Here is a 69,305-nt window from a genome sequence, read left to right as displayed (position 1 = left end):
TTAACTGCCATCTGCCGTGGTGGTAAGTTTGCTCGCAATCCGGTGGGCAGTTTTTGATGACGCCACGAAATCACGTGACCTAGGTTGCTTCTTCGGGTATTTCTCGCTCACAACGCCGCAACCGAGTACGACAGCGGATTGGCTGCAGAACAGGTGCCTTAATGCAATCGCGTTAAAAATTAGTTGTGGCTTTGCAAGCAAAAACCCGTTCACTAACCTAACTACCCCTAATTTGTGACTGGGAAGCATGCTGGCCGATATAAGCTCAAGAGCAGCAGATTGTTGAATGTGGCGTGATATATTTAGGTGTTTTCGAATGCCTTAGGCGAATTGTGTTGTCTTTTTACAAGCTCATCCGGTTAATGGAATGATTCAGAGAGACTGACGGATTCCTAGAGGTGAAATGACGCCGTACCTGGTCCAGGTGATGAGAAAACAGCAGACGAAGGTGGCGAGGGACGGCGACGTCGGCCCAGTGGCACGCCGCAACACCGGCAGCGTCGGAGACCGCCGACCATGCCTTCCGGGCGGTGGGAAGCGGCGGTCGGCGTTGGGGAAGCAGCCAGCTGGCGGGGCTTGTCCAAGCCCGCTGCTGACCGCACTCGTCATGGCGCTGTCCAGAGTCTCGCGAGCGACGGCATCGCAGCATCGTGGCGTCTCCAGCGGACCGCCCCTTCCCCCTTAAGCCGCTACCTCCTGGCTCGGCAGATGTCCCCGCCGCTCATAGTCCCAGTCCGACGCGCCGGCCGCGCGCAACCAAAGCGCAGCGCGGCTTCGTTGCAGGCCGAGCACACCGCACCGGTCGGACAGGTCCCAGCTGCGGCGAGAGCGAGCGGTCCCGCGGTCGAGGACAGAGTCGGCGAGAAAGTTGGCGTCTGAATCCCGCGCCGCGCGTCGGGCCAGCAGCGCGGTCCTCGAGGTAGCGGCGAGAGGGTAAAGGTAGGTCCGCCTGGCGAAGAGGAAAAGGGCGTGCGCGCGCAAAGGATTCTCCCCCCCCCCACCCCCCGGCCTCTTCGCTCTCTCTCTCTCTCTCCCTCTGGATTTTCGTCGTGTTTTTTGTTCCCTCTCTATTTATGGGATTAGGGAGAACAGCGCCGCTGGGCGGAGTGCGGAGCAAGCTGCTTGCGGCCGGGAGTTTGTCTCCCGAGCGAGGCCGAATGCTGCAGTAATTGTAATAGCGGCCGGATTACGGCAACTGCCCGGATGACGCGACCCAGTGGGAAGATTAGAGGGGACAGCTTTCCGAAGCCAGCTTGTTTCCGCATCTCTCGAGCGCACGCGCCCGCCACGGCGTCAGTGGAAAGAAAGCGAACAGTTAGAAATTTTAAACTTGCGCACCTTCCATTAATGGTGGAACGATGTAGCGTGCCAGGCAATAACTAACCTTGGCAACGTCGCGATAAATCGGTGAAGCTACTGCCGCCATAATCTGCGGGAACCGGTACATAACCACGAACATGCTGGAGGTTTATGATTGTGTCTGCTTAGCTAGCACGATTGTCGCGTTAGTTCCACTGGTTCTTTCTTGCTTGTTTCTTGCTAGTTTATTTGTTTCTTGTTAATCCGCATTAGGCAGAATGTCCTTAGGCCACAAGTGTGCTTTTGAGCCGCACAGTGCCACACTTACGGAGTCCTTAAATATCAACGTGTCTTGAAAGGTGGAGGAGAGTGTTCTTTTCCCCTTACAGAGGCGTAAAAGTTCAGGGGCGCCGTAAGTTCGACGCTACACATCTAAAACGTATACCTTGCGGCCTGGATGCTTTTAACAAAGGCTGTACAAGCATTTATAAACTTTAGCGCAGTAATCGCCAGAAAAACCTTGCGTCTTCTGACGTCCTCTACTTTTGTTTTCGACTCTGCGCTTGGAGTGTCGGTACAAGACTATCTAGTTCAGCTTGTCACCTCTTCCGCAAAACAGACGCACTGCGGTAGCACATTTATCTCACGCGTACGTTTCATATTTCCGAGCTTAATGCATCGTAACAAGCACCTTCTGACGGTCCGAACCCTTTGCTACCAAGTTCAGGGGAACTTTGTCTAATGGTTTACTCGGGTCGCATTCCGTAAGCTGTCCATATTCCGTTGCTCATTCCGCGCCCATTCGCTCCTCTCTATCAGTGGTCACTCGCGGCTTTCAAGCGTTTGTGGCAAGCGACCCGGCCATTGGGTGGTTGGCTACTGGGCCTCGCCATTGGCTTCATATCGCAGCCAATGGCGGCCAGTGGTAAGGTCCGGTCACCTGCTGTTGACAGAGCGCTGCGATGCACCTCACCATGGGCCGCATATTACGTATAATTTCGGCCAATGGTAAGGTCCGGTCACCAACCACCCAATGGCCGGGTCGCTTGCCACAGGCACTTGGCAGCCGCGGGTATATACTTGAGGGACCACTGACACTGGATGGACGCGAAATGGACAACGGAAGAAAATGGACAGCTTATGGAATACTGCCTCCGGTACAGGCGCGACACACATGACCCTTGCTTGACATTTGAAGTAGCGATGCGCGCCCAGGGAATGGGCTGCCCATTTAGAATTTTACGCAGTGTTCATCTATGTGAACCTTCACCTACTAGCACAGATCTGCATGGCGAGGGGCACGAGGGCAAGGAGACGCTGCTTGTTCGCAAGGTGCAACAAAACTGCGAGCCTTCCCTATTGCTTCTGTTCCTGCGCACCCCTCGTCATTAGGCACACGGGGGTCATCGAAAGCTACGGTCGGTTGGCCATGAAAGTGGAGCAAGCTGGCTTTCAAGCGTGGCATTCCCGTTACGCGGAAAGCGTTCTCTTGTTCCTATATTCAGGGGAACAAAAGTTTGCGGAAAGCATGTGCACTCCAGGCCTGGACGGTCACTTCACAAGAGCACTTTTCGCACCGTTATTTATTAGGTCTTTCAAAAAAAACTCATTTGGGGGAAAAAAACCTGCATGAACTGTTGCTTGCTTTTGCGAGCAAAGAATTAAAACATTCATAGACTTGCCTCCAGTTTTAATGATGCGGTGGTAAAGTTCATTGCATAGCACTCTGGAATGCCATGCGAAAAGGTGTCGCAACCTTGTTGGTCTTGATACATGAGAAGGAACGCATTCGTGTTAAGAATCTCCTTTTACTGCAAGAAAAGTCGGAAGAAATTATTCTTGTCGAAAGCAGAAAATTGTTAGCTCCTGAATTTTTGTTCACTGTTTCGCTAGTGTTCCGAAAATGAGGAATGTCGAATGCTGGCAGGTTAATCTGTGATATTACTTGATTACTGGACTACATGAAGTGCAGTATATAATTACTTTATGTAGTACGTAGCAGATGGCTACGCTTCTCTTAACGGAGCTTCCAGAGAGGCCCAGGTGTTCTTTCAGGCTATAACATACACCAACACAGTACATGGACGCTCTTCTGCCATCCAGATGAGCTTAGGACTGCATTGGTGAGGTAAGCTTGCACTGAATTCTGTCTAATACATAAGGTGCAGTGGAAGCCTCCCTTACCACTACAGGTCTGAAACGATCAGGATACCAGCGGGCGCCCATGTATTATGGCGGCCTACATGATAGCATTTCCTCTAGAGTTTCTAAATATTACCTAGATGGAAAGCTGGCGCCAACGTCTATGCGAGTTTCTGAAAGAGTTATGAAAGAGCGCTTCATGCACCGTGGGATTGACGGGAAGACAGCGAGGCGCACTTGGCTTGGCCCTGAAACATGACTACGACTGCATAAATACGAATTCTCGCAAATTATACGTTGCAAGGAAGCGTTGTTTTGCAATAAGTATATCCTTTAATAAAATATGGTAACTGTACATCACAGTAAATTAGCAGAAAAACAGACAAGCACCGAATTTGCCCATGTCGAGAGAGGGCGTTCTCTTCATGCCGCCAAACATAGCTAAGCATAGAAAATAATTTTTTTTGTTTAAGAGACACTGTATTTAGAGAAAATATTCTTGCAAAACAGTTGTTAATTCTTAATATACTACAGTTTAGCTGCTTCTTTTTTCGCGTTGTAAAAATAGAAACGTTTCATTGATGTTGTCTGCTATTGCGGGACGCACCCTATGTCAGTGCATAGGATATGTTCGTGCCACACGAAACTTACTCGATCCCCCGCATTTCTATGGGAGTCTAGTTTGCACGCACTAAGTTCCGGCTCTTTGAATGTCTTGACGCTGCGTTTACAACGTTTGCCAAGAAAAACATGAATTAGGAAGCGAAACCTCTCCTACCACAAATAAGTGACGGCCGTGCTTATGCTAAGAAGCGCAACATGCGAGTATTTGTGTGAATTAATTCACGAAGTGGAAGTCGTTCCTGCATGCAATGCGCGACCCCCCTAGTCTTCGAAGTGAATCAAACGCATCTTCGGCCAGTGCGGTTAAAATAAGTTGCGCTTGTTAAAGTATTTAATTTCGCGCTTTTAAAGTGTCTCCGAGGGTCCTACGAGAAATGTGCAGAGTGGTCACTGCTGCGGACTGTTTCGTTCTCAGTTCACACACATACAAAAAAAATTGTTCCCTTCTTCAAAACCGAGCTAGCTGCATAAATGGCTCCCAGTGAGGGGGCAAACAAAATTTATGCCAAGCAAACACCAGACACTGTGCTCAGCTCACTTCGAGTCAAGTGGCTTCGGATGCTTCGGATCTCAAATGAACTGTCTGCGTATCTGCACTACTCAACCACAAAGTGCACAAAACATCAGTAAAAACTGCAATGATGAAAATGAAACTGAACAACCAGAAAAATCCAATACGTGGCACAGTCAACAAGCCCCTAGATGCCAATCCGGTTTGCTGTCTTTCCAGAATGCCTCGGGGGTCCATGGTGGATGAAGTGAAAAGCCGCCAGCTTTCCCTCTAGGGTACTCTAAGGAGCTCTATGCTTTCCTCTATAGGGGCTCGGTTAAGGGAAGCGTAACAAGCAAGTGCCCTACAGGTGCCCCTGTGCACAGAAAAAAACGCAGGTGCAGCGCAAGGGTAGATAAAGGTTTGACTAGGCCCACCTCGGCGGTACCGGAGAGCCGCCATTGGAAAGTCAAAGTGTAACTATATAAAGGACGACTTTTTTAATTTGCAGATTTAATTAAAAACTGAGAGATAGGGGTGGGGGGTGCAAAACATGAGGATGATTATACAGCAAAGCGGACAATATGTACGTGATAGAGATCAATAATTAGACTATTACCTAACCTTAACTTGTGAACTTTTTATTTTTGATTTCACACGCACTATTACAATGCCAAATTGAAGGTTTTCAATATCGAAGGCGAGCCTCATTTTCAAATTTTGTTTGTGGGCATTGTGGTTTCAAATAGCGAACGTCCAAATTACGCATTTCAAAGCCCCTCGTATTGACTTAATTTTCGGTCTGCAGTTCCGATCTGTAATTTTTCAATTCTTCGACGCCTTATTCCTTATGAATTAAGATTATAGCGTTTTCAAGCTTCTGGCATGCTCGAGATTGTAAGACATTGCGTATGTAAGGTGGCTAGTTTTTCTAGCAGAATATTCCCTCTGTCCTTCAACAGATCTGCTGTTACCTGATCCTCACCAGCTGCTTTCACCCTTTGCGTGGGTCCTAAGGCTTTCTTTACTTCCTCTTTCGTTACTGGAAGGATGTCTCATTGCTCTGCGCAACTGTCTTTCTTATTAATGTTCTGATTTCATTGGAAAATCTACAGGTTTGTTTATAACTCCTCCGCTACACTATAACTATATCATCCATATTGCTTATCACATTTTCCTTTTTCTCTCTCAACGCAAACATCTGGTTTTTACCTAAGCCTAGTTTTCTTTTCATCGCTTTTCGGCTACCTCTGTTCTTAACAGTCGTTCTTTACAGCATGCTCAATTCTGTCCATATTAAATTTTCTTGTGTCGGTAACCTTGCTTCTATTTATTCACTTTGATAGCTCTGCCAGTTCTGCTCTTTCCACGGGGTGAGACGCTTTCATCCTTTGGCGTTTCTTAATCGGATCTTTCGCCTCCTGAGATAGCTTGCCGGTATCCTGTCGAACCATTCTACAGCATGCTTCTACTGCGCACTTCGTAACGATAGCAGTGAGGTTATCATTGATTGTTTGCACATTAATATCGTCTTGCTCAGTTAAAGCCGAATATTTGTTCTGCAGCGGTATCCTGATTTTTTCTACTGCCAGTCTTATCTCTAAATCGTTAATGGGCTTCTACTTTACTAGTTTCTTTTGTTCCTGCTTCAAGCCTCAGCTAATCCGAGCCCTTTACCATTCTCTGATCTCTAGAACGCACCTTTCCGAGGGCCTCCGCGTCTTTCCCGATGCTAGGGTAAGCTCATAATATGAAGTCTATTTCATTTCTGGTCTCACCACTGAGACTCTTTCAGGTCCACTTCCTGTTTTGTGGTTTGCGGAATAACGTATTCGTTATCCGTAAATTATTTCTCTTTGCGAACTCTACTAATAACTCTCCCCTGGTATTCCTAGAGCATATGCCATGGTCGCCTAGCACCTTGTTTCCGGGCTGTTTCTTGCCTATCTTCCCATGCTGAAGAACAGCATGCAGAAAAAATAAATAATGTGCAGAAAACCAAAGTGACCCGCCGTGGTGGCTCAGTGGTTAGGGCGCTCTGTTACGGAGCCGGAGTTCCCAGGATCGAATCCGACTGCGGCGGCTGTGTTTCGATGGAGGCGAAACGCAAAAAAAAGCGCCCATGTGCTGTACGATGTCGGTGCATGTTAAGGACCCCAGGTGGTCAAAATCATTCCGGAACCCTCCGCTACGGCAACTCTCTTTCTTTTTAACTGCCACCTTTCTTCCTTCACTTCCGGCGCGGTTCGGATGGCCACCCAGATGTGAAATAATTACTGCGCCATTTCCTTTCCTTAAGAAGCTCTTTTCAATTTCAATTTCGAAACCAAAGTAAAGATCAACAGTCTTGGAAAAGAGCAGCAGTCTACAGTTGGTAGCGACGTGCTGGAAGTGGTAAGGGAACAGGTCTACTTAGGGCAGAGAGCGACTGCAGGTCCGGATCAAGCGAGTGAAAGAACTAGAAGAATAAGAATGAGATGGAGCACATTTGGCAGGCTCTCTCAGATCATAACTGGAAGTTTACCAAAATGCCACAAGAAAAATGTATATAACAGCTGTATCTTACCAGCACTCAACTTTAGGGCAGAACCGGGGAGGCTAACGAAAAGGATTCAACTTAAGGAAGCAACGAGCTATGGAAAGGAAAATGTTGAGGGCGGAAATGCTAAGAGACCGGAAGAGGGCTGATTGAGCCAGGGATTGAACTGGGTTAATGACATCGAAGTTGAAATAAGGAGGAAGAAATGGGCTTGCACAGCGCATGTAATGCGAAGGCAAGGTAACCGATGGTCGCTAAGGGTAAAGGAGTTGACACCAGTTGAAGGCAAGCGCAGATTAAAAAGTAAGTGGGGATAGGGTGGCCGAAGCTGGAACAGGGCAGGGCTAATTGGAGCGATATGCGAGAGTCCTTTGCCTTGGAGTGGACGTGGTCAGGTTGATTATGATGATTATCAAAGCCCACTGTACTGTTTAAAGGGCAACTGAACAGGTTTTACAACTTGGTGCGTTTAAGCAGGTTGAATGTGTTAAACTTGACGGTGAAGCATGCGAAATAATTTCGTGTCAATACTTGAAATGGTCACATAATCGCTGAATGAAGTAGTGATGACGATGAGCTTTCTCCGCTGCTTATATCTCTGGGTAGGTGCGGAGGGGGGTGGGGGGGGGGGGACGCTTGCTCGAAGGAAGAAAACCAGCTCCACAGAAGGCGAAGTCCGCGGTGCGTTGTTTGGCAGCCTCACAGCAGGGTGCGTGCGAAAGCAGCGTAAATGTCAAATATCGCCGTCGGTGACGTCATCAAAAAGCTTCTGTTCACAAGAAACCTGAACATCGTCGTGACTTTAATTGGCGAATACGATTGTAATCCTTTTGCTAGCAGAAAAAAAAAAACATTCCGGGGGGGGGGGGGGGGGGGAGGATAAAAGGAGTAGGTGCATTATGCGTATCACCGTCATGCTCGCATGCGATTGAACCATTGAGGAATTATCATTTTCTTGTGAACGCGATAGTGTTAAGGGCCTCGTTACCCAGGAATTCCGGCGTCGGCGTTGTGAGCGAGAAATCACGAGCATTAATTTCTCTGGCAAGTGGTGCTCAGGGAGCAACCTAACAGTCAGGTTGGCCACCTAGGTCACGTGACCCTGCGGCGTCATCACAACCTGCCCGCCGGAGAGTGAGCACACTGCCGACCGTGGCAGGTGGCAGTTAAATTAATAATTGGTAGCTCGGGAAGAGCAACCTAGGCTACACAAAGCCCACCGCTGGGAGCACCTGCCATTGCAGTGCAGTGGCGCGTCGCTCAACCGCTGTGCCACTGCGCCAGGAGGGATATGAGGACTCTCATGAATTTTTGAATGTAAAGTAGATAATGACCATTTGCATATATATGGGAATTAACCCATTACACTATCGAGTCATATCCTTAAGGCGGAGCTTAGGTGTCCCCTCTATTTCTTTGCTCCTGAAATTCTTCGCATCGCCTCTGAACGCAGTGACAGGGATGCGACAGGCGAGTCTGTAGCTCGTCGCCATTGGAGTTTGGAGTCCAAGACGTCATCAGGATAGCGCATGTGACTGATTTCAAGAATGAACGATTTGTTCGTGCCGATCTTCAACCGCCCATAGCGCAACCTTAGCAGAGAAGAGGAAAACCCATACTTTTCCACCAACGCCGACAGTAGAACATTAATTAAATGATTGATTTCCTAGCAATATATAATCCTCAGTGAGTCTTTGCAAACAATTTCATAGTGTACCAGAAAATTACCTAATGATGTTTGCTTACTGCAGGCAGATCTTAACTGTATTACTGACTGGTGCTGTAATTGAAAAATGGTTTTAAACACATCCAAATGCAAATCAATGCTATTTTCACTTCGCAGCGTCTCGTCAACGGGTTCTCACACTATGACCAATGATTAATTGGGTCCGATCACATCGTTTAATCGTACATTTGACGACTTATCCTGGACCCAGCATATCACCGGCATAACTGGAAACGATAACCTCATGTTCGGTTACCTAAAGAGAAACTTCCCTAATGCTTCCAATTCAGTCCAACTTCTTTATAAAACACTGGTTCACTCAAAGGTCCACAACGCTGCCTCGATATGATATGAGACCCTGAAACCAAGTCTCGCATTTTCACTTTGGGAGCCGTTCTAAACCATGCAGCTCTTTTTAATTCTTAACAACTATGACCGTACTTCTAGTGCCAGACTAATGAAAACGAAACCGTCGTTAACCACGCTTGCACTTCCCAGAAACGTATCACGCCTCTGTCTTTTTCTAAAGATCTGTAAACACAATCCTGTTTTTAAAACACATTGCTCATTCCTCCAAACTATGTTTGATCACGTGCTGATCATCCACGCAAATACGGCGTTGCACTTTGTAGCACTACAGCTTGCCTAAATTCTCTTATTCTAACTACAGCATCCATACGGAATCACTAGATAGCAGATCTAGCACTCACCGGCAGTTTTGAGCATTTTAAGAAAAAGTTAAGTGTCTATCTTTCTTGGTTATGACTTGTATGCCTTTTGGATTTCAGTGCTACTTGAATGCTCTATCTTGGTTTTTTGTTCACTTAGTATATATTTTGTCTTCGAGTTTATCCACGCAGATGCTGAACTGCTGTAATCTGCAGCACAGTGAACTATATGTCCCGTTGCCATCCGTGGCTGTATTCCCACGTCATGTCTTGTATTTACTGCACTTGTACTAGTCCCTTCAATAATTTCCGCAGGACTGTGAGGGTATTTGCAGTAAGAAATTAAATAAGAAATGAAGGTAGCCTTGAACTGCTGTAACCACCTGTCGGGCTATCACTTGCAGTCGAATGTAATGGCAAGCGGAGGATGACTTGGAACTGAAAAGGACGGACTATGCATCCAAGTACGTGCTTCGAGATTCCAATCTCTCTGGTCGCCTTTTCAGCGCAAGAGGTTAGGTGCGCCGGTAACGAATGCACATTAGCAACATTTGTATGCAAGAGCGTAAGGTAGACTAAAATAAAAAAATAGAAGTTTAAAAATTTCTATGAATATCGAAAGCCGGAACTTTCTCAAACATCTTTCTGTGGCCGGCTGCTTTTCTAGCCTATAATAAGCCAGAAGAGACTGCTTTTCAAAACGAAGTGGTATTGCCAACTTTTACAACTTATCTGTCACTCGCATTTATGCCAAACAAAGGATATCTAAAGCAGAAGTGGGGCTAAGCTCAGGTGATACTCTAGCAGCAGTAAATAAAAGTGAAAATGTACGCGCTCAATGTGACTTGCAACGCGTCCGAAGTGAACCACCCGATGATTTTTCTTGATGGTAAATAAGTGCGGGTTCACGCAGGAAGCCCAGCTTGCACAAATAGTCAGTGTACTTTTGTTGTTGGCATCGACATATAACTGCATCAGTTTCCAGCACCACTCAGGTCGCAATGTTTCGGGAAAGCTCCTGCCACACCTTGTGCGTTGCGGCGTATATTGAGCGCGATTGTACATATAATTTTTTATTAAACCCTAGCTCCTTTTACGGTGTAACATTCTTTCCTTCTTTGAGGCGTTCAATGTCGTCGCTTCTTTTCTCATATTTTGAAAATTTACTATTGCATTTGGTCGCAGATTCAGAAGACAAACCTAATGCTGTTTGGGTCACATACCCCCCCCCCCCCCCCCCTCCCACGCTGGCGATCAACAGCGATCCTTCTCACGTGAGATGTTTGACACACCACGACATAGGTGCGTGTACAACCACGGGCTAATGACGAACGCACCTGCGGTGCACAAATGCGTACCGACACCGTTTATGTACGCCATAGAGTCTGTTTTTTTTTGCATCCAGGACTGGTGGAGGGCATCAAGAAATACTTCGCTGGCGAATCCAAAACGCCGACGAGTCTTTTATTCACGTTGGGCGCGAGCGCGCTTGAGTACACCTCACATTTACTGATGGCAACATGGACAAATTTAACCTACTGGAATATTCGCCCTCACGTATCCGGCGATATCCCCAGGAACTGGGGATATAACCAGGATTCTACATAGCGAAATGGCCCCAGGAGGCGAGCCGCTGTCGAAAATTACTTGGCTGGAAGAGATGGAGAACAGAGGCCACGTGCAAGCAAATAAAAGCGAATTTGGCACTGGTATTGACTACATGAGCAGTCGTTCCTGAATAGATCTCTTACAGGGTGTTTTTTGTTTTCTGAGAAAAAATTGAACTAAATACCCACCTGTTTTCTCCTTGACCTTGAATATTCAAAAATATTTTTTGCTACATCTGACCCATTATCGGGAAAAAATGAAGTCAGAAGGCTTTTTTTTCTAAAGCTTTTCTACTTTCAGGTTAACAACGACTGACCAATGGTAGTGTACATTTACATTTTGTTTTGTATTCTAGAAGCAAAAAGCAAAAAGAAAAAATAAAGGAACTACGGTTGTAGAAAAATTACAGTGCTATAAGTTTTAGCTTATAAGCTAAGTTTTATTTAGTTAAAAGATGCGACACTGGAGAAAAAACGTGCTAGAATTTCAACGTATTTTAAACCGCGTAGACGTGCGAAACCATGTGTTTAGCTTGCCTGGCTTATGGTTTTGTTTCCTGGGTCGTCGCCACGTCTGACGACGGTATTAGAGTCAGGTTAAATTTTGATCGAGGTTAAACTGATCTGATCTTTTCGCGCCGCAGATGGAAGTTGATGAAGAGGACGACGTGCAATGCACAGCGTGACAGTGTGTTGCGGTTTAACACAAGGCCGTGATAGGCTGCGGTCATAGTATAGTGCTCTCGTGCAGTGGGCCAACCAAAGCTGTTCTGTTCGCGCCACCGCGTGATCGAAACCCAGTCACTGCAATGATTTATTTCTTTGCTGCACCCTAAAGGACAGGGACGCCTCAAGATTCTTGGTTGGATATGACCCCGTGAAGTAGTGCTTTTGCACTGAAAATCCTAACTACTTATGTGCACTGGTTGCTGAGAGAGCAGTTTAAATATGCCTCAAAATGCATACAAAGATTCGGGCCTCGCCTGTGCTTTCAAGGCGTTTCAAAGCATAGCAAGACGTTTGTCTTCGAGGAAAGCTAGTTCGTGACCCAGAATAGTATTTCTATCCTATTTAGCGCGTTTTGTTCCTTTGGCACAAAAAATTCACTCTATTTTTTTTCTAATTTTTTGGCACTCAGTCGTTTAATTTCCCTCCAAGGTTTTCTTTTTTTCTACAAATTCCGCCAGAAATAAACTTACTTGGAGACTATTATAATGAAAAAAAGACTAAAATTTCAGAGGTAGGACAAGAAGCATACTTATAGAGTACGGCTTTATGAAGAACACTTGACCGTGAAATGCCCTGCGTTGTTACAGCCATCCAATACTTCAGTTGCCACATTCGTCCGTGTACTCAGTATCCGTCTATTACTCCTTCTGCACCCATTTCCTTAGGGGATACGAATATAGTATATATATCCAAAGTCTACCCCTGCAAGAAGACAAACGTGGCGCCATGCGGCATGACGAAAGAAGGCACCGTGTCACGCGCTGGAAGGAAACGCTCTCCACGATTCGCAGCGACTCTTGCTCCATCTAGCCGCGGCGCGTTGGGTGATCAGGAGGCGTCGTCGTCACGTGACTGCAGCGGCGCATGCGCTCTGCGTTCCCCGCCGCCGCGCTGCTCTGACCCGGGTCCGGCGGACGAGACGAGGAGCGGCTTCCGACGGCGCTTTAGGCCGTCCGGGGAATAGAATCTGCGTGCTCTGAGGTTCCAGAAAGACGCCAGGCGCAAGCTGAAGCCTCCGGCGTAGGATGCTGTGCGCAGCCTGGCTCATTCCGACATGCATCGCATTACAGCTGACGTTCGAATTCGGGTAAGAACGGCCTACTCGTCCGCCAGGGCTGTGTGGAGGAGACCACCACCCTCCGCTATCCGTACCGCCTCCGGCGCGTTCGATACGCTGCTTTGTTTCTTGACAGCGTAGCACTAGCGGTGAACGGCAGGCGCATTGTTTTTGCGCGACTGCGCGTGCCTTTCATTAAGTGAGTTAATTACCATATTGGATTTATTATCCGGTGGCGTTATGTGCTGCCCTTGTTTTGCTCTGGAGCAAGAAAAGACGCACTCTAAGGTTCACACTTTATTCGTATTTCGTCGGAGGTGTGCGCACACTGAATTGTTTCAACAAATCGCATGGCTTCATCTCTGTGTATTGTAACATTAAGCCGCGTTGTACTATGCTGCAACAGAAAGCAACGTTACGGCGCCAGGTGGTAGAAGCTATTAGCTGGCGAATGATGGCGCACATTCTTTAAGAATTATCGTGCACAAGAATTTACAATGAGCTCACAAGGTTGTATATCGATGGTTATTGAAAGATTTTAAGAATATCTTCCGCAATGCACATTTACTCAAGGGCTACGTGGATCAATGGCTGTCGACCACCTGAAGAGAGAAGTTATGCTTCCTCTTGCGCATTTTAGGTATGCAGGTGTGCAGCCTTTACAGGCAACAAACTTGTAAAATCGGCGTGAGCGAGTGTTTTGTGTACGGACCAGATACAGCAGCAAACGGGAAAACAAAAGGATAACGCAACAAGGGAATAGATGGTTTTTTGGTGATGTAGATGGGATGGGGGTACGTAGGTGGATTTTCACTGATGGCTTTGACTACAAAAAAAACTACAGGTCATTTCCAAAGTCAGCTTAATGTATGGCGAGCTGTGCACATCAGACGTTTTGTGAATAAGAATTTATGAAATAACTTGAGATATGCGGCTCAGAGGAACTGCTTTGCATGGCTAAGTAGTGCATTCACGTCCTTCTTACATAATTTAAACAGTTTTTTCTTGTATTTCTCAGGTAAACCTTCCTTGAGAGCCAGGAGCTAAACTCAGCGTTGGGTGTATTTTGGCAGTAAAAAATTGTAGGTTGCATTCCATTCGATTCTCTCTTGTAAAAGGTTGCAATTATCGTTAAGGATCGAAACCGCATGTGCGACAAGTGATAAAGAATTAATCAAAGCCTATTTTCTTGATTAGTCTTATTTTTCTCATTTGAATCCCGTGCACATGTTACTGAAACCAAGGCTGTGTACTGAACGGAGCAACCAACTATGCGCGGGTTTCCGGCTTATAGAAACTACTTTCTGTCCCACACTGTGTAGTCTTACACCAGTTGGGAGGCTCAGCTATCGCTGTGGCTTCTCTGGCCAGCAGTATGTCTCTGCTACAGATGCTGAGTATTTTGGTGCCTTTGTCTAGGCGTCAGGTGCTGGTGCTCCTACATTTCTGTTTACACTTGTATACAGTTTTTGCCCATACAAACAGGTCTTGGCAACATAACACCATTCTTGTTGCGAGTCAGGCTGTTCAAAATTACCCAGAAGAGTTTACGTGTAAATTTTTCGCTTTTCGGCCATTTACGAAGTGAACTCGGAAATAACGCAAAAGAAGTAACGTATGGGGTTGTGACTAGCTTACTGCAATAAAAAAAGTAAAATATAAGTTTCGCCATGCCTCCTGTCAAGGTTTTCCTAAGAGTGGCTTTCTTCCGCGGTTCAGGCTGCAACAACGGTTGCCAACGACAGCGCAGTGCGGTGGAAGGCCCACTAGCATTGATGGAGGCTGAAAAGCTGCCCAATGCGGCTTAGGTTGACAGTGATGCCATATTATGCACCTTGGAATTTTCACGTTTTCACGAGTTTACTGATAACGTTCTCTACGCACATTGCAAGCATTCATCACCTTCGTTGTTTAATTGCGCATCATAGTTTAATTCCGCATAGAATTTTTTTGGACATCATATGATAGAGGTAAAGGGTATATGGCAGTCAAATTAATAATGTAGTGAATACTAGGCTGAAGAAGTTTACCGGTGGTAGTTTTTGACCTTCCACTGCAGAGTATAGCGTTTGTGAAATAAACAGGCGCGAGTAAAAAAACAACAACAAATAACTATGCTGCGTTATCTGATGTGCTAGGGGATCCCCCAAGGTGCAGTAGATTTGTAACAAGGGAGTAATTACTTATCAGCGTCCGTCGAAGCACCGCCATACGGCTACAGAAAAAAAAATAAAGCTACGCAGCTTCATCAGATATTTCGCAGTTGCAATCGTCCTGGACCAAGATGAACTTTTCTCCAGCTATGAAGTTTCTGTCGGAAGCTGTATAGCTTTCCTTTTAACTTTTGGGGCTTGTGCTGCTGTTCTTGGGTGGATGATAATCAATAATTAGCCCTTTATAACCATGCTGTTAGCAAGAAAGTTCCAGGAGGTGTTGGTTCTCGCGCTTTTTCTTAAAGTTTATTTAATGTTTTACTAATGTAAATACTGTCATGTGCTGAGGCAAAATCACCTGGCTAAGCATCTAGTCAGGCATGAAAAAGGTGGAAAGTTGTGTTTTCGTTTAAAAAAAAGCCATTTGGAGGCAACGAAAAGAAATTATAAATGAAGCTGCACCGTTTTCGTGATTAATGGTTCTCTCAGATCTCTAAATACTCGTTTCTCAAGGAAGAGTCCTGAGATTTATTAGTTTAGCTATTTCTACTAGCGCTTAGATTGAAACAGTAGGTAAAATAATGCTAAGCTTGTCCTTAAAGACTGCTACACGTGATTCAAAAACTTAATACTTTTATCTTTGTATCAAGAAACCAGCAGTGATGGTGGTTAAGATAGTTACTGTCGCTTGACGTTCAATATTTCCGCAATTTTGATCGTGCATAATCATTAAGGGCTCGCTAGTCAGTGGTCACTTCAATGGAAAGATTTATGCAATATTTCAGCCTTTCATACTAAGTGGATCATTATAAATTGCATAACTTCTTTTGGGCGCTCTATTGTCGATGATTTTACCAAATTCATTGCAATGTATGCAGCCGACGAAAAGAAAGAGAAATAAATGCTTTTTTTTTAAACTAGATCATCTGACCTTTGAATAAGTACCCTTACCACGCGAGAAGTTAGGGCAGAAAGGTGTGCACAAAGCACAGAACACTGTTTTCGACCTTAAGCGCTCTCTTCGATAAAACTGTTTCATTCCAGGGCGGCCTCTAAATTATGGAAGTATTTTCCTTACCACCCTAAGCAGTAAGTCGACCCGAGGAGAACAACGAGGTCTTTTAAGCTCATGCACTTTCTGTGCCTCTCAATTTCCCAAATGCACTCTTGCGGCATGTGCATTTGCGAATGTCGATCACCCCCGTACCCACCTTCACCATATTCTCACTCTCGCTTTGTAAGCTGCTGCATCTGCTTTTTTCTCTTCCTGGCTTTACTGCGGCTATCTTTTATACGCTTCTTCAAGATCTGTCTGTGAATGCTTCGATTTTGCGCTTTCATCGCATACGCAAAAGCAAAACACACCTGCTGCGTTTGGCTCGGAGAATGGAAGAGTCAAGCCCGTGACGCAGAAACGAGTGTAAACCTCTCATTGTTGTCGAAGCTTAGCACGGTTAGATTCAATATCGCCCATAACGCTTTTGGCCCACGGTGTAATGACATAATAAAGGAAACAAGCGAAAGATAAACGTTTTTTTAGTTACATTTGGTCAGCTGTTTACACCTGTACAACAGTTGTCGACTTTGTTCACTTCGTTCTTTCCTCGGCGGGAAAAAAGCGGGTTTCTTCGTCCTACGCGAAAGACTAGTACCTCGAGCGAAGATATGAGTGAGCTTCGTTTGAAACGAGTATTGTTTTTATATATTTTTTTTAGAAATCGCGATATTCATTAACGACAAAATTAGTATGCGGTCATAATTCGGACTGTCCCGAAAACAGGTGCATGCAATTAGTTAACAGTTGTTTTGCATAACGACTCTATTTGTCACGCTTCTTATATTGCTTGCATGTGTTGCATTATTGCATTTTTAAAGCATCACATTTGCATAACACACACGTAAGTTACTTTGCTGGTCATTATGTTGAAGAATGTGGAAGCAAAATGATAATTATAGTTATTGGCTGGCTCTCAAGGCAGGTTGTTTAATAAGAAAGTACTGTAGATTACGTGACATCCCCGCGAGTTGATGTATCGTCCCGTTATTGTATAAGTTAGTAGTCAGAAGGCAACATTTAACAACAAAAAAAGCACTACTTGAATAACAGTTCTTAAACCTACTGTATTATAGTGCTTGCGGTATGCATTAAGAAGTTTTTCATTAATGCACCCTGATTAAGACAAGGAACCTATGCAATATAGTGCATCATCTTATTTTAAGCCAGCGTAATAGTGAAAGCAAAGTAGTCTTAACATGCTACGCATTCCAAAACAATTAGCCCTCAAACTATTTTGTACGAGTAGTATACGGTCTGAGAGTCAGTTTTCTTCCTTCTTGTCGTCAGGCGTACTGTTTAACTCATCGCCTTTTCCTTTCTCTTCTTTCAGTTCCTGCCAATACAACCATCAGCCACCAGAGCAGCTGGAAAACATCACAGACATACTGAAGACCATCCTAGAGGGATATGACATTCGGCTTCGTCCAAATTTTGGAGGTCTTATCCCGTTTCACTTATTAATTTGTAATAACCGCTTTCTTTGCAACCAAAATGTCCCTTGTTATTATAAGGTGCCGCTATTATTGAGGAGAGTTTTGTTGTCTTCGACGAATATCCGACTGAAGTCCTCCTGGTATGGTTTTTGAAACGAAGGTTGAGAACTACAGCACCAACCACTAATTTATTTTCAACCCAGCGTTTCGGGACCAGCTCTGTCCCTTCTTCAGGGTGACTAACATGCGAACCTGCAGCAGCAAGGAGCGACCTTCGCTTTCCCTTTGTTAACACATGGCGAAGTCCTTTAACGTGCTCAGAGGGGAGCATTCCTGGAGTCCCATCTACAGTCGCCTTTGTGAGTCGGATGTGCCATGACTCAACGTGGCACCTCTTGAACGGAGTAGGCTCCACGTCCTGGACGCTCACCTCTTCGTAGGCGATTCTGTGGTCGGCGTGTTCGCAGTGCACGGCGAGGGAGTTGCCTTCCGAATTCATTGACCGGGCGTCATTCTTATGCCGGCTGATTCGCTGATCGAGGTTCTTTGTTCCGCGATGTACGAGGCTGGGCACGAGCGTTACCGGCGTTCCTGTGCCCTTTGCCGTAGCCGCGGCTAAAGAAGCCCTCGAAGCGGACGCCAGGACAAGCCTGAACTAGGTAGAACTCTGCCGGCTCTTGGAGAAAGTTTCTCAAGTGCGGTGTCGCCGCCACGCGGCCGCCTCCGGGATCACCAGAGAGATGATCCGGCTTGCGCCGACGTCTCCGGCCTAAATTCTGTATGGTTATTTATGGCACGCAGAGCTTTTAGCGTGTTATTGCTTTTTAAGTGGCAATTTTTACTCAGCCACGCCAATTCGTTAACGTAACATCCAAGCGCGTCTGTAAAGCTTATGATGTGGACAGAAAACATAAAAACAATTCCATTTGCAGCCTACCGCAGTGCTTGAACTGTGCGGTCAAAGGCAAGACGAATTTGCATATGTGCCCTCAAATTATAAGCTCAAGAAGGAGTGGATAATCAAGTTAATTTAAATTTCAGTGTGGGCAAGCCGCTTACTCATCATGAATCTTTAAAGTACCGCGTTGAAGCGGGGAAGACAAGGAAACAACCAAAAGCACTGGCGCTGTAGTTGTCCTGTTGTTTGTGTTCTTTTAATCGTCCCCGTTTTTGCGCGGGGCGTTAAAATTTGTGCATAATCAAGGCTTCGAGTGCAAAACTTGTGGCCAGAATGGACAGTTTTCTGTGATATAATTATTTCTCCTACCACTGTTTGGCAATAATCTTGACTGACGTAAATTGCGAACCGCCTTAGACGGCAACATTTTTCAGCATCGACCACTTGACCGTACAGGGACCTTTTAAGGAATGAAAACATGTTTCATGCATGGTTCAATGTGTGCAGCGCTCTAGTCGGCAGTCGCCGACTGCGCGCTAAATTGGGAGTCTATTGAACTGTACCGTGAAGTGGAGTTACATCCGCAGCATTCGTGGCACCGAGAAAGTAGTAGCACGTCTGCTCTTTAAAGCCGGTGCTACCTCGTTTATCAAGTGATCACTACTGAAAAATGTTTCCGTCAGAGCTTCATCACGAGTTAAGTGAGTAAAAATCGTCGGCTGCCTGTAAGCTCCAAATTTGTTCAGCGAGACCGAAATGAGCACTGCATACCGTCATTGCTACTTTGTATTCTTACTTTTTTCTTGCGCATAGGCCGCGAGTTTTAGAGTTTTGCTTGTCTAGGCAGCAAAATGAGACGGCGCATGGGCTGAAATCGGGTGAGAGCGGCGCTACTGACTGTGAACTCGGCGTCCGCGAGTGTCATGAATAGTGTAAAAGACGGAAATTTTATCGGTATGTGTGTTTTTTCATAGGGCACGTGTCCGTGCCGCCCTCCCTCCCGTGATTAGAGCCAACGCGGTACGTGTCGCACCTGCCGCTCCACGCTGCCAGCAGCCGAATGTTTTGCATACCAGAGCAGCCACACCTGCGTTGGGTGGTGTCTATGGCGCCTGAGGTGCTTGCACACGGAAGGCTTGCACGCTTACTGACAATATCGTGCATATCTTCGAGCCACAGCACAAGACAGGGCCTGTATTGAGAGCTCCTTCGCCTAAGCAGCACGCTCGCACGAACACTTTAATGTAGCCTCAGGCAGCGCAGCGCACCGAAAGCACAACGCTAGCGCGGCCTCCGGATCATCCCTTGGGCAGCCGTGTCGGATTTTCACTGGCGCCCCCTGTAGGTCGTGAAACTTGCGAACAGCACAGCTTTCTCCGTCAGTGGGGAATTCTACAAAGAAACCAGCGGCACTGCCGTGGGAGCCGCGATCTCGGCGACTGCTGCCAACTTGATGAGGCCATTTAAGAAAAAGCACTGCAGTCATTTCAAGAGAAACCTAGCTTTCATTAGCTACGTTCACGGCTGCTTCTTCATCCTAAATATATCAGAGGTGGAAAGCTTCCTTGCACATCTGAGCTCGGTCGAACCTTCTGTTCAGTTCCCAATGGAACGAGAAATGAACAACGCGTTGTCATTCATGCGAAGACGTCTTCATGAGAGGACAAAGGGGGACCTAAAGTTCAGTGTGTACATGAAGGCGACTTGTACCGGCCGCTACTTACATTTTAATTACAACCACCCTGTTGACCACAATGCGTCTCCTCTCTTGCGGGGAGAGCAAAGTCGATCTGCTCCTACGAATTGGAGAGAAAAGAGGACGAAGCCACCGTGTTCGCCGGCCTGCAGAAGAACGCCTACACACGTGGCTTTATTCAACGCTTTTCCTGCCGTCAGGCTCGGGGGACAGGGAGGTCAGTCAACAGGGAAAAAACGAAACGCGCTCGCGTTGTGTTTTCATACGTGAGGGGCGCCAGCGAGGCGCTGGTACGCATTCTACGAAAACACGACTCAAAAACCAGTTTCAGCGTTCACCCGCTTTCTACCACGATCCAAAGGCCACGTCCCCAGAAAAAAAACAACCGGATGTCATTTATAAAATCCCATGATCCAAGTGCCTGGCCTCATACAACGGCGAAACAAAAAACCTCGATAAGCGAACGAGGCGACATGAGAATGACGTCAGGTCAATGAATTCGGAAGGCAACCCCCTCGCCGAGCAATGCGAACACGCCGATAATACAATCGCTTTCGAAGAGGTCAGCGTCTTGGCCATAGAGTCTAATCCGTTCAAAAGGCGCCACGCTGAATCATTGGCACATCCTGGTCACAAAGGCGACAGTGAATAGGACTCCCCCATCTGCGTACGTTAATGGGCCTTGCCACGTGTTAACAAGGAGAAAGCGAAGGTCGCACCTGTTGGCACGCATGTCAGTTACCCCTGAAGGAGGGACAGAGTTGGTCCCGAAACGTTGGGTTAAAAATAAATTATTGGTTGACGTCAGTATTTATTAACGCACTGTCCGCAGTTTTTATCCTATATTTTGCCAAAATATCAATTCTGAATTGTTTATGGCTGATTGAGTTGCCGCATGTTTACATCTTGTGATATCAACGAAAGTAATACTGTGCTTGACTAGTTTGAACAAAAGTTTTGACTTGACAAATTAAGCAGGGCTTGCCTCAAAGCTGTGGTCGACTCTGAAGCATTGGTCACTTCTGTTACAGGAAAACCACTCTTTATTGGGATGGACATAAACATCGCCAGCTTTGACAGCATATCAGAGGTCAATATGGTAAGCATTTTGTATAAAACGGAAATTATCAAAATCAACAAATGCGTTAACGAGATGAGCACAAACGCACTTTCAGGTCAGTTGTCAACTTGGGAATTTTCTGCTCCATTGTTTCTTTCATGCTGCCTAGTTATACTCACCGTAACAGTTCATGGCAGACGCTTTACACGTTCTGTTCGTACCATCAGCGTAATGGCGCTTGGAGCGTGGGGACCTCATCACGAAATGGCGACAAAAAACGACCTTTTATTGATCGCCACTGGAAAAAAAGAAAAAAAAACGCCTTGTGAGAGTCTATACACTCTTGAATCGCGGGAATGTAGATACCTTTTTATTATTGGGCAACTAGTATGTCGCTTATGTTGCATATACAGCTCGTTATAGCGAAAGTGAACCAGAACTGAAAAAAAAGTTAAAGGCACCGCAGCGCACAAGTGACGGGGACAGAGTGAACAGACAAGGACGAGTGCTTCCCGTTTCTTGTGCGCTGCTGTGCTTGTATTTATGTAGCAACACGCCCGATACGCCAAATTAACTAAAAGACTTTTTGAAGTATAGTGATAGTTTCTTCGGCGTTTTAATAGCAGTGTTGTCAGGTACCTGACAAGTGGTGAATTATGTTAACTGATAATTTGGTGAGCTAATTTCTAATAGCTAGCTTTTTAACGAATACAGACACCTGGCCGCAATGCGAGATTCTTAGCTGATGGGAGATGCGTATTTGGTCATATCACTTTTTTAGAATCTGAAGACACGGTTACCCTCGGCGCTATGCTAATGGATGTTTTGGCCGTCACGGACACATTTCAAAGATCACACTTCTTTGACGCGTGATTTCAAATTTTCGACTGTGAAATTGTTGAAGCCAAATAATTCGCAACCGCAAACGCGTTCAAAACTTTGATGGAGGCTGTCTAGGCACAAGAAAGTTAAGCTTTGCTATTTTTACAAATAGGCAGGCGTTGTGCAAGAGTGCGTATGTGCCGTGACTTTTAGCATCAAAATTAAGCAAAAATGTTGTGGTGAAAGGTACTGGCGATTATTTCCAGGACTACACAATAACCCTGTACCTGAATCAGTACTGGCGCGATGAAAGGTTGACCTTCAGTAAAGAGAAGTACGAGCTGACGTTGTCTGGCGACTTCGCCGAGAAGATTTGGGTTCCGGATACGTTTTTCGCCAACGACAAGAACTCCTTCCTTCACGACGTCACTGAGAAAAACAAGATGGTGCGGCTACAATCAGACGGACACATCACCTACGGCATGAGGTGGGCAGCATCCTGTGTGTATTCTGATTGTTTCTAGGCGTGATTGTCCGAAGCAGACGCAACAACGACCATTTCCAAATGTATAAAACGAATGTTCATGCATGCATGCGTGAAATGCGTACATGGATACGTGCATACATTTGCACGTGCATACATGCGTACATGCGTAAGTGCATGCATGCATGCCTGCACACATACATACATAGGTATACATACACAGTGACGGACAGGAAAATATGCACCACGCTTCCGTGTTCAAACGCTTTTGTTGCGCCGCCTAACGGAAATGGAAATGTTTGCTGTCTCTATGTGCAAGGACAAAAATAAAAAGTAAATTTTACTTCGATATGCATATAACATCGATTACCTTTCGCTGGGTAAACTAACAGAAAACCTTTACCGGCGAAGCTTGGTCTATATTTTTCTGTAGGTGACTGCATACATACATACATACATACATACATACATACATACATACATACATACATACATACATACATACATACATACATACATACATACATACATACATACATACATACATACATACATACACGCACGCACGCACACACACACACACACACGCACACACACACACACACACACACACACACGCGCGCGCACACACACACACACACACACACACACACACACACACACACACACACACACACGCGCACACACACACACACACACACGCGCACACACACACACACACACACACACACACACACACACACACACACACGCATGCATGCATGCATGCATGCATACATACATACATACATACATACATACATACATACATACATACATACATACATACATACATACATACATACATACATACATACATACATACATACATACATACATACATACATACATACATACATACATACATACATACATACATACATACATACATACATACATACATACATACATACATACATACATACATACATACATACGAGCCGACTGTTAAAGCGCTAATTGCACATTTGGCATGCATTAGTACTTAGAAATGTCAAAGGCGAAGAACTGTCCCTCACGATTCACGAATTCGAATACCTTTTCCTCAACATTTGAAGGAAGGGAAAACTCGAGGCTAGGCTGCCCTAAAATGAAGCAGAGGGTTTTTAGATTGTCGGTTGATATGCATACTGAAGAAGTTGGCGCGGAACAACGAGGACAAGCGAGACAAACAAAGACTGTCCTTTACCTGTTATAGGGCTGGATGCAAAGTCTAATATGTGTTGCTAGGATTGGCGCAGGTGACTTAAAAGAGGTGTTCGGGAATCTTCCTGACTATATTGCAAGGCGCCACTTCTTGAAGACGCAAAAAAAGGGGAGGAAGGAACTAGATCGACGTTAACGCGCTGCGCTGGTTTACAGGGTTGACAGCATTAAGAACTCGATGTTGTACTTTGTTGTCAGGGTTTCCCAGCTGCAGCTATGATATCGCCCCCGTTCACAAGAATTACTCGGAGATTTGCGAATCACTGAGAGCATCAAAAGTTTATTTCCATGACAAGGCTGGAGGCGTCTAATGGATATCTGCGTAATATTCCAATACACTCATCTCGCGCAGGTTCACCACTACTCTGGCCTGCATGATGGACTTGCACTACTATCCCCTGGATTCCCAAAACTGCACCGTCGAGATCGAAAGCTGTGAGTAAAATTTCGTCGCGTCTCGCGGACTGCAGTGATATATTCCGGTTAACCAATACTCGTTGCCAATTACTGGCAGTTGTGCACCTATGACTCACATGCTTACAGAGGGACTTCTTACCCACCGCGGTGGCTCAGTGGTGAGGGTGCTCGGCTACTGATCCGGAGCTCCTGAGTTCGAACCCGACTGCGGTGGCAGCGTTTCGATGGAGGCGAAACGCGAAGGCACCCGTGTGTTGTGCGATGTCAGCGCACGTTAAGGATCCCCAGGTGGTCGAAATTATTTCGGAGCCCTCCGCTGAAGCACCTTTTTCTTCTATCAGTCCCTCCTTTATCCCTTCTTTTACGGCGCGGTTCAGGTGGCCGCCGATATGTGAGACAGATGCTGCGCCATTTCCTTCACCCCCCCCCCCCCCAAGAAAACCAACCAATTTTTTACAGAGGCATTAAAAGTAACTTCAGCTGGAGCGAAGCTGCGTATAATGCAGGCTAAAAAGTCGCAACAAGAGAAGCTTCACGAGACTTAGCAACGCTAGAAGTTTTGATAAGATCTTAGATAGCTTGATGACAGAGTTGAAAAGACTCTTATCGTCCATGGCTCACTAGATAGGAAACGACAAGGTGTGGGATTCTTAATGAATCAATAAGCGAATAAATGGCAGCAGCAAATTATCCGGCTTAATGAGAGGGCGGCAGTCACTGCATTTAAAACTAATGAAAGGTAAAAATCAAAGCATCCTTTTTGGTTTAAGCATCCAGGTTCAAGCATCGTCATCCGAACACGATGACGTGACACTGATGCTTCTATGAACCGTCGAAGGTTCTATGAAGGTGCCGAATCCGCGTTCAGTATGGTAAAAATCCAGCGCCTGCAAACTATGCTGTCTGGAGACTTGAGCGTAGAGGTAGAAGGACGTATGTGAGCTGGGGGTAGAAACTTATGGAGTGCATTCAAGGAATAACAAGTGAGAGCTCTTAGTAGAATATGCAGAAATAATCTGAGAATATTAGATGCTCCACCCACAAAACGTGGGAACAAGCAGTTTCCGTTGAACAACCCAAATGAGGATACTAAATATGAAAAAAGGATTCATAATGCGCACATCTCCGGCATTGTGCGCTGTTCGGTGTCCCGGAAAAACCAAATGTATATACTAGTAAATGTTCGCCAGCACTCAACTATTGTGCTTAACCTGGTGGCTAACCGAAAGACCGCAAAAGAAGTAAAGGACAGCACAGAGAAAACCTATGAGGGCAAAGTTATGAGCCACAAGGTTAGCGTCGTAGATTTAAGAGTAAATACTTGAATCACTGATGTCCGAGCCGAAGTGCAAATTATGTTTGAGCGGTGCATGCAATACGGAAAACTGATCGCTCAATAGAGTAAGCTGTAAGTTACTGTTCCTTATTGGCCTCACTTTGCTTAATTTCGTGTATTTAGCCATCGTCTTACTGTAGCGGCTAGGTGGGATGTGTTACTCAAGATGGGGGCACATTGCACGAGCCTAATCTTCTGAGCGAGCCTTGCTTGAGTTACAGCTTGTGACAGAAATGAAAATTCGACGCAATATTAAAAGTTAGAAAAACCGCTCGATCAAAGCAACAAACTATTTATTTATTTCTTCAAAATACCCCTAAAGGCCCTCCTTAGAGGGTATTACCTGGGGGGGAGAGGGTACAAGGCATTGGCTACAGGTTATAATAAATCACAAAATAAAACAAAGAGAAATCGCTAATATAAATGAAAAATAGGCATCCACAAAACAGGCCGAAACAATGCACATTGCAGAAAATTTCTAGAAGTAAATACACACACCGCAAGAAAAAGACAACACCGCAAAAGTGCGTTGAAGTACAAATGAAAAAAAAAGTGCTGTGGTTTAGCACGCGATAGCTAAGCTGGCCGAGTGGAACTCGCTCAGTCGAATTGCAAAGTCAGTCTTTCGCCGCTGCGTTTCGCTGGGCGTTCCTTCATCTTCGTCCCTGGACGTCGATTCAGTCTCTCCCCCTCCCCACTTCTCCCCCACTCTTTCTCGCCAGCGCGCCGCGCCGCCGGCAGCTGCCACGGTGTACACGGCGACGCCACGCTGAAGGCTCTAAATGCTAGCGTAATGTAGGCGTGCGGCGCGCACACCAGCTGCGTGGTCTGTCGTCACTCGGCGCATGCGCACAACGGACGAGGCGGGTGGCGTCTGCTCCGCCGTCGGCGCAGCGGCGAGGTACGCGGCGCGCACACCAGCTGCGGGCTATGACGTCACTCCGTTAATGCGCACAGCTGGTCGAAGCGGTGTTGCTACGGCTCAGCGCGCAGTCACGCTAATCTCGCGGAGTGGCTGGCGTAGTGTAGCTATCGCTACAATAAACAAAAAGACAAGACCGGAAACAAGTACGCTGAAGTACAGCATAAAAAATAAAACCCTTTTTAGTTGCTGAAACATGAGTGAATAAGGTGTTGGAAATTATTTAGGTCAGATTCTGTGGCGATGTCGGATGATAAAGAATTCCATTTAGTTATTGTGCGCGGTAAAAAAGAGTATGCACAATGGGATGACTGCAAGTTCATGCCTTTAACTTTGAAAGGATGATCACGACGTGGAAAGATAACTTGCGGTGGCTGAAAGAATTCACCATGAAGGGAAGGATGGCGATAAAGCTTTTGGAGAACTATCAGTAAGGAATCATTGGGCAGTTTTTATTTATTAGAGCATGGCAGGCCCTCTTTTCTTTATATAGCTATTCTCGAAAGTGGTTGCAGTCTATAAACTTTTTTTCGTTTTGTATGAGAAACCCGCTCTTTACATTGTTTCCTTTCTGCAGATGGATACACTGTGTCTGACGTGGTGATGTTCTGGAAAGATCCACAGCCCGTCGTGGGGGTCGAGCAGTCTGAACTCCCGCAGTTCTCCATCAAGAGATACGAGACGACTGACCGAAAGGAGAAGCTTGCAACCGGTGAGGCAGGTTCAAGTGTTCAAGCTTCGCCCGACGTTGAATACTGCATGGTGTAGATAGATAAGTGGCGCTTAGCGTACGCTTAAGAGAACATTTCTTTCAATGCCGTGTTTTGAAAGCTTAATGTAAAGCTCAGAAAACAGCTGACTGCGTACACGTACATGCACGCACACTTAGAAATACTCGTGTGCACACGTTCACGGTGACTTTTGGCCCGATATTTAAGTCAATGGCGTGCGAAAGCGTGTGTCACGGCAACCATTTCAGGGATTTTTATCAAGGATCTGATACTCAAGTTGCTATGCATGCCGCATTAAGAGACTTCTGACTACCATGGACAAGGAGCCAGAAATCAGCATAAAGAGGCGGTTACTGACAATGGTTGTCTTTCTTTTTTGTGTGAAAAGTGAGCATCTCGCAGTGTTAAATAAAAAGAAAACATTGAAGATGGTTGGCCCGATGAAGAAGAGGTTTAATTTTTTAGAGTACCGCATACTGGGCTAGTCCAGTAAGCTAGTAAGACTTCGGTAAGGTTTATTTATTAAATGCAACAATCAACTACGATTTCTAAGCATGTTGCTAGCGCGGTTGACAACGCTTAGCAGCGACGAGAGATGCAATATCCGGCGTTATGTCTTCTGCGGAGATGATTCGCTTGGTGGCGCTGACGTGGTCGCCTGTCGTCCGAGGACTTGTTCACTTTCATTAAAGAGAATAGGCGCAGGTATGTGCTCTCGAACATGGCAGACGTGTTGTAGTTTGGGGCCGCAGAGTAGGACAAATTGTTTTATCCAGAAAAGTGTAAAACTCCGGCACACATACGTCTTCAAACTTCTATCGTGATGTGGTGCTTGTTTGACGTTCAATAAGATCCAATTACAACTGGGGCTGAACATCGTCGACTCGCACAGCAAACAAAAGAGAAAATTTCGAACTGTTCCGAGAGGCTGCCGAAATCATGAAACCAAATTTCATTTTTTTTCTTGAGATTGCAAAGCAAATCTGCGACAACAATGCAAAATTTAAGGGCAACGTGCCCTAGTTACTTAAGAGCTCGCTTTTAAGGCGAGAGCCTTGGTTGCCTCATCAGTGTGCACAGAATTTGTGCGTCCTCAAAAAGTGTCCACCTCACCTGTCAATCGAATGACGTCATCAGCGCCGTGAATAAAAGAAACCGAGGTCTAGGCCGGGAATCGAACCAGGGTCTTTGGCGTTCGAGACGGAGGCGTTTCCACTCCGCCATAGGGGCTTTTTTTTGTCTTTGTTGCCTGTTTCGACAGTTTACAACAGATCACAAACGTATTCTGCGCTACATTCTTAATCATCAAGACCGGGCATGCGTTTCACTCACGTGAGAAAATCAAAACTGTTTCAAATAACACAACTCTCCCATCAACTCGATAACTTTTATCTCCAAAACATAGCTCCTTGTACACTTCACGCAGCTTAAATATGTTTTCTTTGAAGTAATCTCGGACGGACCGCGCATCCTCATCGCTGTGTCGTACAGTCATCCTGCTTCGCCAAATGCTGTGCAGGCGAAGAAGGAAAATTACATCGTATATATAAAGATCCGGCTCATCGTACAGGAATCGTCTTTACGGCGACAGCAAGGCTTTCGCCTTGACGCACGTAAGGTGACTTCTGTGCTACCCAAATTTTTTATCAGACGCTTTTAGAGTTGTAGCTTGATCTGAAGTTGCACGAACATTTTCGCTGATTTTCGCTGTTTTTTTTTGTCTTTCGTGAAGTTTTGCTTTCAGTATGTGCGCGTGATCACACCTGTCTGTGAGGAATGCAAGAAAACAAAGCTTGTCATTTGATAGCTCAAAAATTGGCCTATTCTTCTCCACTAAGAAGCTCTAGATTTTCTCTGAGGTCAAAAAATCTCCTCAGCCCTTTTCCGCGGCTGAAGCAGTGCACGTCCGTGTGCTACGGGATCCCGCAATGATCGCATTCTACCTCTTGTCACTTAGCGGTGAACTGACGGTGGTCGAGTGCTCTTGAACGACTTCAGTTCACTGGGCCGAACACAGTGTATACCCTTGAAAGATTTTGTATCCAATTTCTTGCTTAAAAGTGTTCCTTGGCGCAATGTGCGCGTACCGCTGCACACTGTTGGGCGACTCCGAGCCCTTCAAGCTTTGTTCGCAAACGTCGTACAGCACTTTTCCTGCTTTTGTAGGACCACTTCCATGGCTCAGTTATTATTTGTACTCAATGAATGCGCTGAAAGAAACTAGCAAAAGTGGGGACCAGTTGAATTTTGTCTTCCTTCTGTGTGTGTTACATTCGCCTGGAGTTCCAGACTTCGGTTTGCTAGAATTGGTAGACGATAATTTCCACCACCTAAACGGGCCGCCTTTCATATTCGGAACCTTTCTCACTTTGGTATTCCTGGAAATTTGTAGTCGCAATTTTGCTCTTACGGGAACTACTGAACACGAGAAAATAAACGTGAGGGTAAGAATGGGGTTTCGGGAATGGGGGGAGAGCACAGCTTTCATAGAGTCGCTGGCATTGAGAAAGTCCGTGGCTTGAGAAGGAAGAAATAATTGGTAGATGGGCACCATTTGACGTCCTTTTAGTAAGGGGGTGAGATCCTGGGAAGGGCTGCCGGCATCGATTCCTTAATGTTTTGGTCGACCAAAACTGTGAGCCACGACTTGAACGTATCAAAATTCTAAGCAGAAGTAAGGATAGATTAGCACGCGAATTGGCCGAAGATTTTTTTTTTATCAAACAAAGGGGCGACACGTGCGTCAGCACCACATCAGTTTCCCTACGAGACAGCGAATACAGATTATTAAATAGACGATAGCATGCAGTCTGCGCTCTCCAATCTACCAGAAATATTTCACCCACATGCGCTCTTGTCCTTCGTTGTGTATAAATGCAGGTTGTGGAAGCCTCACTAAAGTTAGTTGGAGTCAGCGCCCGTCCTGTGTACTACTTTCTGTGTCCTTGTTTTTTGTAGCGCTATTAAGAACTTCGAGAAACTATGCTTCACCAACTAGCCCCACAACGTGTTTTGCTATAGGGAAGCGCATCTTCTATGCCTTCTATTACCACCTCGGTATTTTCGCCTCGTACGGGGCGCAAGTTAATTGACTCCCATTCAAAGATAGAGGCAAGCTGGAAAATTGCTGCTCTTCAATTTCCACACCGAAGTATTGCTTGATTCTGACGGTGAGTAACCGGCTGTTGTAAGATCGCCAACGTCTGGAAAGAGATGGGATGTGAATGAAAACATACACACACAAAAAAAAATAGACAGCGCTTAATGGACCATTTGCGGAAATCTGTAAGTCAACTTCTCCGCGAGGCTTGTTTTCCAACCAAAATCAATCAAAAGGCCTCGTCCCCAGTATTTGCGGAAACGAAAAGCGTCACGTGCCTCTTTCTGCATAAATTCTGAACTGTCGCCACTTCCGGATCACTCCGAGACAGCTACTGAGAGGATACTATATTCAATACCATTGTTACATATCCTCAAAAGAAAAAAAAACGCGTAGAAATGGGGATCAAAGCGTGCGGCGCCCGGCTTCTTGTGCGTTGTTCACGGCAGCTGACGTCTGTCCGAAATTCCCGCAGATTTAGGGACCTTTGCCTCTTTTTGTTTTCGCAAAGAATTAGTACCGTCTTGGGACGATGCCTTTTGGATTATTTTGGTTGGAAAATAAGTCTGATGCTGAAGCTGACTCGTCAAGGTGGCACATGCTTTCGGAACAAAGGCTGAAATTTTGGGGCCTGAGGGCCGCATGTCACAGCTCCACGGGAAGCGTAGTTGAGACCGGAGATTTGCATAATGAGGGCTCTGCACGTGGAGGCGTTTAACGACAATTATATAAGGACCTAAATAATGAGGAATTCTTGCTCAAAGAGTTTTTTTTTTAATTTTCCTTCTGCGTGGAACACAAGCAGCCTGTCATGAACCTGACTTTCAGAAAAAAAAATACATGCTTGCCATCGACAATTGTGTTTCGAAATCATAGCTCTGCCTTCTCCATTGGTTAAATACAATTTTAGTGTTCATTTTTATATCGAACCAAAATGTGCTCTTTTAAAGCCCTGAAAGCAGCGAAGAGATATCGTTATGAAAACTGTGCAGGGACTATTTAGTAATGTAGGTCACAAATAAGCAACATAAAAGATTACAGCCCTCTTTCTAGACAAGAGCAGGAAAATTAACGTGGATAAATGAGTGGCTGAGTTCCGCGTACTCGTAACAGAGCGGAGGTAACAGTTTGAGAGATATTTCCTTTTCAGTGTAGTATTCTTGAGTTTTTTTAATTCGTGTCGAACGAAATTACACAATTAGTCGAGATGAATAATACTTAAAAAGGGGGACGCCGACAAAAATTAAAAACAAAAAACAACAAACCGACGTTTCGGCTTTTGTATGGAAGCCTTGTTCACAATGAGAATTAGGTAGTGGCATCGGGATTAAATACGCTTGGAAAGAGGGCGCCGGGAGCATGCATATACAGGGGTTAGATTTCCATTGTTGCGATCGAGGGTGCGATTTGTCATTTGAATGAATAATGATTCGAGGTGAAGGCGATGGTACAGATTCTTTTCAGTTGCCAGCACGTGTGGCCTACCCCAGTCAATATCGTAGCCAATTGATACGGAGTGTTCGGCAATTGCGTTAGAGTTCACTTTTCCGGCTTTAACATCATTACAGTGCTCTTTTAGGCGCCTTTTAAATCACCAGTCTCGCCGACGTAGACGCTGTCACAACCGAAGCACGGGACGCTGTAAACAACGCCAGGGTACTTTTCTTTTGGGAGAACGTCTTTGACGATAACTATAGCGCATGCCGCAGTTTTCTTGGGGGGTGTGGGCAGCGTGAACTTGGAATGTGCGCAGAATGCGCTCCGAGGGTTCGCTTATTCCGGATGTGTAGGGAACAGCAGCACGTTTCAGAGGGGACAACACGGGAGCTTCACGCGTCGGCCAAGATGACTGCTTTTCTACAGATGCCACTAAAGCAGCTGGATAATCGTTGCGCGCGAGTTCTTTCCGTACAGTATCAAAGTCCACTGCCCGATCTTCATGGAAAGTGCATATGCGTTCTGCGCATTTGAACAAGGTTATGGCGACAGATTTATTTGGAGTTGCCGGGGGAAAAGGTTTGAAGTTGAGGTATCTTCCGGTGTGGGTGATGATGGATTTCCACTGTTTCATTTTGCCAATACATCCAGGAAGGGCAACGCACCATTCACTTCTACTACAACGGTGAAATCAATCGCTTCTTCGATGGAATTTAAATTGGACGAAAAGGCCACCATACCAACTTTCCAAATGAAGGAAATGCAGTCATCTACATATCTAAGGAATATTCTTGGTGGTCGTGGGAATGTTTCAAGGGCACGGCGCTCGACAAATTCCACAGTCAGATTCGCGATGGTCACTGAGATAGAGGCGCCCATTTGGGTGCCCTGAAGTTGTCGGTAAAAAGAGCCTTGGATTGTCCCCGACCAGACGAGTTTTCGTCCAACTCTCGACTTTAGTCGAGATGAACAATGCGGACGATTTCCTAAAAGGGGTTACAGATTCATCTTTCAACTGTACGAAAAGAATGCGACCAAAATCACATAAGCAAAAACACCACCAATGCCGGATTTTTCTTTCCGCTGCTTTTCTTCACTAACGAACGAGACCAATGTTTGCTGTTTTTAGTGGATGCATGATTGTGGTACCCTCCAAATGAGTGCTTACTTGCGCAGTGGAGATCTCAATGAAATAACTGTGCAGATGTATGAACTCAGCTGAATTAATTTTTATTGGTAGAGCCTTATTACTTATCTATTTGTTTGTAGTGATGTTAGACGTGCTATTGTCAATGCCCTCTTCTCGTTATAAGGCCTCGTGCGCTTTATTTTGGTGAGGTATATCACGATGATGAGAATAGGTCAGTTGATGCCCTCTTCTCGTTATAAGGCCTCGTGCGCTTTATTTTGGTGAGGTATATCACGATGATGAGAATAGGTCAGTTGATGAGAAAGCCGCGTAGAAAGCAGTGCCACGTCCGCTAGATGTTAAGAAGACATTAAGTTTGTGAAAATTCTTAAAGGGCAAAAATTTCTGTCTCTCAACTGCGAACGAAGGGGGATGTTTTTAGGCTGCTCTTTTGTGTTTGCAGTCTAAATAAACGACCACGTAATTTCACAGTCAGAGTGAAGTTAGCGTTGTACACCTGCTGGGACAAAAACAGTGGGGAACCACGGACTTTCAGATACTGACGGCTTTCACTGAGAAATGACCTCCTATTACTTGTTTACTGCAAGTTTAAGATTCGATATCATAAAAAATGTATCCTTTATATTAGTACCAAAAAAGGAAAACGCCGGCCAAAGGTTTGGCTAAAAAAAAATAGACGCCTGCTGACACAGACGAGAAAAAAAAGACGCTTAATCGCAGCGCTGGCAATCTGCCGCGTACCTATGCAAGATGCCTTGGACGATTATTGAAATGGTCTTAAGCAGCGCTCTGCTAGCGAAGTTTTCAGTGAACAAGGCTTCCGTACGGAAGCCGAAACGTCTATTTTTGACCCACTCTTTTGGTCGACGTTTTTCTTCTTTTGTTACTAATATGAACTTGCTACCCGACCAGACGAGATTTCGTCAAACTTTATATTTCAAAAATATCCTTTATTCAGGCTCCTTAGAGATTCCGTATCGGTTGCAAATCTCTTGTTGCCAGCCACAAAAGCGCAGATGGCATATGACACCCTATTTCATGCATGCCATGTGTCGAAAATCATTTGACGCAGTGCAAACATGAACTCTTCCAAGACGGGCACCTGATTTGTCTGCCACAGAATTGAGCCCTGGCAATAACGTCATGTTCCCAGTCAAAATGACTTGTGAGAAGCACGGCCCAAAAGTGCTATACGTCTGAATTGGGCATTAGTATGAAGTATTTCATGCATGCCATGTGTCGAAAATCACTTAATACAGTGCAGACCTGAACTCTCCCAAGACGGGCACTTGATTTGTCTATCACAGAATTAAGCTCTGGCTATAAGCTCATGTTCCCAGTTAAAATGCATTGTGAGAAGCACGCGCCCATCAGCTACTACTTCACGTTTTTTTGTTGTTTTTTTACAGGAACATATCAACGACTATCGCTAAGCTTCGAGCTCAAGAGGAACATCGGATACTTTATCTTCCAGACATATCTTCCATCAATTTTGATTGTAATGCTGTCTTGGGTATCTTTTTGGATTAACCACGAAGCAACATCTGCGCGTGTTGCTCTTGGTGAGTATGGTCGATGGTGGTACCGTATGTAGCAGTCTTTCTCCTGCTGCCTTGGAGACAGGTGCGATCGGAACGCTCCCTAACTCCCATTTTCTACACTTCGACATTGTTCCTTGTTAAAGCTGACATTGTTCTAAGTCGCACTGTAAAAACCATGATCCTGTAGTGTTAAGGAATTTGCCTCTGCTAGAGCTCAGCAAAGCCGCATCACAGAGACCTGATGCACGTTGAGGGTACAGCGAGGTGATTTTTGGTATTAATTTTTTCTGCTCCCTTGTGAACGTAGCAGCTATGCGGGTCCGACGAATTCTCGCAGCTTGACCAGACATGACTGAATGGCAGGTAACTGTTCCCAGAAAAATAACCCTTCTTACTTTGACCACTGCTTATGTTTAAACAAGAAATCACACCTTCCTTATATCTTCGTTTTGGTTGCCAACGAGGGCAACACTATTCTCCGGTTGTTTTATTCGCTGCTCCGTGCAATTCACAACACCGCTATGAATAGGAAACTGTCCCTTAAGACTGTACACTATAAACGGAACGGAGTAAAAATGAAGTTAACTATCCAGTAGCTCAGTCCCTTTTATAAAAGAGTGTTCGCTAGAGGACAGCTTGCTCACTTTTTAGTTTCGCATAGGCGTATTCGTGATTAGAGCGCATGTAATAAAGGAGTAATTAATCAAATGATTCACCCAAACACATACATAAGGCTACAAAGAAAAACTGTAAAGCAATCACAGACGTACACTTCGTGCGGCTACGCTTGGTGGATGCTACTGAGTAATTACTTAATTATTACCAATATACTTCACTATAGGGGATTTCCATAAACATTTGGCTAGGACTAAATCTTTCAGGCCTATAGGGAGACGTTTAATTTGCTCACATCCCGCTATAACGACCTCATGGAAGACTGTTGGAGCAGTTAATGTGCATGCACGGAATAAAATCCTCGACAGAGCAAACTGTGAACAACTACACGACTTGTGAATGAACTTGTATCTGGTGCTTTACTCGCACGTTCACGCCTTTGTACTTAATCATGATTGCAAAGAAAACCCTGATGCACCTTTATCAAAATATATCAAAATAGGCATACTTATTAAGATTTATTTGCTATGATATTTTGATTTTACATGAAGAGCTCGTAAAAGATACTGATGAGCAATCGCAGATGCATCATCCTTTTCTGACAATAGGATACTGTTTTCAATATAAAAAAGGGGCTTTCACGACCAATTTAGCGGGTATTTTTTAATTTGATGCGCGTCATCACTACTGCCTAAGATACTTGACCTTTTTTCGCATTCGCGTTCGTGTTACAGAGTACAAAAGTGCTATACGTCTGAATTGGGCACTAGTATGAAGGGAGCGCTCGTGCCGTTTTCGGGCTTGTGATGTCGTCCGTCGCCCTTTTTGATAGTGAAAAACGGCTGACCGTTATACTGTTAAATGCGAAGTAGTCATAAAAATTAAATTTGAGCGTGTGACTGAAACCCGTCTGGCAGGGAGCGTACATTTGAAAAATAAGAGACGCCGATCAGTGAAAAAAGGGTCGTTATTGACGTTTGGGCTTCCACACGGAAGCCTTGTTCACAATGAATTCATAACCAAACAAGGGTTGTTTAAATATGGTTGAATAATCGGCGCAAGGAGCGTGCGTATATCGGGTTTAGATTACAGTCGTTCCGGTTTAACGTGTGTGACGTAGTCTTTATGATTAGGGATTCCAAATGAAGTCGTGATGCTGCTATTTTTTCGGTTGCGATGATCCTTGCCTTGTCACAGTTAATTTTGTGGTCATTCACGACGGCGTGCTCCGCTAAGGCGTTGTTTCGAATGTTTCCATTCTTTACGTCCCGAGCGTGCTGCTGTAATCGCTTCCGGTAGTTTCCAGTTTCCCCGATATACACACCGTTGCAGTCTGCACAGGGGATTTCATAGACAACTCCGGGGAATCTTTCCTTTGGCAGTGATGGCGCATCTTTCTGGCCGGGACATGTGCCACCTGCACGTCATATTCCCGTAGGACACGTGCCAGGCATTCACTTGTACCCGACACATATGGCACAGAAGCCCGTTTCTTGAGCGGAGGGCGGGCGTCCGGTTGTCCTTGTTTTGACAGCTGACGTTCTACCTCGTCGACGAAGCGCCTAGGGTATCCACAGTTTCTGAGGTCATCCCGTACCTTTTTTGCGTCCAGGGTCGCATCCTACGGCCTTGTGCACAACCTTTTCGCACGCTGCTGTAACGTGCTAACAACGGCCTTCTTATGGCTGGCAGGGTGCACCGAGTTGAAATATAGGTAGCGGCCAGTGTGCGTCTCCTTTCGGTATATGCTGAAAGATAGACCCTGGCCTTCCCGTGAAACGAGGACGTCAAGGAATGGTAGTTTGCCGTCAAATTCTTCTATGGTGAACTGAATGGCTCTTTCCAGGCTGTTAAGATGGTCCAGAAACTTCCTCACCACGCGCTTTTGGATGATGCAGAAGCAGTCGTCGATGTAGCGGAAAAATACCTTCGGGGAAGGGACAAAGGAGGCCAACGCCCGCTGTTCCAGCTTTTCCATGGTGAGATTGGCAGCCGTAACCGAAACTGAGGCGCCCATGGGGGTCCCGTGCACCTGTTTGTAAAAGTTGCCCATGAAAACGAAGTACGTGTTCTTTAGGCAGAAGTTTAGAAGCCTGCGCAGGTCCGGTACGCCTATCGGTGATCGTTCCGACAAAGTTACATCAGCCTCGAGGGCAGTGGTGAAAACGCTGACAGCAAGGTCTATCGGGGCGCTCGTGAACAGGGACTTAACGCCAAACGACACCATCACCTCATCTTCATCGATTGAGGTGCTGCGGTTCTTCTCGACAAAGGCGAACGAATTGCGGACGTGACTGGGACTCTGGCCAACGAGCGGAGAAAGGACCTGGTGCAAGAACTTCGAGAGGTTATGCAGGGGGGAGCGAGTGTAACCCACGATGGGACGCAAAGGAACGTCTGGCTTGTGGATTTTGGGCAATCCATAGAAAGCAGGTGCGGATCCATTGTGGCTAAGCAGTTTGTAGCAGAGAGCCTCATGGTTCGGAGGAACGGCCAGAAAAACGTCGGACAGCAGCTTTTGGAATTCTCTTTCCAGCTTTAGTGTCGGATCCTTCTTGAGGCGGACATAGGTTTCATCGTCTTCCAGAAGAGATAGCATCTTCTTTTCATAGTAGGCCTTGTCCATGAGAACAGTCGCATTGCTTTTATCTGCTGGTAGAATCACAATGTGTTCATTCTCACGGAGACTCTTGATAGCGTCCCGTTCTACACGTGACAACGCAGAGCGGGAAGGTCCGCGATGAACAGCGTTTAGTACGCCCACCACTCGGGTGAGGGCCTCTTCGCGGCGAGTGTTTTCGACCTGACTGACCGCATATTCCACCGCGCATACTAGTTTCTTCTTGTCCGGTGCTGGTCCTATGTTGACATTCAACCCAAGATTCAGCACATTCCTTTCAGCTTGGCTCGGTCTGTACGACGATAAGTTATGCACTGTGGTTCTTGAGGCCACCTTAGTTTTGACTGATTGCTCGGAAAGAAGCTTGGTCAGCTTATTGTCGTGGGCGAGCTCACCTCTCTTGCGTTGAAGGTCAGACTTGTGATTCGCATGCAACTGGATGCTGGCGAATACGCTGGGGTAGTGGTGCTCCAGGCGGCGCCGGCCATAGAAGGCATCGTTCTCCAAAGCACGAATTTTCTCTTTGCAGTCCAGGATCTTAGCTTGTAGAAGCTGTCGTTCCGCCTTTACGACCACACTGCGCCCTAAAGGCGTAGACACAGGTCTGCTGAGTCGTAAGGAGCGGGGAACTAGGTTGCGGATTTACATGTGAGGTTGAACTTAAGATGGTTCCTGAATGAAGTGACACGGCAGTTAAGGTTGACATATTTTCGGATCTCGGTGATGGATTCCTGGCCATACGCCTGGCGAAGGGCGATGAAGTTGAGCGTGTGACGGAAACCCGTCTGGCCGGGAGCGTACATTTGAAAAATATGAGACGCCGACCAGTGAAAAAAGGGTCGTTATTGACGTTTCGGCTTCCACGCGGAAGCCTTGTTAGCAATGAATTCATAACCAAACAAGGGTCGTTTAAATATGGTTGAATAATCGGCGCAAGGAGCATGCGTATATCGGGTTTAGATTACCGTCGTTCCGGTTTAACGTGTGTTACGTAGTCTTTATGATTAGGGATTCCAAATGAAGTCGTGATGCTGCTATTTTTTTCGGTTGCGATGATCCTTGCCTTGTCACAGTAAATTTTGTGACCATTCACGACAGCGTGCTCCGCTAAGGCGTTGTTGCGAATGTTTCCATTCTTTACGTCCCGAGCGTGCTGCTGTAATCGCTTCCGGCAGTTTCCAGTTTCCCCGATATACACACCGTTGCAGTCTGCGCAGGGGATTTCGTAGACAACTCCGGGCAATCTTTCCTTTGGCAGTGTGTCCTGCACCTTTACAAGCCTTTTCACCTTTGGAATCCCTAATCATACAAACTACGTCACACACGTTAAACCGGAACGACGGTAATCTAAACCCGATATACGCACGCTCCTTGCGCCGATTATTCGACCATATTTAAACGACCCTTGTTTGGTTATGAATTCATTGTGAACAAGGCTTCCGTGTGGAAGCCGAAACGTCAATAACGACCCTTTCTTCACTGGTCGGCGTATCTTATTTTTCAAAAAGTCATAAAAATTCTTCCGAAAATAACTTAATGCTCTTCGCGTTGTGCTTCAATCTCTCTTGCGCATGCGCTGTCCTTGCTGCACTCAGAATGGTCTCTGCGTAATCGCTTATCGATCTCGCTTTTGTCTGGCAGTGCCTGAAGCTGCACGCACCCGCTTGTCGGCTCTGACAGGTTGGCCAAAACTACTCACCTGCCGCACGTTTGGAGTGCCCACTTGTGAGTCGCTTAGCGGAAAGGAAAAAAAAAATGTGATTAAGCACACAAAGAAAATTTCCGATTCTCACATTCGGGGACCAGTGCAGGATCTGCAATAGCACGTCGTTCACTGGCAAAAGAAGAAGGAAGGTAATCACTCGACTTTTGAGTAACAGTAGCTCCAGTCAGATAACAAAATGACCCAGCGAATGCCTCACGGCAGTGCACGACAAGTGGTGGCATGGGTAGTGTAGTGTAGAAAGAACGCATTCAGTGGCCAACCATTGGTTAAAGGAAGCATCTCGTTGCCGGCTCTCTCCCACCCTGTGGCCCGACCAGGCATAACGACGGTGCTGACCATGACCACCATCAGCACGGGAGTGAGGTCCTCGCTGCCCAGGATCTCGTACGTGAAGGCCATCGACATCTACCTGGTCATGTGCTTCGTGTTCGTCTTCGCGGCGCTGCTCGAGTACGCGGCCGTCAACTACACCTACTGGGGGGCTCGGGCCAAAAAGAAGCCCAAGAAGAGCAAGGATGCCAAGATTCCTCCGCCGCCACCTCCACAGGGAGAGCCTCTCTACCCGGTGAGAACTACTCTCTCTCTCTCTCACTCTCTCTCCCCTCTTCTATGGGAGCACGAAGGAAGGGTTGCAGAAGAGAAGAGAGCCATAAAGAACGCCAACGGGGCAACGCAGACTCGTGTAGCAGACTCGTAGCAGACTCGTGTGACTGTGTCGATAGGTATATGCAATGTGAACGAATACATTTTGTTTTTGTTCCCCCCCTTGAGAATAACCATTTATTCCCCAAGCGCGAAAGGAAAGTTTGTTTTGATTCTTTCTACGCCGTTTTGATTTTGACGGATAAACACCACAATACTCTCATGTTGTATGCATAATTAAGAATACAATCATTAAGTCAAAAAGCCACCGCGGTGGCTCAGTGGTTAAGGCGCTCGGCTGCAGGCCCGAAAGACGCGGTCTTGGATCCCGGCCTTGGCGGTTGCATTTCGATGGAGGTGAAATGCTAGAGGCCCGTGTACCACCGTCAGCACGCTTAATTCGGACGCTCGAGCGCGTGTCTTCCATTGAGATTAGCGCAGCTGGGTGTATGCCGCTGTGTCAGAGCCAATATTAAGGCGTAAGCAGGGCATAAACTGTCTCCAACCGCCGCAAACACACCGTGCAGCATGGTCTCGGACTCAGCGCCCAGCGCTCAGGGGCTGTAATATCAGCTCAGGACGCGCAATCGAGCGTTCGTGTTAAGCGTGCTGTCGGTGGTACTCTGCGATGTCAGTGCACGTTAAAGAATCGAAGATGGTCGAAATTATCCGAAACCCTCCACTACGGCCTCTCGCATAACCTGAGTCGCATTGGGATGTCAAACCCCCAGACCCAAACCATTAACCAAACCATTACATGAACTCACTTTCAGGGTTTCTTGGTGAGACTCGTTTGCAGTCATTCGTTTAACGTTCTCCTATATCCCCATCCATCTTCATTGTCTAAACAAAGTGGCACACCAGTCAGTTATTTTTTTCCTTTATTTGTTCCCCAGACAGTGCCTAAGAGGAGGCCAAGGCTAAAGGCTAAGAGCCTGACGAGGCTTTGGCCCCTTGTACAAGGTTTTGCAGCAACGAATAGAACTCAGGCGTAATACTTCGGTCAGTAGTAGGGACACAGTGTAAAGAAGTCTTCAAAAGGCAAAATTGTACCGTCCTGTACATCAGTTTCAAATGAGCCAAAATTGTAATCGCACGAAAGAAAACGCAGCTTCTGTTAAAACTGGGGTGGACATTTAAGCTCTGCCTCAAGGATATGACGGGATAGGTTTAATTTGTTAATGACCATATATGCGGAATTGGTCAATCTCAACTTTACATTCGTAGATCCCTGGGAGTTTTCATACCACTCCTGGCGCAGTGGTGCAGCGGTTAAGCGATGCGCCACTGTTTCGGCAAGTTGCTGTTTCAAACAAAGCCACGGGGTTTGTGAGACCCTGGTTGGTCCTCCCGAGCAACCGCTCTTCGCCAATCATTTGTTTAACCGCCACCTACCACGGTGGTAAGTTTACTCACAATCCGGTGGTCAAGTTGTGGACGCCAAAGGTCACGTGACCGAGGTGGCCCACCTATGTTGCGTCTCTGGAGACTGCCGGAAAAGGGCTCCTCTGTCTCGCCCGCTCCCTCAAGGCGCCACATATCATCTGCGTGGCTGCGAGGCTTCAAACGGTCGCCAAAGCCGACGCCGGACAATTTTTTCCGGGATGGTGGTACTAACGCTCGGGCTTTAAAACAAAACATAATTTGTTCTTCAGCGTGAACTGAGCGGTCTCTTTTGCCTTGATCCCACCGGTACATATATTCATCCCTACTTACAGCCTTTGCGATCAGTGCTTCTTTTTCTGCACCTTCCCTTGATCTTTCGCCAGCGCAGTGTGCATGCGCATTGTGCACTATGTCTCAGTGTGGCCTGACTGGAGCTCGTGCACTCTGTCTCACGCTGAATCCTACTGTTTCCATGTTAGTGACATGTATGCCTCTCTCCCCCACAGAACAACGAAGAGATAATCGAGCTGCACGACGTGCGGCTCTCTCCCATCCCGTGCCTGCGCAACCGCCACCGCCCTCTGTCGGCGCCCGGCAGCGACAGCGAGCTTAAGTTCCCGCCCTCGTTCCGCATGACGGGCCGCTTCCCTTACAACTCGCGCACCCTGCCGGCCTGCTACCGAGGTGGCGGGCTTCGCGGCGCCGCCGACTATGGCGCCCCCGGCGGAGCGCGGCGACCGCGCGTCTTCCAGACGCTGCGGCGCGGCGCCAGCGCTATCAGGGCCACCATACCGCGCATCAAGGACGTCAACAAGATCGACAAGTACTCCAGGGTCATCTTCCCCATATCGTACCTCGTGTTCAATGCCGTCTACTGGTGTTTCTACCTCATGTGACTGACGCCGGGGATGCTGCCCGCCGGCTGCGGACCGTCTGAAACGCGAGGGAAACACCCCACAAAACCGACGTTGCTTACTTACCGAAGCTGCAAGCTTCCGGGCCGCGTATCTGCGGTGAATGAGAAACACGTAGCGACATACAGCGTGTCGCGAAACTTCCCCGTACGCAAGGAAAAATCTCCAGGGCTTTCAGTTCATTTGCGGAGTATCTCGCTTTCAGTTAGCTTGAAAAAGCAAGCGCATTTCATTTTGCTGCATCACATACGGGGCTGACACAAGTCTTGCGCAGCAGTCTTCTCTCTTTTTGATAGGACGTGCGCCTCTTGACACTTACGAATTGCTTGCTCCGGCAAGTCGTCTCCCATTAGCGTGCCCGAGCTCCACTACATCATCGCTGGAAAACCGCAACAAAGAGATCTTGGTTTAGCATTTAAAGCAACAACAAGAAGAAATATACTTACGATTGAGTTCTTCTCTTGTCCGCTTGCCGCCAGAGTTTCACTTGACAGCGGCCGGAGCAGGCGTTCGCTTCCGAACTATACGCGACAAAGTACTTAAGTCAGCAAAAGCTCGGAATGACCAACACTGATGTGTCCATCGGCACATGTGACGAAATAACTGTTTATATGTGACCAGTGTGTGCATGACGGCTTGAGTCACTGGGCCCAGTGTTGTATCTGCGCCGTGACAAGGGATGGAAGGGAAAATTTTTAATGTAGATCAACATTAGTTTTACAATGCCAGTGTGGCACACAACAATAAAAGCAGAAGTAACAACTTTTTGTTAATAAGTTTATTGTTTTAGCTTAATTTATTTCCGTGCATTGCCGGTGCCTAAAAAAGGAGCAGTAAATATCTCTAAATGCAGTTTCTATAGAGAAGTTACTAAAACTATATAGAAAAAATGTTCTTCTGTTGACGCCATATAGGGCTGAAGGAATAGTTCTTTTGTGTGCTTGTGTCAACACTCGACGAACACATAACATTGGTCACCATATTGGCCAGCTTGCACCTGTATCATTGTCGAACCGTTTGTTTTTGTTAAATCTGGCTGCGTTATGTCTATCCAAGCATACTTTCTCCAAACACGTTGGTTAAGAGAGTAGGCTGGCTGCTATAAGAAAGAATCGATAAGTAAACAAGCCGAGCTATATTACCGATACTGCAGAGTGAACGCGTTGCCATTCCGCATTCTTATGTCAAACTCAGGCTTTGATGCTGAAGTATTACTGCATAAAATAGCATTGCTAACTCGGCTTGTTAACATCAGGTATGTATCGTTTTTAATCTCTAGAAGCCTCTTATTCAATTATCTCTAAATACTTCAAGAACTTTGTGCAAGAACTGAAGTCTATAAATATGCCTTCTCAACAAAACTTACCGCCAAATTTGAGTTTTGCTGCAGCCTTCACGAATTTCCTAGCGATACACAATGCCAGGTGTCACATCAATCTTCTTACAGTTTTACAACAATAACTTGTATCCAACTACAAAATAATTTTTAAAAATCTAAGTGTGTTCTCCCTCAGAGGCTTTTTTGAGCTGTGATGCAAGCTGCAAGCATTTTGTGACTTTAATGAAGTGTCAAAAGTTGTTTCGTTTTGAGCGCAAATTTCTATGTTTGTACAAAGTGTAAACTGCTACTAAGTAGCTAGAAGAACACACCCGCTAGAACGTACCGCCACTGTACGGACCTGAATGCACGAAGCATCACAATATCAGATCATTCCTGTCTGTGCTATCGAAGTGAGAAGCATTCCCATCAAACATTTTACTTTGGAGTATTTGATCTTCCCGTTATAGAAGCAGGAGATGCAGAGTGTAGTTGGCAGCAGACTTGATTCCACTCTTCGCGAAACAGGTCCGAAGGTCGTAGGCTATTTCATAATAAGTGGCGTAAAAGTTTATAACGAAGTGTTAGCCTCAGCTGCTAGGTCTTCCATTTGCCAGCCAGTTAACGACCCCAGTAATGCCTCAAGCACTCTAGAGTAAAAGGACATGCTAGCCCAATAGGATGCAAAGTAAGGGAGCCTTTGGGGTGAGATCCAGGGAGCAAAGCTAGTCTTGAAAAATGTTAAATGCAGCAGGCAGTTTTCATATGCTCTCCTCTAGCGCCTTCCCTTTGGGGGGAGGGCATGCTGCCGACGATATCGCCAACTATACGGAATGCTTACGGTTGGAAATCGAAGCAGAATCATTCTACGTCTAGTATGTCGATGATTTTAAGCGAGCTTTCAACCAACTTTATTTGCTAACCTCCAGACCTCTGGTGCCGCGTTTAAAAGCCATCTTCCATTCCTAACCGCATACTATGCTTTACGGCGGGGATACGTCTCCGTTTCAAGAGTGAGCATCCCATGTGTTTAGCGACAGACCCCGGTACTTGGGCAGCATACCCTGCCCCTAAAAGGTGGTGCGCCAGAGGGCAGCCTACTACCATAGAGGCATATTCATGCTTGGAGTGCGCCATGGGCCAAATATTAGCCATCGTTAACTGTTGTCTCCGTAAACTTCAAAAGCATAAAGTCGGTAGCGTTAATGTGCACTAATGGATTAAAAATAAATAAACGAAGCAAGCTAAACCACCTTAACTGCAGTTATGCTGCTCGCAGCGTAAACCGCTTCCCCATAGGATAAGGGGAGCGGGGAATGTGCGTTAACAAGAAACAGTATACATAGCGGAGAGCTTTGTGCAGTTTACGAAGCAGAGCTACAAGTGTCTGCTTAGAAGGGTCTGGATACACTTAGGTAAACTTAGCGCGTTACATTTGCATTGGCTCGGGAGTGCACAGTTACAGTCACGGTGTAAAAATAAGCTTCTTGAACCGTGGTAGCAGCCAACGAAGCGAGACGCTCTACAAAATCCCTAAGGGAAGTTACGCGTAGCAAATATGTCGCTGTTGTGCAGCCGCGCTCCCTGTTGCCACGGCTCGACTGCTGCTTTGTTAGCATTGTCAGGAGAACTTGCTGCCTTCTAATTATTGCTACCTACGCCTGCCTGTCTTCCGCAGCTGCTCCTTGAGCTGTTGCGTCCCCAATAAGAGCATAGAATCGCCCTTTAATGGTCACGCATTTCTGACGATCAAAGCTCTCAAGGCATTCTGATTTGCTGTTGTTGGCGTCGGTTTTCCAACAACACAACAACACACACGCTGGCTTCCAAGCGCGAGTTATGGCCTGTATGTATGTTTTCATTCTGTTTTCTTCCCTGCTGTTGTAGACATGACCATACCTGGCGCCAGGCACGCTTAACCAGGATTTTTTTTTTCGGGATGAGACCGAGATGAATTCTTGTATAGCACAAGGTGCAAGCCGAACAAGAGCACTCCCAAGACAATTAAGGCGGCGGAGGGGGGGGGGGGGGGGGGGAGTTTTTCCGGGCCGTTTTCTTAAATACATGCCTAAGGGTGAAGGTGCAGCAGCCTTTGGTGTCAGTTGCCGACGCCAAGAATTTGCGGGATGCCCCCACTACTACTCCCACAGCAGAAGAAACAAAACGAGGCAAAAAAGATACTCGAATAGGTCTTCTGATGCGTTACCCAAGATTATAAATTTATCTAACAACATTCTCTGAAACTCTACAATACGTTTATTAGGCTGTTCAATAAAAGTGTTTAGTTTCATACACTACACTGTCAGTCACAAACTTGAACAGGGTGTCGTTGCGGCTTCATCATTCTGAAGCTGAAATGCATCAGAGAGCCTACAGTGTTCATCGCGTGATCAAGTGCATCAGAGGAAGTCAGTAAAAGAGGCCTAACCTTCATGAACAAAGTTGAGAAGCGGGAGGTTGTTTAGACCAAATTTTTAATCTGACCTCGTGTTTATGCAGCTCCATTTCCAATCGCAGTTTTCGGCCTATAGTTGTTGCCACGCTACATTGTTTCTATACTTCAGAAGTAGATCTGAAGTCAAGAAAGGAGGCACGCGAGCGTATTTTGGTGGATAACTCAAGCATATTTCTCTCATCCTCTTTTTCTCTGGCATATTGTTTACGCGTAATGTATGCCAATTTCGAAATGAATTCAACGGCTTTCTTGCAGAAATAAGATGTCACAAACTAATAAAGATTTATATTTCGTCAATAAAATCGAGCTCTCTTTTCTACGCTGGTTTTTATGAAGAACTTGCGAATAAGAGTGATTTGCAGCACAACTTTGCTGGAGTTAAGGGAAACCCAAAGGAAAGTACGAAGATACCCACAGTACATTCGTAACGCCTGTTGAGACGAGCAACGGTAAGTACAGCAAATCGGCTTGATGACAAGATTTTTTTTTTAAAGGTAAGGTGCTTCAGCGTGTTCAACTTTGTATTTATTATTAATTGGTGCAAATTATTTCGCACTTCAGCAAAGATTTTAAAATAGAAATATGGTAAACTTGTGGGTATTAAGAACCATAATGGCATGACAGGGTACGAAAATGGCGTCAGTAAGGATGCCAGTACAAGGTAATTGATATCAGGAGGCGTTAACTGATCATAGTTACAATAATAGGATAAATGAACCTGTAATTGTGGTTAATAAATCCACAGTTCTATGAATTTCACTTTCACAATCCACAACACTACACTTTCGGAAAAGGATGCAGAAAGCCCTCAGAGCGAACAGTGAGACAGCGAAAAGACAGAGTGCTTCACAGCCAACAAGAATACGCTCTATATAGAAGATCATGTAACGTGCGCTGTAAAAAAAAAATACGCAATAAGAGCAGCGGTGTCAAAAAAAGAGGAAACAAAAAAATATTGAAAATTTCTCGAGACGGTAGCAACGGGAAAGAGAAAAGACAGGAAAGAAAGAAGTGATTCAAAAATGCCACCAAAAAGAGTATGCACTGAAAGCGAAGCATTTTAAATCAATCGTATTTCAAGAGTCGAAAAGGAGAGTGTACCGAAAAATTTGCTTACCTGCTTTACGAGCAAGTTCGAGGAAAAGAATATGTTTACAATGACAATTCCCTCATTTATTTACACTCATTTATTGGTCGCCGAATTCTATTGAAAATCATCCGACATTATACATTTAATTTTCTGGTAGTCTTCATAGTTCAAGTAGCCGAGTGTCGCGCATAGCAAGATTTGCATCATTATATCGCGTCTCTGGCAGATAGCCCCACCAGTGTTGTCGAATGCATGCTGTTTCAATGAGAAAAGGTGTGTGTATTGTACTGAAAGCTGCTTATTCTCACAGGAATGTTATGCTACACCATGGCACCACATACGGCTAGGTTAGCCGAGTTAAAAGCGCATTGGCTGTTGCTGTGACCTGTTTACTCAGAGCTGGTAAAAGCTGGTAGATAACTTATGCTCCGTTGATTGGAAACCTCAGGTATCAGTGGCAAGCCGGTAGTCATGAGCGAGGCTCTGACTGTGTTTTACCCTGCAAAGTAAGCATATGATGCAATGCGATATTTCGAGAAGCATTTGTGAAGGCACCTGGTGGCGAAACTAGCTACCAGAAAGATTGAAGCAAAGGAGTTGCCGCACAGATGGCGCTGGTGTCTTCAAGTTTATTTCCCTATAGACAGGACATCAAACATTTTGTATTAATTCAAAGATCAGCACACTTAATTTTTTTTCAAAAATCAGTTCCCTTTGGCAGTTTTCGTGCTTAGTAAGAAGCGAAAGGGAGAACTTTATTGAGAGGAACTACCACGAAGTAAAATCACTGCAGTATTACACATTGGAGAGTTAGTGTGGGCGACATTTACGAGATGGCGCTGGCCTACCAGTTTCTGCGAAATGTTTTTTTTTCCAAAGATTTTATTTAAACACAAATAAAAATGACAGCCAAACCTCTGTCCACAGAGGCATCATTTTTTCGTTTCATTCAATCCGATATAACTGCTGGTTGCAATGTAATCGTGAGCATCGCGTTTTAAGCAAAGAAACTGGCCGCCAGAGGGGGCGGTGCAATAAAACGCAAGAGGAAATCTGCGCACTGAGGACTGTACTGAATTCAATTTAAACCACGTGCTATAGCATAGCGGCTGAGAACATGAGGAATGTTCATACAAATGTGCCATCAATGAAAATTAATTGTTTGCCCCCCCCTTTTGACTGCTGATGCTTCTTCAGCAGAAAAATAGACAACACTTTTGAGGGGGAAAAAATGGCCGTGGCTTAGCTTGGCTATGCCAGGGCATACGTAGCGAAAGGTGCGTTTCCCTCCTTTGTCCCGTTCCCTTCCTTGTGTTCTGTGTGTGTTCGCGCCTAGTACCAAAGATGGGCTGTGCGCCGTCTATTACGCTCGGCAGTCTGGCATCTCCGTTCGGCAAGGCGTTCCCCTCTCTATTCGGGCATCTCCGCTGCTCTGTTCGCCTTCTTACGCTCATTCTGTCTTGGTTGAGTAGCCAACTGCCGGGCGACAACCTCAGGACCGGAAGCGTTAATCTTCTGTCTGAACGAAAACCTTCGACGGAAGTCCGTCTGGTTGGGTTCTTGAGATAGTTGAGAGAAAAATAAACTGACGCCAACCAATATTTTTAACTTTACACAACGTTTCGGGACCAAATCGGTCCCTTCTTCAGGGGTGACTAAAGTGTGCCAGCAGCAGCAGCAGCACTCCTTTATCGGTCGGCGAATTCTATCGGAAATTAAGGATAGTTGCGGGGCCAGTTGGTACATGATATCACCGAAAAACAGCGCGCTTACGCAGGGCAGAGAAAGAAGCCACGCACACAGACAGCTCTGACTTCAAACTGCAGGTTTATTGCACTGCTCGCAATAATTACCGGAAAGGAAAAGAGCAAACCAAAGAAGGCGAGGAAGAGTTCCTTATGTGGCATCATGTCGTCACGGTTTTTCAAGATATGAAATCTTTTCTGGTCAATGCCATCGATGGTGTTCTAGCGCATGACGCGCCTTACCTGTTTATGATGGATGCTTCATAAAGCTTAGGCTTGTCATTATTATACCGCCTCAAAATCTGGCTTCGTCCATGGTTAGGAGTGCAATGACAGGCAGAAACGTGTTTTGCCAGCGTGCTGCCTTATCCCGTGCTGATGTTATTGGTGTGCTCTCGTAAGCGGTCGTTTATGCAGCGTCCGCTTCGACCCACATGGCAACGGTATCTCATAGTTTACCTCAGTGCCACAGGTGGTGAACATTTTGTCATGTTTCTTATTGCACCGCGCTTGTTTTGAGGCTTCTTCGTCCACAATTCTGGAAAGTAAATTGAGCTTTCTGGGTGCAGTTAGGATCAGATTCACTCCAGCACGCCCTACTATCTTCTACAACGCGTGGATGATCCCATGCAGGTACGTCATAACAGCCATCTTCTGTTTCTTTCCGTGGCATCGTCGGGAGGTTAGATCGAGGGAGATATTTCAAGAGCTTGGAGCCGATCCCTGGAAGGAGGGCATCCAGGAAGCCCGCTTCGCGTAGACGTTTCAGCTGGTATTCCATGCTTTCTTGCTGTCGGTGATGGCAAGATCTTTTGAGGGGATTCTTCAAGGCGCCCAAAGCTATTTCTCGTTTGACTAGCTTAGTGTGCGCGGAAAAGTATGGCAAAAAGCATATCTTAGACCTCGGAGCACAGCACCAGCCCAGATGGTCCTCACTCGAGAACCACCTTAAGCCAAGGTACTGAAGGTGGCCTTCGTCTGGCAGATCTTTAGTCAGTTCAAATTCTCCCAAATTTTCAGAAAATACTTTGAAAACTAACTCCACGTGCTTGCCTTGGTCCTGATCCGTCATTTTGTAGACGACGAGGAAGACGTCGACAAAACGAAAACCCTTATTACGTTGGCTTTGAGCAGCGCTTCTTTTACCCGACGATCAGCACTTGCAAGCAGAATATCGCTGTGTAGAGGTGCGACACAAGAGCCTATGCACACACCCTGCATCTGAACGAACAGTTCATCTTTGAATCTGATAAACGGGGACCCAAGGTAGAAGGCCGTAGCTTCGAGGAACGGTTCTGTCTCTGTGCTGATTCCGCAAGCGTTCTGAAACCGCACGGTACCCAATGCTTCAATGCCTTCTCTTACCGCAGCAAACAGGGAGGGATGCGGTAGTGAGTAGTAAAGGTCCTTTAGATCAATGGAAAATCAGTCACTCCTTTTGGGCATGAGCCATGGAGGAAAGTAGAGACTTCTTCAGGCTTCTTGACCTGGAACGGATCTTCTAGGGCTAACAAAGACAGCGAGTCTTGTAGAAACCTGCCCATGGAGTGCTGCCATGTGCCTTTTTCCGACGCGATCACTCTGAAACGCCAGTAGTCCTTATGTGTATTCACTGTGAAGAACGCAGTTAGGCACAGCCCTTTGATTTTCGTCACTGCTGTACCCATCTTTGTCAGGTTGAAGGCGTCACAAAGTTACTGAAATTCTTTCTGTACAGCTTGCGGCTTGACCTCATTGAGCCTACGGAAGTTCTTCAAGACGGATTCACGCGCCTTCTTGAAAAAGTTTGACGAAGACAAAACAGCAAAACCTCCTTCTTTGTCCCCTACCAAAAGTCGAAGGTTCGCCTCTCGCAAGGGCGTTGGCACATCTTCGACGCGTACCACACCAACACACCTTCGATGGTATTGACAGGAAAAAAAGATTGCTGATCTTGAATAACCACGGCAACATGATGCGACAGAAGGAACTCTTCCTCGCCTTCTTTTGTTTGTTGTTTTCCTTTCCGGTATCTATTGCGAGCCATGCAATAAACCTGAAGTTGTAAGTCAGCGCTGTGTGTGTGCGTGTCTTCTTTCTCTGTCCCGTGTATGCGCGCTGTTTTCCGGTGATATTGAAAATCGTCCGAGATTATGAAGTTAATTTTCTGATACTCTTCGTAGGTTCAAGTTGCCATGTGATGCGCCTAGCAAGATTTGTATTATTAATCGCGTCTCCAGCAGGTAGCCCCACCAGTGTTATCGAATGCATGCTGTTTCAATGAGAAAAGGTGTGTGTATTATAGTGAAAGCTGCTTATTCTCAGAGGAAAGTTATGCTGCACCATGGCCCCACATACGACCATGTTAGCAGAGTTAACGGCGCATTGGCTGTTGCTGTGGCCAGTTTACTAGGAGCTGGCAAAAGCTGGTCGATAACTTATGCTCGGTTGATTGGAAACCTCAGCTATCAGTGGCAAGTAGGCAGCTATGAGCAAGGCTATGATCGTGCTTTAGTTGACTAAGTAAGCATACGATGCAATGCGATACTTCGGGAAGCATTTGTGAAGGCACCTGGTGGTGAGACGGGCTACTAGGAAGCTCGAAGCAAAGGAGTTGCCACACAGATGGCGCTGGAATCTTGAAGTCTTTTACATTAGGCAGGACAACACATTCAAAGATTGGAACACTTCATTTTTTTTCCAAAAATCAGTTTTATTTGGCAGTTTTCTTGCTTAGTAAGAAACGAAAGCCAGGAACTTTATTGAGAGGAAATCCTACCAAGTAAAATCACTGCAGCATTATGCATTGGAGAGTTAGTCTGGGCGACATTTACGAGATGGCGCTGGCCTAGCAGTTTCTGCGCGACGTTTTTTTGCAAAAATTTAATTTAAACCCAAGGAAAAATGACAGGCAAACCACTGTCCACAAAGACATCATTTTTTCATTGCATTCAATCTGATATAACTATTGGTAGCAATGCAGACATGAGTATCGCGTTTTAAGCAAGGAAACGGGCCGCCAGAGGGAGCGGTGTAAAAAACTGAAGAGGAAATGTACGCTCTGAGGACTGTACTAAATTCCATTTAAACCATGTGCATAGCGGCTGAGAAAATGAAGAATGTTCATGCAATTGTGCCATCAATGAAAATGAATTGCTTGCCCCCTCTTTGACTATGCTGACACTTCTTTAACAGAAAAATACAACCACTTACTGCTGAGGGGAAAAAAAGGTTTAAAGATGGAACAGCCTTTTTCCCGCCCCTCGATTCGAAGGCGCGACACCAAGACCGAAAAGCCGGCGTGATCAGTATTTGGAAGTGAATGGCGGCATAGTCTGTCTTAAATATCTGTGGCGAAAACTGCTCTCGATGGTTTTCATTCAAAATTATTGTCTTTGCATTTAAAACGTGGTAATCTATCGATACAAGCCAACTATACCTTTATTTTTGTCCTCAACTTCCTTTCAATTCGGAAACCCACTCCAACCAGTTATCCTTCTGCCAGAAAACGGTGCCTCAGAGGTATGTATGTCCAAGATTCATGAAAGCCATTGTACAAATTACTATGAATAAAATAAAAGAAAAAGAAAACAACAACTCCAGCTCTCTCTATGCCATCCGAGGCTGCATGTTAGACAGAAAAAATAAAAATCTTAATGTTACTAAAGCTAAGTGTGCCGCAACTTACCAGTTCGAGATGCGCCCCACTTAACGTCAACAGTCCTTCGATACCCAGATATAGGGCCTAAAAGAAGCAGCCATTCGGTGCAAGTGAAGAATGACGAGACGGAGCCAGTAATGTTGTGTAATCAGCGTTTTATTTCAGCACTCTCGTATCAAACATATTCGCCTAAAACAGCTTAGTCGAACAAAGGTGTATTTCCCTAAGTAGTAAGAAACTTGAGCCATTGTACGCGTGACAAAGAAGTCCTGTGAAGAGCCGCAATAAAGACAGGATTTTTCTTCCTAATGAGTAGTGCGGCACCTTCGTGTACATCCGAAGTGTGACACCAAGAAACGTGGGCTGTACAGTGTCTTCGAACAGAACGTGAACTGATCACAATGCTTGAGCCCGAAAAACAAAAGTCTGACAAGAAAGAGAGAGATACAAGTGGAAACAGTGCTAGTCCAGTATAATCTGCTAATCCTCGGATGAAATGAACAGCCTAACAAGTCAGCGAACGACGCTTATTGATTTCTCACCTTGCGTTTCTTCCACAAATCCCCATGCATTCGGGACTTCTTGACCGCAGGCGCGAGAACATTAGCTCGATGCATTGCAAACTGGCCATGCAGTTCCTATGCTAACCGCTTCCGTTGCTGACGCGTCCTAGAGCTCACGAAACAATGGCACAACAAAGAACGCCCTGCGATGACGTCATCCGACTGCACTGGCCAATAGGAGGACAGGCCGCTGCTCTCGCGCCTGCAGCCAAGCAGCGCCTCGCCACTGGGACGCAGCCCAGCAAGGCGATCCCCTAACGGTCGTCCACTGCTGACACGGCACGGTTTGTTCGATTGGCAACAACTGGAGGAAACGTAGCCTTTAAATGCCTGCACTGACGTCTCGCTTTCCTAGAGAGTAGAAGCGTGGTTAACGACGCGCACGAAACATGCTAATTAAGCACCGACTCATATCTTGTGCTGTGGGTAACAGTGCTATAAAGACTAGGTTATATTGTCTCTCTTTCAATGGTCGTCGTGTGTCAAATGATGCCAGTACGGTACGCTAGCCAGGAGGAGAGAGAAGACTTCACTGAATTGTGTGCACAGAGATCATGACTACAGAATCAGGTTTAGGCGTCTTGACACGACACAAGGGCGTGAAACTTATAGAAAAACGGCGGCCACTGTTGTGCGAAATATTGTTGAACAGTGAAAATGACGCAGAGTTCATTGTAGGTGAACATCAATGCAAGGAACGCTGACAGAAACATTCCGATACTCCTTTGACTTCAAGAGAAACAAAGCACTTATTGCCGTCAACATTGTTTGCAAGCCGCACTGGAATAAACGCTTCACGAAAGAAGAGTCAGAAACAAGCGAAACTGTACCTTTCATGACACTCGAGCAAGATCGAGAGCAAACGCAAAAATATATGCAGAAGCAAATTTTCCGCACTCCTGGCGCCCTGAATGAATGGTAAGTTAGAGGAATGCAGCACCATATCTATGAGTGGCCTGTGTTTTCAAAATGAGAAGCACAGAAACAGCGAACACAACAATGCAGACTGGTAAATACAACATGACTAGCTCAAGCATTCATCACACTGCAGAAGAAACTGATTCATGACATGGACAACAAAAGAAAATACAAAAGGATGAACACTATAAGCATGTGAACAAGGAAAACAAAAACTGTCTTTTTGGCAATGGAACACATATATGCGTCCCTTTTTTCGAAAAAAACAAACAAGCAGACCTGTATTACATCGGGAAGCACCCAAGAAACACGCCTGTCTACTCTGCAATCCTACATCTTGTCAGGCCAACAGTCACGCCATCATAACACTGAAAAGCACTCTCAGACAAACGGGAAAATTGTCTCACCTCGGGACATATAACAGAGAAGACATAACAGTCGCTGAAAAGGCAGAGGACGAAAAAAACAAACAAAAAAGAAACGAACAATCTTGAATGTCCACAGCGCGTAACAAGTGACCACAGAAACAGGAAACGGGTATGGTTGCCAAACAGTCTCTCCAATAACATGCTGTACCAACTCATCGGAGCACTTTCTATGAAGAAAATCCTATACAGGAGTAACCGAAACCAATAAAGCAATGCGCCACCCGAATGAAAGACACACACTCGTCTTGGTAGGGGTATCGGTGAACAGTCCGTCGTGGACGTGGCATGGCTAGACCCCTATGGGGAGCGCGGCTGCTTGCTGCTGCTTCCACCGTGGTTACAAAGTGCTAACGAGAGGACACGTTCTCTACTTGAGTACGCGCGTGCAGAGCTGCGCAACAAAGAGTCTTCCTCCTCCTCTAGCTTGCCATCTCTCCCACACCACTTTTTTTTTCCTCTCTTCCCCTCCTCCGTTTGTACGAGTCAGAATACAGATGGAACCAGCGAAGCAGTCGGCTGACTAGATGGGCACAAATCTGAGCAAATACTTCTGCCGTGGAGAGCGGCGAGCCCCTGTCGGTGCCGCTCACGGCCACGGGAGTGGGGTCAAGGTTCTAGCTGGCGACAGGGGAAAGGTGATGCAGATGTCTGTCGCCGGGAATGTAAGGTTGTAGGGAACGGCGCAACAAACTCACGAGACAAAAGCTCTGAGGGGATGGGTGGCATTGCTGGTTCGGAATCATCTCACACGACCTTCGCCTGCGGCGTCTTAGATCTTCTATAATGCAGCTAGACTGCGTTAAGGTGATTCAGCACGAGACAGGAAAGCTAAGTCGTAACGTGGCCAAGGGTGGCCGTCTCTAAGCGAGATTCTGCGCTTTAGAAAAGCCAGGCTAGAGAGAAACAGGGGCGCCTACTTGGCGCGCGGGAACGAGACGGGGTTGGATGAGGTGAGCGGACATTAGGGAAAGGCGCCGCCCACCGCTAGGTGAGGGGCCGTGCGACAGGTGTGCCTGACGGGGAAAGCTGGACGACCGGGCTCGCTGGAAGACGCAAGGACACAACAGGGAGGTTCTAGCGTGCGTCCCATGCACACCGGTATTTTCTCTATGTACATCGGATGTCTCTTGCGCCCCGTGTGGTTCCTGGCTTTGTTGCCTAAGAAGTCGCCATGCACTTGACATGCACTTATAAAAAGGAGCACTAGGCCTAAAACAGTTATGCTGTGTGATTATATACACGAAGTATAAGCAATTATGTACACGAAAATGGGGTAAAGAATCGGCTGTTCTCTGCTGCAGTGTCTGTGTTTGTGTGTGGGTGTGTGTATATGTATATATGTATATATGTATACAGTATAACTTCTCTGTGTGTTTCTTTGGGTAGTTGTCTTGCCTCAGATGTTGGCACCTCCGATCGAGGCGACGGGATTGACTCTCTGAAAGCGTCGGTAAAACTGCGTTACGCTTACTGTACTGCTGGCTGGCCTGAACTGAGCTACGCGGCGGTTAAATACGGGGAAAAGACTTCGAGAGCTGATGCGTTTTCCTACGGCCGGTCCAGGTGTCACACGTGTCCCGTCGAGCGATAGGCAAGCGCAATGGCAGCAGAAGACCCCGGGAAAAGCGGCCAGGATCTCGCCATCCTTGATGACGCACTGCAAATTCGCGTGATGCCTCTCTCACTCATTCGGAGACACGCACTCGGATTGGCTCGTCTCTGTGCCTATTATGACTGGCGGTGGCTCGGTCTACAACTGCAGAACCGCAAGGGGCGCTGCGCTAGGAATGGTGCCCTAACAGACGCGCAGGTCGCACCTTGACCAGCCGCAGGAAACCGCTAGAGATCTGCAGCTGCTCCGTCTAGCGGGGCGAAAATCTACATCAGGGCGCTTCGTTTGATTTTTTTTTTGAACCTGCTATTAGGCAGGCATGCTGAACGCGATGGCGCGCCTGCACACTCTAGCAGAAGTGTACAGCAAAGGGGCGGGGGGTGATGTGGGTACGGCGCAATTCACTTCGCGATGTCGCGACTCGATTTTGCGTCACTGCCCGCAGCGCCTCGATCCATGAAAAGAGAGAAAACTAAACGACAGTAAATATCGTTCGTGAAAACAGGGGCCGCCGAGCGAAAAGGAGTGTGCCCGAAGTGCGGCACTGGCAAGTGCGACGTTCCGTCGCCAAACAAGTCGACGAAATTCGAACGGAGGCTCGGCGCGACGTTCGAGACTCGGCCCTGTGTACGCGTCGGGGAACGAAAACCGTCGTCATCGACAACCACCCACGTGACGTTCCTGTGAGGTAACGCGCGTTCGAAAAACGGAACATATTTTCTAAGACTTGGGGAGCTCAGCAAAGACGTTCGTCGTTTTCGTGTGACATTTTTAGCGTTTTGTTTCTTGACGGGACGGTTGCGTGTCCGATGTCGAGGTGAGGTGTCACTCACCTCGACGGGCCCGGACATAAGGAGTAGTTGTTCTCGTATTGGTCGCACTCCGCGTGCATGGATGACAACGCTTGTTCTTGGCTGCAGTGCTATTTAGAAGTATACTTTTCTCTCTGCAAAGGCATTTTCGCAAAATATTCGGCGCACCATTTCAGCGTTGCAGTGCCGACACCTTTCGCTCCGAAGAGCGTAGACCGTAGCTTTCGAAGCACCGTCAAACCAGGATTGCCTGAAACAGTCTCCTTACGCCACCGGCGTATGCTGTAGACGCCCCAAAAAGACCTGTCAACAATAGCGGTAAGAATTAGCAACGACGGTTCCGTGCCAACTGCTGTCAGGCTTCTGACAGCCCGTAGAACTGACTTTTATCCACATTGCATCTCATTGATCGCGTGTCCGACACACTCATCTCTGCCAGAACAGGCTGTCAGCTTGTCGGCCTAGTGCTTGATCACAGCGCCGTGTCTGCGCGCCGCACGAGTGGGAGAGTTCTTCACTCTTTCCCTGCCTCTCAATCGCCCTCTTCTTCCCTGATTCCCCCTTCCGCATGCGTGGCTCCCTTCGTGCCTCTCTTAGGCGGAGAAAGAAAAGACAGCGAGGAGGGTTGTCCGCCGGGGACAGCGAGAGAGCGTAGTTGGCATGCACACGTTCAACAGATACTCGTGTCTACGTAAACATTCGCGAAAAATAATTCAGGTACATTGCGCTGGCATATCAGAGGATATCTATATCTATTACATTGGAGTTCGTAGAAGGAGCGCCAAAGTTCAGCAACAATAACCTGGCCCATGGAGATGAGTTTGGTTTAAGAGAAGAGAACGGAACGCAGAGGGACAGTGAGAAAAATAATAAAAAGAAATTTGAAAATCTGCGATTTCGCGCAGTGATTTCCAGAACTTTTCAGGCCACGTCATGCAGTACTGAAGTGCGTCAGTAAACTCGTGCGGTGGAGAACTCCTTGAACTATCATGGGCGTTTTGACCGAGCGGTAGAAAGTCTTTGTTTCTGTCTTGAGAACTGTACAGTGTCACGATGAAAAAAAAAAAGAAATTGCTACCGAGGTGCACTTGCGAGACCTCTGTACTGGGTCACGCTTAATCATTTCGTGCTTCCCTATTGGCCCTGAATGAAATTATGAAAAAGAAATCCACAACTACTCCAAGACTTGTCCTTTTCCCTAAAGGTGTTACGAGGCCTGAAAAGTTCTGAAAAGCATAGCACGTTTCACTGAACTGGCAGCAGCTCTTAAAGCTCAACGTCGGCTCGGCTGATTGGTGTGATTGAAGCCGAAAATAATAAACCGCTCACTTTGGGTTGGAGGAAACTAAGACAACCGTGGACGCAGAAACTAACGCGAAGTGGCGTGAAGCGAGAGATTTCGGCTTTTTCGTTCTTTGTAACACCAAGGCTGTGATGTTAGCTCAACGTGGACCTGTCGCTTGCTTTCTCTGTCAACATGAGCGATGCCGATGGCTTAAGCATGGAATATGTAAGCAAGCTGCGCGGTCAGTTTTATCACTGGAGGCCTCAGCACATTATTCGACGCCGGCGTGAATATCTCAGCAGGCGGCACAACATTCTAGACTGCGGACAGATACAAGGAAATGAAATATAAAATTTTTTTCCTTTGAAAAAAAAATGCGCAGAAAACAAATGCAGAACGTACTCAGGACTGCACGAAATTGTCGAGGCTCACCATGCTGCTTACGTGACGTCTTCTTATTGGGCCTCATTCATTATGTTTCAAACGCCAAAGAAATGTACATTGCCAGTGTTCCCGACATTATTATAAGCGCTCTTGATTTTGTTTGCTGCCACTGCGAAATAGACAGTCAAGGACTAGAACTCAAGCTCCGAAGTCTTCAGCCTAGCATTCCGGTGAATAAAATGACTTTTGACTGACCATGAATCATTGCAGGGGACTCGACGCAACAAAATCACGAACCGAGAGCACGCCCTATTAAATTTTCAAACAGAAGGGAAGGAAGAAGTCACTCAAGGAAGCACACCTACCGAGGGATTGCACTAGAAGGATATCCAAACAAGCCGTCATAAGCTGACGCGCTGCGCGTTTTTTTTTTCTCCTCGTAATTACAACATGCTGTTGTCGTCAGCAACCATGAAAAAGACACACACAGATATCGTCCATTCATTCGCGCGCACACGCACACACACGCACACACACAGCTAGCACGGGGAAATGCTTCCACTCACGATAATGTTAACGAGGGGGCACTGAAGCAACCTGACACGGGCGGCTCGAGCTACCAAGGTCCTCTCGTCCGTCGCGAAACGGCCTGCAGAGATATACAGGGTCTTGGGTCATTTCCATACATTTCAGACTGGACCGGAGTTCACAAACATTAAGTACTATCGACCGAATAAACTGATCTTGGGAGCACTGCTAGGAAAAGAAAGTACGCATGATTGATAAGCGGTCAGAGAACTTCACGACGGCTGACTAAGGCAAAAGCCCTTTTTACCACTGGCCGTAGTTAGCTTCTTCTCCGGCCCCATGCACGCGCTTACATCCTAAGAAAACTTTTCTCAGCAGGTCAAGCACAATGTGCAAACAACAATCTTTGTGCAATGACAGCTCACGATAGACAGCAGTTCCGTTTTTAAAAAGGTTGTCGCTTTCCCCCCTTGCGCATTCTTCAGTACAATACACATTCAGGTTTCAGTTTTGTTACTCTTCGTTTTCTGAACGGTGACTATAGGGAGAGTTCAGGAGAGATTCAGCTAGCGACAAGTGCCTCTTTATTTCTGCTGAGTGGCCTATCTTGCTCCAGGTGCTAGCAGAACCAGTGCTTGTTCGAGTCAAGTTGAGCCCAACTCAGGAAACTTGTAACACGGGCCCAACAGGGCCTAGAGCCAAATATGCGGTCCAGAACACGCAATGAGCAGCCTGGCGCAGCGAAGGCAGATGGAAGATTAAATACCTGCACTGGGTTAACACGCAAACGGAAGCAAAATGTCGAGTCGTAATTTGTAGCATAGGGGCCACCCGCCTTCACAGACTGTGCTGAGACCTTCAACCTTCACTTCATTACTTCACCATGTGGCGTAGCTGCGATGTATTATGTAAAAGATGATCCGTCAGCCCCGCTGGGGTCGATGGCTTAATAGCGTTTGCCCAAGAAACTGACAAGAAAAAAAATCCTGCAAAATTCCCATATCTATGTGACTTCCAATGTGGGCATGTATTCATCTCCCTTACTTATTCATTCTTATGTTTCTTTTACCCCATTCTGTCAGGGTGCTTTCTTTTCACCAGTAGATGGCAGCATGGAAAGAGTGCGCTGTGCTGCACTATTCCGGAGCGAGGCCATTTAGCGAAAAGTTTGCCGCCTGGCGCAGACACGCTGTCACTGACGTAATCTTATCGCGTTAACCGAAGCGGAAAGAGCCGTGCACTGCGGTGGTGTCACCCGCCTGAATCACGACACAAAGACGACAATGATCACTGAGGATACGAGTTCATGCAAACATGAGTGTGTATGCTGTGGTGTGCAGGGGGTGCGGGAATGTTTGTGTCCGTGTGAGAATGTATGTGTGTAAGCTGGCTTTCGCAACAAGCAACGAACACGCTACAGCCACGTGGTTCCCGCTCCGGAAGCGGTTTACCGAACGTAGAAGCTGGCTCACTCGAACAGGTCACATTGAGTACGCAAATGGCCCGTCAAAGAGGCATTCTTGTGTAAAATACACTATGCGAGAGTACGCGCTCTCTCGCCACGGAGGACGGCATCTACTCCTACGACTCGCACGAAGGTGTCGCTACAGGGGATTCAGCACTTCGTGAGTCTCGCTCGCATCATCTTTCTTCAACTGCTGCTGCAGCTCGAAGTACGCGCATCGCCGGGAAAAGCTACGGCATACAGTTGTGCAGGGCAGATGACGTCACGATCGTCGACCCGCAAAACGGGATCGTCTGGCATCGCACGCGACGAGCGAATCGGGCGCCACTTGCACTCACAGCTGATGTCAGGCTTCGTTCCTGAATTCATATCACATGCACCACCGTTCTTACATATCTCTCTCGTATATTTTCACACGTGCTGGTTTAACGGTTTAACACTACACGAAATAGCGTCCCATACGAAATAAAGCAGGATCGCTTCAGTTAGAGGCTCAAACAGAACTAAACATGCGCAGCGAGATAGACACTTGCTCGAAACGACAACGAATGAGGTGGGATCACATTAAAAACCGACACACACGTTTTACACACTCGATGTTTTGACGCGTATAGTGCTTCACATTTCAAAATTAACTTACGAAGTCGTCTTTTCTGCAAGACTGCCTTCTTTTATTTTTTTTACCCGTGATGGGTTCCGAACAGTGGCGTGAGAGCATCGACTACAACGTTACTTTACAACAGCGATGAAAAAGGAGGACAATATAATTAAATACGCTGACGATGCGGTAGTAGCAACACGTAAGGGGTCGCGCAGCGAGTTATATTACATGCGAGTGAAATCAACAGAGATGGACACTGTGTTACGACCTCACAATAGACGCTTCGTCACCGATGCGGATAACGAAGAGAGCAATCAGCAGGCGCGTCAGACACGGCGCGTTCGAGTGAATTTGAGCGATTCGACGAGTACGAGAGATAGGTGCAGCACGGACAATGGTGTCGTGGACAGTGAGTGGGCTAGGCAATTCTTGAAAACGAAGCAGTCTAGACCCACATAAGGGGCTTCTTATTCAATTCGTATTCGTTAACGCTCGATATGCAGTAAAATTTCAGGGCAAGAGCCACTTACTCGAGGGCTGTAAGAGTTGCGATATGGGACCGGTAAAGGTAGCAGCGCTTTCTTTCTTTCTTCGCTCAAATGAAGATAACCTTTCATACCCCAGTCTCAGTGGCCTGGGACACAGCTTTGTAGCCGGTGAATCCTTGAGATTGTCGGAGAAAGCTTACAACAGTTCTCTTATTACGTTTCTAAATTATGAAGACAAAGAAGAGGAACTAGCACCCACAACATGGCTCATCGTTTGGTAGTATCTTTAGAAACAGTCGTCTCACATGGTGCACCTGGAATAAAATCGCATTATAAAATGTTTGAGGTACCCAAGCACGGACGAAACTACAACACCTCCTTGAAAATTGTTAGTCCCAAGCCCACGCTGTCGCAATTGACCCTGTCTAAGGAATGATCCGTGCTAGAAAAAACAATTTTTTTTTCTCTTGATTAGTATTTATTGAGGGGGGGCATGACTGCAGTGTGATGCTTTTGATTTATGCTCGGCATAGCAGCACTCTAGGTGAATAATGTTAATGAAATGACAATAACAACTTGTACTGCAAGCCTTTCTGGCAATAACAACACTCGAACTCTGGAACAGGCATTCCTGTGGTTAGTTTCTAAAGTTTAGCCTGACTGGGCACTGCGTTTTTTCTTTATTTCTTTCTAAATTTATTTTCGGTTTTCCATATGGGGCTGCGCTTGTATCGCCTTTTCGAAACTTTTTGCTTGTCGGCCTATCATGTTATTTTGATAAAGTGCGCGCCTGTGTTCCCTTCCTCATGTTATTACTTCTCAGCACAGGTTTCTATACATGCACAAGTGAACAAGCGTTGTCATTCGCATTGCATGCGAGGGGCAACTACTCGGGAAGGTTGCTTTGTTCCGATACAATGTTGACACGCGTCTTCACGCTTGAAACGTGAACGCGGAATCGTATCGTACGGGACTTGGAACTCTCGCGCTACCGGTGGCTTTTGTGAGCGAAGCGGCTCCACTGTGTTTTCTTTTTTTTCCTTGTATATTTCATTCCGAGACCAAAAGCTACCTGCGTGGATAGCGGGTGGTTATTATGTGGTCGCTTAGTACGGGCTTCGACTCACGGCTCCGTCCATTCTTTCCATTTAGGGGAACAAAAAACTGGTCTCCGAAATTGGACAGCAGATGTGAAGGAAAAGAAAGACCAAACACAAAGCAGGGGGCGCCACGTGCGCCTGCCCTCCGTTGGTGCGCCCGACTGTGTTCGGCGAGGCGCACTGTGAAGGACAGACCCCACGCAAATGAAGCACTGGCAGGTGAAGAGAAACAAGCGACAGACGAACCTTACCGACCCAGCCGGCGCCGCCTAGACACAAGCCAGAGTCGCTGTGCTCAGCCATCGGGACGCAACTCTCGTGGACGGACAGATTACTGTTACCCTGACATAGACACGTGCGCAGCGTCGATCAAAATATGACTCGGCATGTAAATAAAATATTCGCCTAGAACCAAGTCCAGGCTCTGACCGTGGTGTGCTTTTTGTCCGAAGGCGATAACAGCGCTTCAGTTACAAGGAGCACATGCTGTGAGCATTGCCGCTAATGCTACAAACGATACTTTCATTCACACTGTAGCTAACTCGACTTTGTTGGCTTTTAGCTGCGCGACGCCGTTCTTAAAAGTACAGTTGAGCGCATTGGCGACACTTGGGAGTTGCAGTTAGACGTCGCGACGAGAAGGTTGCTACTGCCGAGCGCGGCGCCACACGAGAGCGGCTGGAACTAGCGACAGTAGTCCGGCTTGCGCCTCTGCCGCGCCGGCTGGGCCCGGGGAGAGCCGTCGGAATCGCCACAGGGTGGGCCGAATTTTGTTAACCGTTTTTGTTGCTGTTTTTAGCTTCATATACTGCGACGTTGCTTGTGTTGTTGATATCCGGGGGAGCCGCGTTCGAGCCTCCCCTCCAGGTAGAAAGGGAGGACGCGTGGCGACCTATTTTCTCTCTCGGAGGAAAATCGTGCGCGCGCGCACGCGCACGAACACCGCCGACGGCAGCGCCGCGGAGTGGGCGGGCGCGCACTAATCGTCGCCGACGTCATCCGGCAGAACGTCGCTGATGTGCAGGTAAATTATCCAGTACATGAGGTTGAAACAGACGAAGCAAACGGGGAACACCACTCGGGAGTACTTGTCGATATCGGAAGGGCTGACGCCAAATAATTTGTTGGGGTTCTTGCAAAACGCTGCCTCGATGTCCGGCGCGCCGTTGACGGTGTTCTCCAGAGTCGAGGATTTGCTGAATCCTTTGGGGTCAACCATTTTGAGACGTACTTCCTGCGGAGCCGACAAGAAAAAGGAATAAAGGATGCGGGGGTAGCAAGGACAGAATTGACAGGTAGGGGAAAAGGCGCCGCAGCGAGCGGTAAAATTAATAAGGAAAGTCACGTAAATGTGAAAACAAACCAAAAAGAAAAAATAAGGGAGGAGAGTGAGAAAGGCCATTGGGAGAGGAGGAAAAAGGAAAAAGAGTTCAGAGTTAGCACGAGACAACTTTCTTTGCTGAAGCAGTGAAGCTAATAACTGCATCTAATAATAGCCGGGCTTCAACGACAGCGAAAAAAAAAATACGCAAGTGGGACGCAAATTCTTTTACTACAAGTGCTGCTAAATACAATGAATATTCTAGGACATCTTGATACAATTAGCAACGAGTTACATGACATTTTTTCGAACAACTATGGCTAATTTTGAGAACTAGATAAAATTTAAGGCAATTTATGACCAGTTATACTTTACTGAAGCATTCATTGAAGTCTACAGTACCAAGATTTTGCGTGAAACTCTTTTCACTTGAAATATTCGCATACACCATAATGTAATCAAATTACAATGACAGGGTAACTGGAAAACTCGGAACCTGCAAAAGCGTGCGGCAGCAAGGGAGTGTGTCAAAAAGCGTGAAACGCAAAGCTGGTTGTGAAGCTGCCCAACAAAGTCACAAGAGGTGAAAGCGGCTGAATAAGTAAGTGTAGCGGCCATTAATTTTGTAGTAAGCAGCAAATACGTGCCAGCATGCACAACACGTGTTTTATTGCGGCTTGTAAAAATAGAGGAACATACATACTGTGCGTCTCTTAACCTGAACCACACTCTAAAGAGGAACGCTGTGTCTGAAGGGAATAAAACTTGTTTGATCTCAACAAAAAAAAAAAATTATACCTGTTTGGAAACTGCGGTATATTGGATTCACACGGCACTCTACAACTTTATATGCGAGGCTTGCATTTCGTAGTAACTTTTATCTGTGCAGATACAATTTGCTCTAAATGCGGAATGAAATATAATTACAGACGCTGATGGGAGCACTGAGAAGCCGTCAGTAATGCTGGTTAAGTTGTGTTGTAACAGAATGGACTGGTCTATCTCAAAGCACAAGTTGATGTCGGTTGAAAGTAGCCTTTACGTTCTTTAAGAATGTGCCGGTAGCGAAAGTGCTGCGTACCGTCCTTTTGTCTCGCCACATGCCTTATTCGCAAAAGGGTTACGTGGCTTCTCAAGCAATCCAGAAGAGGGCAAATACGGGCTGTTTGGTACATGTTTTACGAATTGGAAAAACAGCGCAATCAAAGACGAGACACAAGAGAAGCACAGCGCTGGTGTTTTGTGCTTCTCTTTTGTCTCGTCTTTGATTGCGCTGTTTTTCCAATTCTCAAGCAATCTCTGCAAAACACACTCTCTCAATATTTCGACGGGATTATTTTTGGTTGTTGCTGCTTTCTGCCGGACTGCACACGTGGTTCATCCGGAGGGATGAAACACAGGTCCATACACCGCGAACAAGAAGCTGCTTCGTAATCATGCATGCGCATTCGTTTCGTAGCTGCCGAGCTTGTTTTTCCGCATCACCAACTGCTCCCTTCGCCGTGGATACGCCACGCACACCTCTCCAAGCTTTGCTCTTCATTTTTGTCTCCTGGAGGACGGCGCACCTGTTTTCGAATTCATGAGATCCGCAATTTAGCGAGTCAACGGAATGCAATTTGACACGGTGTATACGCGTCGCGCCAAAAAAGAAAAATGAAAACTCGCGCTTCTGGGAGGCAATTTTCATTCCAACCAGCGAGAGAGGCGTACGCATTTACATCCACAAGTTGAAACTGTGCTCGTGACTCGCGCGAGAAGTTTTGTGCGCGGGAGACAGGGCTGTGCGAATGCCGTTTTGTCCCAGAGCTGTCACATTACACCGGCGAGAAGCTGCTGGTACGCACTCACTCAGGCACACAAAAGCAAACAAAAAGGGAAGCGCCGCTTTCCATGTTGGCTTAGCGTGTTTTCCTCGGCGCACGGTACATACTCTCGGATACGAGGCATTGTTACTGGAGGCGTCTGCTGCGTGTTTGCTTGTACAAGGAGTGTAAAAGTGCGCTTTATGCAATCGGCAGCACGAAACGAGAGCCTGTGAATACTAACGACAACCGGCTTGATGTGAAGCGAGTAGTAAAAAAACTAGTGGACGGTTTTGGAACCGGAAGGGGCGGAAAAAAGAGACATTGAACTTCTTTTTTCCCGCACACGACTACGGAATGAGAATGCAAACATGACTTGAAGGAATCGAACGCCCCTGATTCAAAGTGCATACCGTCAGTTTATTATAAATGCATCCCAGAGATTGAAGGCTCGCCGTATTAACAATTTGCATTGTAGCGCTTTTTTTCTGTCAGTAGGGCTTCATTGTTTCACTTTTCTTTATCAGACACGGCGAGACAGAGCGCACACAGTATTCTCTCCTCTCGAAGGACGTTGAAAAGGTGTAGACGTGAGAGCTCATTCTTCTAAGCCTACCAAATAACCGACTTTAATAAGCCCTTTCGGCGAATGAGAGCACTCACGTGACACTTCAATGCAACCGACTGCAACGTTTATAAGTTCTTTTTTTTCTCCCGCGTATCACAAGCACTGTCGTTCTGCTTCATCTGCGATGTTGCTTTGCGGACAGAAAAGTGAACAACCATGGCATTTCGCTCCATCAGGCGCAAACATGGTTGGACGAAGCATTTTGTCTCACGAGCTGCCATGTTTCGTCGAATCGCAGACAGCCCCAGAGTGCGCAGCTCAGTCAATAAGCCTCGACTGTAGCCCAGGCGTAATCAGGTTCGCTCCGGTACGGGTGGCACTCGCGGCTGTGTTCCCTAAGAGCCGGATAGACGCCTCATCGCATTAGTAAATTCTCGCCGCCACCAAGCGACGCTTCGCTCTCGACACCGAGAATGTTCTCCGCCGGAGGGATTCGAGTCTTCAATTAGGGTCTAATAAAAGCCCCTCTTCCCGGGATAGGGCGGATGTGCTTTCCCTCCTTAGAGCTTCCGCATCGGTTAATCACATTACACAGTGGGACAGGCGTCGTGCGCCAGATGATGAAATAAAGCCACCCGGTAGTCCGGAAACAATATCCCGGAATGAAAGGTAATATCAGTCCTCTCTGAGCAGGATAATTGGAGTTAGGAGGCAGTCACTATTGAGGCGCGGATGCCTATCTGCTTAATAAGTGGTCTGCGCAGGAAGACGTGAAGAGTAGAGATGCTTTGGTTGGTTTGGTTTGGTTTATAAGGGTTTAACGTCCCAAAGCAACTCAGGCTATGAGAGACGCCGTAGTGAAGGGCTCCGGAAATTTCGACCACCTGGGGTTCTTTAACGTGCACTGACATCGCACAGTACACGGGCCTCTTGAATTTCGCCTCCATCGAAATTCGACCGCCACGGCCGGGATCGAACCCGCGTCTTTCGGGCTGGCAGCCGAGCGCCATAACTACTCAGCCACCGCGGCGGCTAGTAGAGATGCTTTGAAATTTTATTCTTTCTGACATTTTTTCGGTTTTAGTTTGCAAGTAGTCAAAAAACACAACCTACAGTATTACTGCTTCTTATTCATATGAGAATTAATATCAGTGGCCAACATTTTCTATACCGCCCACACAACCCAGTGTGTGGTTTCTGCAAAGGGTGCACCGTTACATGATTTAAAGTTAATGCGCAGGAGCTTACCTCAAGCGATCATTTTATGCGCGTGTGCACGCGCGCTTATTACGTACGCGAGTGAGGATCGAACTAACTTTGCAAATTCACGCACGCATACACACAAATACACATAAAAAAGTCGAGAAATTCGAGAAAGGTCGCTGTCAGTCATTGTTCCCGGCTGACTGCAAGGCATGGGCTGCTGCGAAGGAAGCAAGAGCAGTGCGTGCCACACAAGCAGTGGTGCTGGAGTGGCTTATGAGAGGTGCTTGAAGCCATTCAACGTGTCATAGCGAAAGTTTTTTTTTTTGGTAAAAACCAGTGCTGAAAGTTCTTACGTGACACCCGGATATGTGGCAGTTTCTGTTTGGCATAACCACCATAGTCCTGTATGGCTCCCTCACTTTGTGATTCTATGTGCGACACACACAAAAAAGAAAACGAAAAGAAAATCAATTACATCAACGTGTAGTAGTTTCTGTGTTGCAGTTAACTGACAGGTGGGAGATGAGAATTAAAATGGAAATAGAATGTTCAGCGGGGCTAGTCCACAGATTTCGGTGTAATGGAGGTGTAAAACAAAATCGATGAGAGTTTCTAGTATGATACGCGGCATGAGTGTTGATATTATTTGAAGGCAAGTTGCGCTACCGCGGGAGTGAACAACAAAAAAAGGAGGTTTTCTATGCTTGTTTATAAAATACGTATACACGATGCGAGACTCCTACTAGTTTCCTGAAGACACACATGAAAGAAGACGTGGATTTTATGATAAACCGAAGCATTTTCTTGCGCTTTATGCTGCCAGTCTCCGGCCACTTAAATAAAGAATATCGCTAAGACTTCCACGCAGCCTTCATTATTTGCATGTTGTGTCGGTATTGTTTACCGATTTTATCCTCACTTTTAAGGACGTTTCGGTAGACGGGTGTACCTCATGAATGTTGTCCATTTTGTCGCGGCTGCGGCGTTTGACGGAAGAAATAGTATTAATTTTATTCTGAAAGGACAAAGCCAAAAAAACTGAATTGTTTAATGCGGTACATAAGACCTGTCCAAAGTCTCTCTTAGATGAACGTTGCTACCTTATGTGATGACTATTTTAACATAAGCTGGCAACCACAGTGCCTCCTTTTGTGGTTGTGAAATACTTCGGATGAACACAGTAAGTTCGTTCGCAGAGAGATGCTTCAGCGCACACAGCAGAGGCTGTCGCATCGGCGGCATCCTCGCCGCTGGTCAGTTGCGATTAGTCCAAGCATACCACGCGCTATGAAAGGATTACTCGAAAACCAGAGTGATCTTCTAGGTGAAGCTATCGAGCTTACACACTGAAGAATAATGCAGCTTACTGGCGGCTAAAGTTCAATATGATGTATAGAAGCACTAGATAATTTTGAAAAAGGAGGGACACAGATTCGCGACGGAACAGCGGGTCTTACCATAGGTATTCCTGGTGGAGGAGCCTGTTGTTGAGTTTGTGAGGCGACCGCAGCGGGGCAGACCTGACACGAACCCTGGAGGCCAGGGCAGCATTGGTCTGCGCCTCTGCGACCCTGTGAGAGGAAATGCAAAGCGTCAAACACATTTGGGAGAGCGAAGTAGAAATTGTCAGCCGGTAATGCAGATTCACGACACGTGTCACTCCGGCGGTACGTATCAGAGATTTCACTCTGTGGCAGTTTATTAGTT

General features: G+C 46.4%; 3 protein-coding genes across 7 annotated transcripts in view; 1 reads left to right on the top strand and 2 right to left on the bottom strand.

Annotated features, from left to right (window-relative positions):
• The window catches only part of LOC144127577 (gamma-aminobutyric acid receptor subunit alpha-6-like), a 54,047-nt gene extending 53,105 nt beyond the window's left edge, over nt 1-942 (bottom strand). For both annotated transcript variants that reach the window (XM_077660560.1, XM_077660559.1), the window contains exon 1: nt 416-942. In XM_077660560.1, coding sequence (XP_077516686.1) covers nt 416-609 — 194 coding nt within the window. In that variant the 5' untranslated portion in view covers nt 610-942. The remainder of the gene's footprint in view (nt 1-415) is intronic.
• An 11,748-nt stretch (nt 943-12,690) lies between these two features.
• On the top strand, nt 12,691-46,372 carry LOC144129298 (gamma-aminobutyric acid receptor subunit beta-like). The gene is made up of 9 exons (XM_077663328.1): nt 12,691-12,911; nt 17,422-17,528; nt 21,150-21,217; nt 22,267-22,487; nt 24,082-24,164; nt 26,982-27,116; nt 34,232-34,384; nt 39,642-39,889; nt 41,859-46,372. Exons 1-9 carry the CDS (start codon nt 12,850-12,852, stop codon nt 42,246-42,248), a joined length of 1,467 nt encoding a protein of 488 aa, XP_077519454.1. The 5' UTR covers nt 12,691-12,849; the 3' UTR covers nt 42,249-46,372.
• A 15,697-nt stretch (nt 46,373-62,069) lies between these two features.
• The window catches only part of Rdl (Resistant to dieldrin), a 228,955-nt gene continuing 221,719 nt past the window's right edge, over nt 62,070-69,305 (bottom strand). For 2 of the 4 annotated variants that reach the window (XM_077663325.1, XM_077663324.1), the window contains exons 9-11: nt 69,056-69,169; nt 67,952-68,026; nt 63,544-63,932 (exon numbers count right to left, since the gene is read on the bottom strand). In XM_077663325.1, coding sequence (XP_077519451.1) covers nt 63,678-63,932; nt 67,952-68,026; nt 69,056-69,169 — 444 coding nt within the window. In that variant the 3' untranslated portion in view covers nt 63,544-63,677. Of the gene's footprint in view, nt 63,933-67,951; nt 68,027-69,055; nt 69,170-69,305 lie in introns of all 4 variants that reach the window. The other 2 variants (XM_077663327.1, XM_077663326.1) reach the window with 2 other exon arrangements.

This window comes from Amblyomma americanum, chromosome 4, assembly GCF_052857255.1.
Source record: "Amblyomma americanum isolate KBUSLIRL-KWMA chromosome 4, ASM5285725v1, whole genome shotgun sequence".
NCBI lineage: Eukaryota > Metazoa > Arthropoda > Arachnida > Ixodida > Ixodidae > Amblyomma > Amblyomma americanum.
This window is presented reverse-complemented; position numbering and strand designations above follow the sequence as displayed.

What these genes read in the sequence shown, in the direction of transcription:
- LOC144129298 (XM_077663328.1), top strand. Translation starts at nt 12,850, where the DNA reads ATGCTGTGCGCAGCCTGGCTCATTCCGACATGCATCGCATTACAGCTG. An exon ending in CAGCTGACGTTCGAATTCGG is followed by an intron (nt 12,912 to 17,421) that starts GTAAGAACGGCC and finishes CTCTTCTTTCAG; the next exon opens with TTCCTGCCAATACAACCATC. An exon ending in GCATATCAGAGGTCAATATG is followed by an intron (nt 21,218 to 22,266) that starts GTAAGCATTTTG and finishes GATTATTTCCAG; the next exon opens with GACTACACAATAACCCTGTA.